General features: G+C 34.8%; 5 protein-coding genes across 17 annotated transcripts in view; 2 read left to right on the top strand and 3 right to left on the bottom strand.

Moving 5' to 3' along the window:
• Positions 1–1965: 1965 nt before the first annotated feature.
• LOC111806454 (uncharacterized) lies at positions 1966–3572 on the bottom strand. 3 transcript variants are annotated; one of them, XR_002816813.2, is made up of 4 exons: positions 3060–3572; positions 2557–2771; positions 2274–2338; positions 1966–2174 (listed from the first exon to the last, which is right to left on the bottom strand). XR_002816813.2 is itself a non-coding variant. In XM_023691779.2 (2 exons), exons 1-2 carry the CDS (start codon positions 3529–3531, stop codon positions 2692–2694), a joined length of 552 nt encoding a protein of 183 aa, XP_023547547.1. In that variant the 5' UTR covers positions 3532–3572; the 3' UTR covers positions 2432–2691. The 3 variants fall into 3 exon arrangements, 1 of the variants encoding a protein (XP_023547547.1); XR_015423096.1 differs by having other exon boundaries at positions 1966–2338; XM_023691779.2 differs by lacking the exons at positions 1966–2174; positions 2274–2338 and having other exon boundaries at positions 2432–2771.
• A 5849-nt stretch (positions 3573–9421) lies between these two features.
• Positions 9422–16745, top strand: LOC111807304 (putative E3 ubiquitin-protein ligase ARI7). 2 transcript variants are annotated; one of them, XM_087129218.1, is made up of 15 exons: positions 9422–9748; positions 10943–11067; positions 11266–11371; positions 11490–11580; positions 12493–12665; positions 13022–13126; positions 13214–13302; positions 13646–13753; positions 14048–14138; positions 14227–14316; positions 15219–15266; positions 15547–15618; positions 15895–15994; positions 16077–16203; positions 16302–16745. In XM_087129218.1, exons 1-15 carry the CDS (start codon positions 9569–9571, stop codon positions 16579–16581), a joined length of 1785 nt encoding a protein of 594 aa, XP_086985344.1. In that variant the 5' UTR covers positions 9422–9568; the 3' UTR covers positions 16582–16745. The 2 variants fall into 2 exon arrangements, with proteins under 2 accessions (XP_086985344.1, XP_086985345.1); XM_087129219.1 differs by lacking the exon at positions 16302–16745 and having other exon boundaries at positions 16077–16207.
• A 1274-nt stretch (positions 16746–18019) lies between these two features.
• LOC111807641 (gamma-secretase subunit APH1-like protein) lies at positions 18020–25455 on the bottom strand. The gene is made up of 6 exons (XM_023693443.2): positions 25228–25455; positions 24260–24415; positions 22622–22707; positions 21497–21622; positions 21086–21213; positions 18020–18418 (listed from the first exon to the last, which is right to left on the bottom strand). The coding sequence occupies exons 1-6, from the start codon at positions 25338–25340 to the stop codon at positions 18278–18280; spliced, it is 750 nt and encodes a 249-aa protein (XP_023549211.1). The 5' UTR covers positions 25341–25455; the 3' UTR covers positions 18020–18277.
• A 6301-nt stretch (positions 25456–31756) lies between these two features.
• Positions 31757–53777, top strand: LOC111807382 (uncharacterized). 5 transcript variants are annotated; one of them, XM_023693090.2, is made up of 11 exons: positions 31757–32019; positions 33957–34252; positions 35715–36237; positions 42191–42341; positions 42502–42612; positions 44200–44671; positions 45940–46167; positions 46553–46622; positions 47482–47660; positions 50641–50707; positions 53453–53777. In XM_023693090.2, exons 2-11 carry the CDS (start codon positions 34115–34117, stop codon positions 53599–53601), a joined length of 2088 nt encoding a protein of 695 aa, XP_023548858.2. In that variant the 5' UTR covers positions 31757–32019; positions 33957–34114; the 3' UTR covers positions 53602–53777. The 5 variants fall into 5 exon arrangements, with proteins under 5 accessions (XP_023548858.2, XP_023548857.2, XP_023548856.2 ...); XM_023693089.2 differs by having other exon boundaries at positions 31757–31959; positions 33942–34252; XM_023693088.2 differs by having other exon boundaries at positions 31757–31959.
• An 11375-nt stretch (positions 53778–65152) lies between these two features.
• The window catches only part of LOC111806846 (protein SEMI-ROLLED LEAF 2), a 10877-nt gene continuing 3940 nt past the window's right edge, over positions 65153–72089 (bottom strand). For 5 of the 6 annotated variants that reach the window (XM_087129184.1, XM_087129183.1, XM_023692345.2 and 2 more), the window contains 12 exons: positions 71854–72050; positions 71452–71744; positions 70318–70467; positions 69807–70169; positions 69540–69689; positions 69349–69424; positions 68533–68660; positions 68221–68421; positions 66698–66838; positions 66489–66617; positions 65978–66196; positions 65153–65657 (listed from right to left, as the gene is read on the bottom strand). In XM_087129184.1, coding sequence (XP_086985310.1) covers positions 65499–65657; positions 65978–66196; positions 66489–66617; positions 66698–66838; positions 68221–68421; positions 68533–68660; positions 69349–69424; positions 69540–69689; positions 69807–70169; positions 70318–70467; positions 71452–71744; positions 71854–72050 — 2206 coding nt within the window. In that variant the 3' untranslated portion in view covers positions 65153–65498. The other variant, XM_023692346.2, reaches the window with a different exon arrangement.

The following is a 72089-nucleotide window of genomic DNA, read 5'->3' on the forward strand; positions in this document are numbered from 1 at the left end:
CCCTAGGTTAACTTTGACCACTTTTTTCCACAACTATCCCGAGCATGTTTCTATTATTCAATGACTTGAGTTTCGTCCTTCCCAGCCTACAATAAAATCTTATTATTTTTCGAATTTAAGGAAGGAAGCAACGGAATATCCATACCTATTAAGCTTGGGCGTTACAAATATGCTATTTGAAGTCCAATTCAATCTATGTAGACCCATGTCATCAAGTTAGGACATGATATACAATTCAACTCATCCAATTATGTCAACTAATTCAACTTTTAGCCAAAAAGTAACTTAAATGGATCAAATAGAGGTCACCGTGACCTTATTTGTTACTGAAAACGTAAAAAACAACTCTAGAATTGTCCAAACATTAGGAATGAGTCTTGTAGCTCCAAATAAACCAAATTAGAGCTGTCAGAGCACACTGAGTCGAGCCGAAGCTAATGGGCATGCGGGGTAGAATTGCAATCAGGTTGGTTTGTAGGTTGATTATGGGGCAGGAGTGCGCATGGATTAGAGTCGGGTTGGGTCGAACACGTGGAACGAACACTCGTGTCAAACGCATCTTGGCCCATAAAGTATGTCTACATTTTTTAAGAAATTACAAGGTTAAAGATAGTTTATATAATTTAATCTATATTATAAACTACGACATTGTAAAATAACAATTACACAATTTTTTTTAACATAAAGTATGTTTATAAATGAATTAAAGTTTATACACTATCTTAGGCACTATCCTTTTAGCTTTGATTCAATTCGGTTCATGCATTCTCGATCATTTTTAGTCCCTATACTTTAAAAATTCAACCATTTTGACACAAAAGCAAGCAACCAACCAAATGAAGGGAACGGATATCAGAAAAGGGTCTCCATCGTTCATTCTTTATTCTTTATCTCTAGTCAAAGCCAATTTGGAGAATAAAAAGAAGAAAAAAGAAAGAAAAAGAGATGGAGAAGAAGAAAGAAGGTGGAGGAAGCCGATTTGGAGTTATGTTCAGAACTAGATCTCGACGGGTAGAATCAAACAAATATCAACTCATAAAATTTAGTGACTTCCACTTAGGTGAACCATATAAGTAGCATCACGATTAGTTTGGATGGATGACTTGTCTGTTATATGGACGACATGTGCCATGTGGCCCCTGTTCGGGTCGTATTTTATGTTTGTACAACGTGTACTATGCTATGTCATGAAACTATGGCATGTTATCACTGCTATTTGATACATGTACCTCCATATATCCGGCCATGTAAGCTATGTTAATACGTTCACTTTTTGCCTATGAGACATTATAATACCCTGTAAGTTAATCATGGTCAATATGACAAGTACCAAATATGTATGTCTCATAGTAATGTCATTCTCAAAAGAGTATGGAAGTATGATTGGTGTCATGATTATATGTCATGCTTTAATGTTATTGGACCTCATGCATCAAGATACTTCCCCCATATTGTTAGCAATAATGCGAGCATAACCACATTTATATTTGTCATGATGTTATGTTGATCCTTTCCCTGCACTAGCCCGACGAGTCATGCCCAAGTGTATGTATATGAGCCTGCCTGGTGAGTCTATATGCGCATGTTTGAGCAGTATGTAGAGAAATACTACACATCCAACCTTACTTGAACTGAAAAGCCCAGCCCTGGACATGTGTTTTATGAGAGAATAGGTCCCACCATATTGCATGTGATTGCATTTCCCAACTCCAGCATTATCTTACTGAGTATTTCTTAAATTCGTCTCGTCTCGTGCTAGGTAAAGATAAAGGTACCCCTATACGGATGATGATGTCGCAGTGAAGGTCATGGGGCTGAAAACCTATGGTAGTTGCATTCATTTCGTTTTAGTAGCTCTTAGGTTAGATCACATACGTTAGTTGCATTCATTTTGTTTTAGTAGCTCTTCGGTTACATCTAGTCATCATTTTTTTTTTAATTCGTTTTATCTATTTTTCTCTAATGTTATAATAATATTGTTTTTTATGAACTTATCATGAACATTTAAGTCCATGGCTATAAAATATTTGTACACCACATATTAGATATGTCATATATGTAGCAGCGTCACTGCTATGATGGAGCTCTCATCACGACATAAAACAATCATAAACCCAGACGAAGTAGGCAGCTCTCCCCCACAGCTCCCAAGTGATAGTTAGCACAATCGTGGACTGAACAGAAATAGTTAGCCCAATCTGGCATTTGTTAGCACTCACAAGTCACAAAAATATGAAAACAAAGCTATTCTTGTGAGTTTAGGTTATAGTTACCTCAGAGCATATGCAGAGGTGTGAAGCAAAAGGGTGTCGGTGAAGCTCTGATGGGGCTCTCACCACTGCATAAAACCCACTAAACTAACTAAGATTGGAATTGGAAAGTCACCAAATTAACAAAGCAGCAAACATAATCAGCGACGGGCAACCAAATCTTGAGAGAAAGAACACTTCCTTAATGTTCTTCCACTTGTAACAATTTATTAATTTCTTAACCTACAAAGAATTGAATCAGACTCATAAGTTCATTCATTCATTCAATCATTGCCTCATCTCAAACCTGAGACATTCTTCTTCACAATCTTCTTCTTCTTCTTCTTTCTTCCTTCATCATCAAAATCGGACCAAACTTAGACACAAGCTCAAGATCATCTTCTTTAACAATCTTGAAAAATCTCCATTCACAACAGTCTATTCAGTTGCATAATCTAACAGTACAAGCCACCGCTTGCGCCCAAAATTTGAGCCTCGCCTTAACGTCTTCTGGATGATCACCTGAATCGAATCAAATGTTAACAATCTTAATCAAATGTTTAACAATTTCAAAATCAAATGTTAACAATTTCAAAATCAAATGTAAACGATTTCAAAATCAAATGTAAACGATTTCAAAATCAAATGTTAACGATTCAAAATCAAATGTTTACGATTTCAAAATCAAATGTTAACGATTTCAAAATCAAAGGTTAACAATCTTAATCATATTCAACCTAAACAAACAGTTCAAAAACACTCCTCATTTTCAATCGATACAGAGATTAAGAATCGAATCGAATGGCTCACCAGGACTAGAGATCTTCCAATTAGGAATCGGACTGGAAACAGAATCCGCCAAATCGGGCAGAGAATGTTCCGGAACCTTCTGGTGCTCATCCAGAAACTTCTGGCTCATCGAATAACAGAGCTCGAGCGCTGGCAAAGTATTACAGAGCTCAGGAATTTCATCATAACAAAACGCAAACCCTAGATCCACACATCCTTTAAGCTCCTCGAGATCGTCGTCCGTCAAGCTCTTCGTCCTCGTCAAGTTCTCCTCATCCGAATCCTCAACAAAGCCCTCGAGCAAGATCTGGTTCTTCTTCTTCGTCTTCTTCTTCATTTTCGTGTTGTTCCAGTCTGTCGGAGAAACCGACTCATCACGATCGTCAGCGGAGTTGAACTCGGATTGGAAATGGAGGATTTGAGCTTCTCGGTCCCCTCCAATGGCGGATTCAGGAGAAATCTGAGATTCGAATTGAGATGAAAACGGACTCATTCTTTCTTTTCTTTGAATTTTGGTTGTTTGGGTAAACGCGTGGGGGATGATGCATTATAAAGCTGAGCCCACCCCTTAAACCAACAGATAAAAACAAATTCATATAATATAATTTAATAATAAACATAATTATTTTTTAATAAACATTAGATTTTCTCATTTTTATAAAATTGTCATCCAAAAAATATCTTGGAAAATTCATGAAATAAGAATTATATAATTTTTCTATATGATATAATATAAAAATATTTAAATTAATAAAGAGCTTAAACATTATTCACATTAGAAATATTATTTTAATAAATATTATATATATATATATATATATATATATATATATATATATTTAAATTAATAAAAATATCTTAAAACTTTTAAAAAATTTAGTAATATTCTTACTTTAAAAAAAAAGTCTAAAAAATATCATTTTTATTGGTTTAAAAAAAATATTATTAAATTTTTAATAATATTATTAGAATTTACTCGAAAATAATTTGATTAATTATTATTATTTTCCTTTTTTAACTTAAGTGGGGACAGTATGGGATGCATGTGATTTTGATGATGGATGCATGGATCATGAAATGCGTGTATGCGTGACCATGATGACATGGACAGCTAGAATGACAGGTTGGTGATGAATGACAGCCACGAGCCGAGAAATTTGTGGCTGTCATTTTGGATTCTGAACAGTGCTATGTGAGGATATCAAAAAAGATTGCAGGTGTGTTACACGTGTTTCCGCCTTAATTACAACCTAATTTCTTTTCATTTCAGTTTTATATAATTATTTAAACTCACAATTTTTATTTGGATCATAATTTTAAAATAAAATATTAGTTTTGTTTAATAAAAAAATTATATTATTTTATATATATCACGATAGCTTCCTTTACTTATAATTTATGTATGAGCTCGATTTGATTGAGTTAGAAGTACTGTTTGGACCAATTTAAATTTTTCGATCTGTTGGTTCTTCCACTTGATCAACCTTGTTTAGATATTGCAATTCAACCCGATTCAGCTCCCTCCCCTTTTATTACTATTTTGGATCGAACTGGATTCATGAAATCGAGATCAAATTGATGAATATAATAATGAATAGTTGTGTTGGTGCGACGAATGATGGATGGTGAATGATTATTATTCAACCTTGACGAACAATGGACGACAATCGACCAGATTGTTGTGTTGCCACGATAAATGAAGAACTGCAAGTGGCAAGAAACCGTGTAAGATGACTTGAATCAGAAGACTATGAATGTGAAAGATGTAAAAAATAAAAACTCTATACTACAAATCAAGGGAAAGCTTTGATACCAAATTATATGGAATCAGTTTAAGGGGAGTAAGATTCAGATTACTTTATTAATCGAATATCTCAAGGCAAGAACACTTGTTCGAGATTCAAATCACTCCACAAGTAAATCGATCATGTCTGACTTGAATGATTTTTATTAATCAAATATCTCAAGGCAAGAACATTTGTTTGAGATTCGAATCACTCCACAAACAAGATCGATCTGTCGAGCTTGAATGATTCTACATGCAACCTAAACTACATATAATTGCAAAGAAACTTAGTCATTGACTAAACAAAAGCACAAATGCTCATTTTTACTCTTGGTTCATATTGTATGATTGATGTCTTCTAGTTCATATCAACTCGACTTAAAATTATGAAATCATCACACCATTCATTCAATCCCATAATTGAGGCTTTTCAGTATTCAAACAAGGAAGTTTGGTTGTTGCATTCGATTATTTTCCGTTCAAAATAGGTTATAATTTCTTTAACACAGTAAATGCCAAACCTATTTTGCACACTTTTACCCCAAATTTGGGAACTTTTGCAATAATTTGCAAATTATTGTATATTCTTAAATTCCTTGCTCGACCAATAATAATTTCATCCAAAACACATTGCCATAAAATTACCCATTGTTTTGTTGAATGTCATTCATGAATTTAATCGTTACGTTCTTCCTATATATATATATATTACATAAAATTAAAAATTCACAAATTTATGAGATATTTTAAAAAAATTTAAGATTTTTTTTTTTTTAATTTTACAAAAGAAAAATAAAATTTAAAGTAATCTAAGGAGTGCATTCATCCCTTCTTTCATGTATCTATGTGCATGTCCACATAGCATACATGACATGTAATAAGACACGTGTCAAATAATTTAGTCTCAGTCCCCCTAGAGGCCTAAACAGATAACGACAATTATTTCCCACGTGGCTTGTCTGTCACACAGACAATAATTCCAAAAGAAAAAATAAATGAACAACAAGCAATCAAACACCGAGTCAGGATATTATTTCTATCACCACTAATCATTTTACGCCACGTATGTGGGGTCCACTGGTTTGACTATAATATGACCAGTTAGAGCACGCCACGTTAGCCTGGACAATTAACCGTGTTGGACACGTATTATGGCGGCTGTATTGGCATATTCGAATCAAACCAGGGGTAGAGTTGGAATAAAAATCCTTACCGAATTTTATTAAAAAATATAAATGTAATTTAAGTTGACTATGGCGTTTGACTAAGTAAAATCTGATGTCCAAACGTAACTTAATCATCAAATTTGTTTTATTATTATTATTATTATTATTAAATATTATAATTCTAAAATTATCTTTTTTTTTTACTCGCTAATATAATAAATTGACATTTTTTAATTTAATAATGAAAAAAATGTGTAACATTTTAAACTCAGTCTAATGATAGTTCATATAATATATAAATAATGGCTAGAGATTTGACTAAATCAGTTGACTTAATCATTGAAATTTAACTTATAACCATAAGTCTAAATTATTAATTTAATCATTTAATGAATGGTTGTGTTTCCATAATAATGGGTTGAAATTTGGATACAAAATTAATATCTTAATTAACTATGTGGGTGAGAGTTGGGTTGACAGCTATCGAGACATGTCATATTAAAGTTTTTGTGATTAAAAACGTTATTAAATACAATTTTGACTTAAAAACATAAAGGAAAATAATGTTAATCATAATAAAATTTGGGTTCTTATCCACGATAACACGTCTTTAATTTGTTGATAATTTTAGTGTTTTATAGACACGATTCAAATGTATTTTCAATCGTTCAAATCTAACGTCACAAGAGGAAGTTGTGACCAAAAGAAGATTCGTACAAATATTATGTGGAAATGATGTGGCACATAGCGAGTCCATATAATATCATGACATATATAGATATGGTAATGTATGTGTCTGTATTCATTATAACGTAGAAGTATCTCGATGTACGTGAACATACTAGATGCATGAGATCATTATAGTTTAAAATCGTGGCGTAAACGTATGATGCAAGTCGTACGAATACATACATAGCATAACAATACTCGTGAAGTAATCATGCTAACGTAGTATGCATGACACGTCATTTAAAGGCGTTATGCATCATGGGACATGAAAGTCACAACAAGATCCATAACATAAACATATCATAACATAATACATGTCATACATTCATAAAATATGTCACAGGTAAGGGGTCACAAAGGAAGTGTCATTCATACTTCATTCAATTCGTCCAACCAATTTAATAGTGAGACCACTTACGACCTAAGCCAAAGTTACTAATTATTCTTAATACTAGCCTGAATTTGGACTTTAAAGTCTAATTCAATTTGATTTTTACCATGGTATTTGATTTTTTAACTATAACATTTATAATTAATTATTTAATTCAATGACAATACTAATTTAACTATTTACAATAAAATTTTTATATAATTTTATTAAAATCATTTATTTCAAAATAATTATTAATATCTAACAAATTAAAAAATCTAAATTTTAATTCATAGGATAATTAAATTAAAATTTAAGGCATATGAATGTATAATTAATGTATTATTATAATGATATAAAATTTATAAATATATCTTATTTAATATAATTTTCCTCTATCATTATACTATTTATTATTATTATTATTATTATTATTATTTGATTTTTGAAATTAATTATTTAATTTGATGACGTACTAATTAAAATCATTTGTTTAAAAATAATTATTAATATTGATAACTAAATAAACTTAGAACCTAAAATTTAATGCATTAGTACTTATTAATAAATGAAGATTAAATTAAAATTTAAGATATGTTATTATTTTATTAATAAATTATTATAATGGTATAAGATTGGTAAGTATGTCTTATTTAATTAATTTTATCCACCTAGACTAAATATTTATAATTAGAAGTTTATACAATTTTATTAAAATTATTTATTTAGAATAGGATAATTATTAAGATTTATTGCCCACTAAATTCAAAAACATTAAATTAAAATTTAATTAGTTAAAATAAAATTAAATAAGGTACTAAACCCAACAACCTTTTAAAAAATTGAAAAGTCAAATAATGTCACGTGTTTCATGTGACTATATGATCGAGTAAATTTAGCTTGGTCGGATTCAAGTTCAAATAAGTGGTCCATCAAATGATATATGTCGGCCCAAATTCAAATGTTTTTGGGCCCAAAGATCATCTAATAAGCCCAATCACACACTATCCCTTTAAAAGTCTATAAACAAAGAAGCTCATATTCATTTTTGAGAGTCTAGAAAATGAGACAAAACTCTTTAAAAGGTCTATTTTAGAGGTGAAAGACGTTTTAAAGATTAGAAAACTTCGTGACCTAAAGTCGAGAGCGGGTTTAATGTATGACATCAAAGACGTCTTTTGTTTCCTCTTTTGCCCTTACATTTTTAATAAATTGTATGTTGTGATTTATAACACGGTCTTTACTTTTCAGTCTGGACAAAGTTTGATGTGTAATACTTTTTAACACACGACCTACACACACTTGGATCCACCAGGCGAGCTTGTATACATACATCTTGGGCATGCTTGTCAAGCTAGCGTACACTCACATTGCCAAAAGCCACGGGAAAGGAGCATACATAATTTTTATGGTGTACATATATCGTAGTGTACGCGTCTGTACTAATCATAATGAAAAAGTATCCCGATGCATGTAACATACAAAATACATGAGGTCCTCGTAACTTTAATCATGGAAAACTTATGATGCAACTTATACCTTTGTTCTTTTCATGTCATAGTGCCCCTTCGAGACATACATGCATTGTACTCATCATATCTTTCATGATTAACATTGGCTTACTGTCTCGTAGGCATAGAGTGAACATATTAACATAGTTTTACGTGGCATGACATATGGAGGTTCATGTGCATCGTACAAGATCGATATCACAACATGGTTCGATAACATGACATAATCATATCATAATATAACTTATAACATGGTATAATCTTATATCATGGCATAACTAGAGGTCGACATTTCGACTAATCCGGCTTGACTCTGATACACTTAGACCATTTCCTACTATTTTTAACTTTTCGGAAACGTTTAAGGTTAGTATACGCATTAAAGTCCATGACATAGTTTTATGAATTATTTTAAATGAATGTTTCTGCATAAAAAGATCATGTCATGCATGTGGTAGCGAATCTCTTTCAGTAGGAAAATAGAGTCGTTACCATTGGTATAAGAGCTCTAGGTTATATATATATATATATATATATATATATATTTTTTTTTTTTAATATCGAAAGAAAATCTAATAGGAAAGTAAAAAATTTGGAATAAAGTAAATGGATAATTATTGATTTGATAAAGGAAAATAAATGCATTAAATATGTGAGCTTGAAATGTGCATAAATTGCATTTAATAAATAATAAAAAAAAAAAGTTTGAAATATTTGCATGAGAGGCCCTTGGAAAGAGCCATATTTGCAAAATCACCCCTTGAGTTTGCGTACACAAATCCCTCTTCAGTTCGTTCTTATTTCTTCTCTCTCTCGGAAAACCAAAACCAAAACCAAAACCCCACTCTGATTCTCTCTCTCATCCTCATTTTCCCCTTTCTCTCTCTCCTTAACCGACCCCCCTTGAATTCCCATTCCCTAAATCGCTTCTCCCACATCCCAATTTTGACGATTTTCCTCCTTCCGCCATGGATTCTGAGGACGATCTTCATTACTCCACCGACGTTGAATCTGTCGATGATGATTGCGATTTCTACAGCGGTGAAATGGACATGGGTATGGGATATTACAGCGATGACGACGATCCTGACGCTGAAGATTTCGTGGACGACGAAACCGATGATTACTTCGACTCACGTCGACGCGAGGTTGGTTTTCGAATTCTTTCTGCCTTGCTTCTTTTTTTATTTGTTGTTTCTCAAAAGTAGGTAAATTGACGGGAAATTTTGATCTCTTTTGGCGGCTAGGCAGTGATCTTTGAGATAAGAATGGGTTTTAATCATTCTATTTGATCTTTTGGTAATCTTAGTTTTCGAGGTTGTGCTCCTTGCTGCTCTTGAAGTTGATTTAAGTGATATGGTTTTCTTTTGTCGAGTGGCTGAGTGGGGTTTATATCTGGTTCCGAATTGAGGACTGCTAAGAACAAGTATTGGGTTTATGCAGTTGTTTGGGCGGGGAGAAAAGTTGGATATTTTGTTTGTATGGTTTTGTAACGAAACTCGCACTGGAGTACTGACGGTAACCTGTGTACAAATAGCGAATAGCTTACTCTGTTTAAACTTGAAAGAAAAAGGAATTCAGTATGTCCCTTTCTTTGGATGGTATCTTTCACTTTTGGATTTTTCATGTGAAGTTGTATCCTGACAGCCAGAGATGGAGAAGTTAACTTCATTACCACTCCATAAGTTCTATTTTCACTTGGGTTTTTACGGTACAAATGATAATTGGATAGTTTTCTTATTTGGATACACATTAGACTAAGTTAGGGCATCATCTTGTGTAGTTGTGTTAGAATGCGGAATAGATAGGTGGTACTCCAATATATATGTATATATATGTGTGTGTGTGTGTGAGTGTGTGTGTATAGCAGAGTTTGGTGAGGTAGGGATTAGGGCAGGGCCGGGCATTTCCCATCTCTCACCCCATTTAGCTAATGGGGAGAAATTTCTCTCCGCTCCTTCCTCCATCTCCTGTTTATACGGAGATTATCCACCCCGGAGCCCCAGCCTCACGGGTTAAATTAACATCTCTATTAATAATAAAACTGTGGCATAACCTTTCTTTACTACTTGTAACGGTTTTGATGGTTTGAACATGGTTAGGGTGGAAATAAGCCTCTATATCAGGGATGTGGATAAGCTTTTACTAAGTATTGATGATTTGGTGCAATTTTCAATTACAACATGTTTTTTTCCATCTCTTCGATCCATGCTAGCCATCCCATCCCATGAAAATCTGACGTTTTACTATTAATTATAGGCAAAGTTTGTTTTAAATCTTGTGATTGTCTTTGTATTTTTTTCTTTTTATTGTTACTGATTTTAACTTGTGTCCTTGTGCAGCTAAATTATACCATACTAAATGAGTCAGATATAAGACAACGCCAAGAGGACGACATTACAAGAATTTCTTCAGTACTTTCTATATCACGTGTAGCATCAATTGTGTTACTCCGCCACTTCAATTGGTATGGTTTTTAATTGTTGAATTATTGTCCATCTGGTCTAGGCATTTCTTCTCTGTTTTCTCTTTGTGATTGTCTTGGTTTCCTATAGCAAGCAAACATTTTGTGGTAAAAAAACATTTCCCTGTTTTTTGGAATATACATTGAAGGCTTCCGTAATCATGCATGTTTTTATATATATGTTATCAATTTGCCACGCAGGAGTGTTACTAAAGTCCATGATGAATGGTTTGCTGATGAAACTAGAGTAAGGAAGCAAGTTGGCTTGTTGGAAGCACCTGTTGTACATGTCCTAAATGCTAGAGAAGTAAGAAATGAAAATATTTGAATCCACATCCTTGTCTTGGTTTCTTATGAAAGTTGTGTTGGTGTATTTTGACTGCATAACACTTCGAAAATATCTTGACGGTTGCCTTTTCTGGCAGCGAACCTGTGGAATCTGTTTTGAGTCCTATCCAATTAGTAGGATCAAGTCAGCCGCCTGTGGTCATCCTTTCTGTGCCAACTGCTGGGAAGGTTTGCCATAATTCTTTTTTACAGTGTCATAAATTTCTAATGAAGTATCAATATATGCTTCTATTCTGTGCAAGGATCTATAACGCGAATTATGTTCAAGTTATTTAAGTTCTTCATGTTCTGGACATTAATTATAGTTTATTATATTCTTTACTAAGGCTGTCTTTGCTGAGTACATATATTTGCTGGAATACTGACTTTTAGGCATAATCTATAAACACAAAATCTACTCTTTTGCGTGCTTGGCTTTGTCCAGATGCTTGTCAAGGAAATCCAATTCTACAATCCGTATAGCCTTCCCAATCATTAGCTACTCACTGTCTTAACAACCAGGAGTTGGTATGAATTAGATAGCTTATCTGCTGCTCGCTCTCAAGAATATGAGAAGCTTTCACATACATTAATGAGCTTCTGGGTATTATTAATATTATTTTCTGATTTTATTCATTAATCCGAATAATAAATATAGAATTGAGGATATCTATTCAATTAATTTCACAATGTACCCAACTTAACATGTATGTAATGTAAGTTTTTGTGTTAATTTACCTTATCACTTTCATGACATCTGTTTCCACTTCTAGTTAATTTTGGTAACAAACCTCTACTTTTGTGATTTATTCATGTGCAAAAATGTCTGCTATTAACTTTCTTGGACTGTTTTTTATATTATTATTGGAATTACTCCACTTAGTTCACATGACCTTATTTTTTTTTGTTTTTTTTTTTAATATCCACATCTTGATCTTGTAATATCTTTATGTTTCGTGCATGGATCTCTGGATAGGCTTTATTATTATTGGAATTACTCCACTTAGTTCACTTGACCTTTTTTTTTTTTTTTTTTTTTTTTTAATATCCACATCTTGATCTTGTAATATCTTTATGTTTCGTGCATGGATCTCTGGATAGGCTACATTACCACATCAATTAATGACGGTCCTGGATGTCTGGCGTTGAGATGTCCTGATCCTTCTTGCAGTGCTGTGGTTGATCAAGACATGATTAACTCATTGGTCTCGGATGAAGACAGGAAGAAATATGCTCGTTACCTTCTTAGGTCTTATGTTGAAGACAACAAAAAGGTTGAACTTGATTTGTTGGCTTATTATTTACTTTAATTCTGAGTCCACTTCAATCATACGATTTGATTATTTAAGTTGTGTTTCCTTGTTTTTTAAATGTTAGCAGAACCATCAGCCATACCCGTGATTAGTGTAGTAACCTTTACATGCTTAAATTTAAGTCCATGCGTGAATTATATTAAATGGTAGCTTTGTTTTATAATGGCATGAGTTAGGGTAACAGTAGCTTTCTTTTTTTTTTTTCCTTTTATTCTTTGTGTTCATTTTGCTAAAAGTTGCAATTTTCTTTTATTTTTTATTGTTACTTCCCTATCTTTCTCTTGTTTTTGTTTTCACATTCTTCCTTTATACTGTAGACTAAATGGTGCCCCGCACCTGGTTGTGAGCATGCTGTTCTCTTTGATGCCGGCAATGGAAATTATGATGTTTCTTGCCTCTGCACATATGGCTTTTGCTGGAAAGTTGGTATCACCAATATTTCTAAAATTATTATTTTAGCTTTTATAGTTATTTTATATACGTATTTAACTTTTCTTTTGAACCTTCAGTGCACAGAAGAAGCTCACCGTCCTGTAGATTGTGCAACTGTGGAAAAATGGATTTTAAAGAACAGTGCTGAGTCCGAAAATATGAATTGGTATTTCTTCGGGCATTCATTGTCTTCTTCAATTTTTGCAACACTCCTTGAAGATTTTAAAGTAAAATTTGTTTGACCCTTTTTTCCCTTACAATTAATGTTAGCTTTCCTGGAGTCTTCTTCTCATTTGCTTTTTCTTTTGTATTCTCATTGTTCCATCTGTTGTTCTTGTGCAAGACATTGAACATGATTAACAATGAGTTGATAGTCACGTGCTATGTTTGCGTGTCTGCACATAAGTTTCATTTATATTTTCCAATGAGGCATGAACAAGTGAAAAGGTTTAAAGAAGTAATTAGCTTATTTTTTCGGAAACCTAATTTTATTTATATTATAATTTCAGGATATTAGCTAATTCCAAGCCTTGTCCAAAGTGCAAGCGGCCAATTGAGAAAAATCAAGGGTGCATGCACATGACTTGCACACCTCCGTGTACATTTGAATTTTGCTGGTAAGCTTTGATGTTGTGGACGGAATGAAGTCATCTCGTCATCTCGTCTATGTTGGGGGGGGGGGGGGGGTCTAAGTTTTCCTTTCCTCGTTAATGTTTGGAACTGGCCATTTGGATGATCCAGAATGTAGAAAGATCATAACACGGTTGATTTGACAGATTTTGATCGTATATATCCACTCTTTGTTGTGTGAATAGGACTAAGCAGAGAAAAAAGGGTTTTCATTGATTGCATCTTTTGATGGACATTACGACTGGATTGTTCTTTAACTTCGTAAATTTTATTTAGTGCAGGCTGTGTCTTGGTGCATGGTCCGATCATGGTGAAAGAACTGGTGGCTTCTATGCTTGCAACCGATATGAGGTAGCTAAGCAAGATGGTGTGGTAAGGAACCTTCCAAGCTATAACCAACTCCAGTAGTGTTCTGTGGAGTTATCCTTGAAATTGATTTTTTTTATGCTTAATATTGTAGTATGACGAGGCTGAGAAAAGAAGAGAAATGGCGAAGAATTCTTTGGAAAGATACACTCACTATTACGAACGTTGGGCAAGCAATCAAACAGTATGCCGAACAACCATCTCCAACTTAGATATGCTAGTCTTTATATAGTTTTCTAATTCTAGCCATGGTCTCTAGTATCCTGATAGGCACATGATTCATGATTGTTTGTTTATCCTCTATGATATGCTTCTTTTATTTTCCTTCTTAATGTGTGTGTACTGTTTGCTTCTTGTCAACTTATTGCAACATTTGAAAGAGAGGGGAAGGGAAAAAAAAAAATAGAGGGTACAACATTAGGTTCAATTCTTGGTGTAGTCAACCTGCTAAGATTTATCCTTGGAAGTTCTATGATGGCTAACATAAATATTTTTGGATTCATTTGCATTCACAAAGTATTCATTTTTATGGACGAGCAGGAATTTTTCTTGTTGAGATTATTGTACTTATTCTTTATTAGTAATTCACAATATTCACTATCTTCTGCCTACCATATCATTATTGTCATATCATATTCTTCATATAGCAATCTGTTAAAATAAGCCGCTGCGTTATTTATTATTAAGTAATATTTGCTGAACATTCTGTTGGATGGCAGAAGAAAGGTAACAATTGGACAATTTTTTTTTTTTGTTTCCTATTGCAAGTGGTTCCTAAGATTTTTCTCTGGGAAGGTTTTCTTTTTGCTCCTTGATGGACAGACCTTGTTGACTAGGTTTTTATGCATCGTTTTTTCTTCTTGTCCAAGCCAATTTTTTGAGGTCTATTAAAATTTATTTCGTACCTTAAGTGTGTATGTCTCATTTTCTCGTGTTTGTCTGTTCAGTCGATTGATTCTTTTCATTTAAACCTGCTGGGTAAACTATTGATCTCTTTCATAAAATCTGGACATTGTTCAAACCGTTTTATTTTTAATACTTTTTGTTTATTGCTTGTTGACGTTATGCTGTCTTTGTCCTTTGCAGTCTAGGCAAAAAGCAATAGCAGATTTGCATCAAATGCAGAATGTGCATGTGAGTTTCTATTTTAGTTAACTTTTTGTTTTTAACGAGCTACTGGTTTACTAGTTCTCATAACTTTCAATGTGGTTTACTAGTTCTCGTAACTTTCGATGTTTAGAACCGTCTTATACCCATCTCTAGTTTTTGAATGATGTGCATTGTTTTGGTTGCTGGTGGGTGAAAAAAATCGAATTACAAGAACCTGCATGTGTGATTATACTGATTTCTCTTGTTTTCTTTATGCCCTATTAAATATTGGAGATAATGATTCTTATTTCTTGTTCTTTCTTAGATTGAGAAGCTCAGTGATATACACTGCACTCCTGAGTCTCAGCTAAAGTTCATAACAGAGGCTTGGTTACAGGCATGTACAAAACTATCCAACTATGAAACATCAGATTTCTTTGGTTTATTGGTGCTTAGATTTACGTTCTTGTAATAGACTTTCAAATTGTGTAACAATTTTAAAAAGTTATATAACTCAAGGATCTTCATGATTTTATAGTATTATAGTTACAGATTGAGTTTTAAAGGATATTGATAATAGTTTTAAGAAAAAGATAGAAGAAAAACTACATTTTGAATATTATTTTAGGCCAATCGTCTTTTAACCTCGTTATTTTCTTGTGATTGTTTGCAGATAATTGAATGTAGACGAGTTTTGAAATGGACTTATTCATATGGATATTACCTGCCGGAACAGGAGCATGCCAAGAGACAGTTTTTTGAGTATTTACAAGGTAATTGCATTCTCGCGGTACCAAGGAACACACTTACTTTATGGTATGGATGCTAAAAAATCGATATTTACTTCTCCTGCAGGTGAGGCCGAGTCGGGATTAGAAAGGCTCCATCAATGCGCGGAAAAGGAATTGCTCCAGTTCGTCAGTGCAGAAGGTCCATCAAAAGAATTTAATGACTTCCGCACAAAGCTTGCTGGTCTAACCAGGTAAATGAAGGCTCATTCATAAACACAGTTCTTATTTCAATATAAAAGTGCATAACCTGACATTTTAAAACTCGTGTTTTTGTGTTCGTCACATACAGCGTCACTCGAAATTACTTTGAGAACCTAGTTAGAGCATTAGAGAACGGGCTTTCGGATGTGAATTCTCATGGAGCAAGCAGCGGCACAACGAGCTCAAAAAACACAGCAGGAAGTAGTAAAGGAGGAGGGAGAAGCGGACGAGGTAAGGGAATCAGTCGAATCGGGAGCTCAACCAGAAGTGGCGATAATGCTGCAACTCATTGGTCATGTGAGCACTGTACGTTTGTGAACACAAAATCTAGTAGCACATGCGAGATGTGCCATCAACAACACCATTGAGAAAAAACCTCTGGTGTTTCAACCGAAGTAGAGAAAGAGAGTAATCAACAAGGAGGAGAAATGGAAAGGAAATGTCTGATTTGGTGTGTTGTGTTAGCAGACCCTTTTTTCTTTGTGTTGATTATTCTCAAGTCCATTTGAAAAACAAAAAGAAAAAAAAAGAAGAGGGAGGGGGGAGGGATGATGTTGTGTTTGGTTAAGAGAGAGAGAGAGAGAGAGAGAGAGAGAGAGAGGGAAATGTCAAATATGATTTGAATGTAAATAGTTGGCAGTATAAATTAACAACAAATATGTGTTTTCCCAAAAACCAAAAATGTGGATTTCACTTGCTCTGCTGCTGCTGCTGCTGCTTTAATGAACCAACTGCTATGATAGAAGTGAGAGAGATTATAAGTATTATTAAGTATTAGCGTTCAAATAATGGCATTCTAGTTTCTCCATCATTCCCAATATAACCTAATGTACTTCCTCATTTTCTCTAACCTTCATCTAACTTCTTCTTCTTCTTCTATTGTATTTTCAGGATTCTAATTAATTAAATATTACTTCTTCTACTTCTTATTTTATATTTAATGGTTTTGAAAATTTTAAAATGTAACATAGGTCAACACCTTATTAAATAAAAAATAACTTTATGATCTATTAAATTTAAGCTGTGATAACAATATATATATGAAAATTTAAAATACGAACTATTTAAATTTTAGACATTAAATGGGTATATGCCACATTTTGACGAAATTAAAATTTCTTTTTTAAGTACATATTTGAGATCCTGCCTCATCTAAACCCCTTAGGATAATTGAAGAATATAAAGTATGTTTAGAATGATTACTTAAATTAATAAAAGAAACTATAATTCTTTTTTTTTTCTTTAAATAAAAAGTTTATAATTTAAAATACTTTATTGATATTTGTAATATTTAATTAGTTTTTTTTTTTTTTGTCAAGTATTTCCTTTTTTTCTCAGACAAGATCACCTAACCTCACACCTTGTTCCCCAAACTAGAACTAGAAATGTATATGACCATCATGCCAAGATACATTGTTTGTGATTTGTTCACCTGTCAATATATGTTAAAACCTTGTAAAGTTTAGCTTAAGAACCTATTTAGGTCCAAATTTGTATTAATTTTCAGTTTAATCCTTCAACTTTCAAATATTTATCACAACACGTGCTCCAATGTAATGTCTATTTTTTCTCAGTGATTTATGGACCAATTTTGTGGTGTTATGTCAATTAACAAGAAAGAATTCTAAATCTAAAAACCAATGTGTGAGTCTATTACATGTGGTTTCAAGTATTTATCCATTTAGGCATTGTTCGGTCGTCTTGTTTATGACCATAGCAGAATCATTCACCTTTTGAGTGAAGGCTGCAGCCAATACCCCTTGCCTTCAGCACAAAATCTGAGTCGACAGTTGAAGAAACCATAAGTAATACAGAAATGTAATCAATACTTTTAAGAAATGTGTTATCATGTTAATGCTGGATTCTTGTTCAGAAGAAACAAATGACATTTCCATAGGCTATAAAGTCGAGTTCACCGTGTTCATCGAAAAATACGGGTGTTTTCACTTGCAGATTCCCGAATGAATAATGAACGAACAAACATGGGGAATAGATGTTCTCTCGAAGATACCTTCTTCAAGATGCTGAGTTAGCAATATTACTGCAGAAGAAGGGTTAACGATGTTACCGACTACCTTGGCTACTTCGGCTTTCCATCAATCTTCTCCAAACCATTTTCCCACAGTGAATCAAGGTTAGACTTGCCATTATATATAGCAGAGGGATACCAATTACACAACCTCCAGATGCAAAGTTTACCAGCGTCTGGAAACAAATAGAGAAATATGAATTAGAATTATAATAAAGAAAAGGGGCAAACCAATTTTGACCTCTATCAATTTGAACACTAAAAGCTTTCAATCTTATCAATTTGGACCTAAAGCTTAACCAAGAGTCTGCAATTTTTATCTGTAGTTCAATTTTCACCAGCCCTACTAATTTTAACCAAAAAAAAGAAGTTAAAACTAAAGGTTAACAATATTTGGAGAATGAATTTGTTTAAGGTTTAAAATTAAGATGGCAACACTCATCTAAGTTTGGGGTGCAATTTGATGAAATAGAAAGTTTAAGGTTCGAAAATTTTAAGAAAAAAAATTGATACAACTTTACAAGTTTAGGGGTCAGCTTGATTTTACCTCCCAAAGAAACACTAAACTAAGAAATGATAGATCAGGTGAAATATCAGATCGGATATAATACGAAATAACCAAATAATGGAATTGGCTGGTTGTTTACTAGTTTCTGAAATGCTGGATCAAAGTAAGAGGGTAATACCATGGCCGTGTTATTTGTCTAAATTCAACAATTACTAAATTATATGAAGGCTGAGGAATTCTAAAAAAGCTTCAAAGATTAGGAGGAATAAACATATGATCCACGATGTAGTGATCTTAATGTATGAATTTCAAATACTTGAAGTACAGAACATTTCTTGGGGTGAGTTTAAAGGCAAAACGTGTCGGCTTAAGCTGACAGCTACGAGTGCAAAGGAGAGGACAAGAATGCAATATTGGCAGAATGGAAATAAAGTTTTGAATCATAATGGATATCTTTCAAGAAGATTATTAACAATCAAGAATATTCAAGGCTTCATTAGTAACTATGCTACGACAATGATGTTGAGAACCTTGAGCCTTTTTATGGCAACTACAAATATTTCCAGTAAACTGAACAATTGAATGAAAAGATTTGGCTGGATACCAACCTCTATTAGAAAAAATAATAAATAAATAAATATTAAATAACATATTTAGTCCCTAAACTTAATATTTCTAATAGGTATTCAACTTTCAATAAGTTTGAAGTACAAAGATGGAGAGGATGTGTCACTAGTGAATACAACAATGATGAATACTTGCACATAGATTTTTAAAATTTGTGTTTAAATGATAATTGTAAAATTATTAGAAAATTAGCAAAATATAACCGTCCATGTCATGATTTTTCTTATATAAAAATATAATTTAACTTCATAGGATAGTAAACAACAAATTTTGCTTAAAATTTATTAGGTTTTGAAATCATAGATAAATAGAACAGTCATAAAAAAATGAAGTTACAATATGGTACTAAGTTTAACCAGAAAATGCTAAATTTCTAGATGTGCAATGGAGTTGGAGTTAAAATTGGAATAAAAGATTTTTCTCAACAATCTTTTATATTAATGCCCTTTAGTATATTAGAACAAATGTCTTTAATAAAATGAATATCTAGGAAAAAACACTGAAATACTTAAAAATAAATTAAATAGTTGAAAATGAAAAGAAAAAAAAAAGTATTTTCTTTGATGGAAATAAACAATTATTATTTAAATTTTGCAAAATTGGCATCTAATATAGCTATAATTGTACAGGACAACAAAAAATGTAGAAAAAAATAGCACGCATAAACACAAAGTTCATAACTCCATATATAACAACTTTGCATCCTAAACACGAAATTTCAAACTCAAACCAAAAAACTCTATACATCCCAAACAAAGATTATTTAACTTCACAGACTGAACAACTTTAAACTTAATAACTTCACTTAGCACCCTAAATGGCCACGAGACAAGGTTGATATGACTAGGTTTGACTAGGCAGACACTGGCTGGTTTGGTGCTTCGACAATTAGGGCTCTTTTAGTTGTGAATCTGCCTATTTTCAGTTAATTTCTAGAGCGCCTAAGCTGAAAACTCCACGATCACCGATGATACGCTTACTGGGAAGTAAGGGTGCTAAAGAAAATTTTATTCCCCAGTCCTGGTTGCAGAAATTTAGGCACTCAGGAAAGATTGCAAAGAAGAAACGCTCATAGTCAAGGAGCTCAGTCTCTCAGAGTGCGCTATTAATGCTATAAGGATGAGGAACCCTTGATCAACTACTCATCCATTGTACTTATATGAGGGGTGGCATTTTCTCCGGCAGAATTTTAGCTAGATTTGTTGTTTTCCAGATGATATTCTTGAAGGGTCGTGGTCAAATGAAAGAGATGGGGTTTCATGGAGATGCGCAGATGGCCCTCTTGTTCTTCTCCTTGAGGATTGCACGAAACTATAAATTTTTATACTGACAGCTAGAAACACAAACACAAGGATAATATTTGTGATTTTGAACAAAGTATTCGGCCTCGAAATGGAGTTCTCTTCACAAAATCGTTTGTAATCAAAATTATTCTTGTAAAAGTTAGTTGGGGGATGCAATATTGTAGCTTTTGTTGGTGGCGGTTCTCTCTTTGTCGGCCATTAGGTTGTTTCTTGTTTTTCCCTTTGAAATATGTTCTCTTACTAAAAAAAAAAATAATAAATAAAAAATAAAAAAATCCAAGTAGAAAGGGCTTGATTGTAAAATCTACACGATGAGCACTAAGGTGAAAGCGCTACTTTTCTTCATATAAATAAACTAGACGTGGAAAAAAAAATAACGATCCAGAGTAAGATTGGGGTTTTACCACCATTCCTGCGGCAAGATGGATGACTGGAACAAAATACTGGTCCACTTTCTTCCCCTCTGAATATCCATTGAATGCAATGACCATAGAGAAAGTATGGATAGTGACAAATGCAAGAGCAATGATAGCTGCAGGGTTATCAGCAAAATACTGCTAGATAAGTCGTCTTCAGTGAAAACGTTAAGTGAAAAAAAGTAGAATAATAGTGATCCATTTGCAACTCTTAAAATGTTCAAGAAATTAACGATCAGAAATATGCCATGGGAACAAATGAACTCTCAGAATAGCTGGAATCGAATGCAAGGCTTTTTGAAAAGTAGAGAATGACAATAATGACCTAATTTTTTGGACAATATATAGCTCACAGCGGTATACAAAGTATTTACACAAATAATATGAGTAAGAACTCACCAGAGACGAGAAAAAATGGTAGCTGGGAGCACCGATCAACAAAGTAAGTGGCTGGACCAAATGATGGTGTTAGAAGGCTAAGACAGAAAAACACGGCATGAGCTACACCATGACCTAAACCCCCAGCTGCAAGCAATTAAGAAGTGCACGTTAGAGCTCATGTAAGATTAGAAAATGAAGACGGTTGGGAAACTTGGTAAAATGCTAAAATCACTGGGCCCTCAGTCCACAAATTATTGTCTTTTCAAGGTAGGGGAGAGCAATTATAAATGTCATTCAACTTTAGGACATTTGACTGTGCAGTTAGTCTGATTACCTCCAATACAGAGACAACTCTTGTCTGCCTCACTCAATAAGACGCTTGAGTAAGGCTGCAACTTTTAGGAAGGTCTTTTTTTCAATGTGCTCGGTGTCTAAATCTAAGTTTCCACAATTAGAATTCTTGTCAGAATTTAAGATTCCATATTTTTTAAAATCAGGCTGTAACTTTACAGTCGGGAGAAGTAATACTATTGTCATCACCCAAAGAAATGTTTCTATTGATCTTCATCCCCCTGTAGCATTCTGAGTAAAGGGGCTCTCACGACACAACTGTATACTGGTGCATTGTTCTTCTGCAGTGTGCATATAGACCAAATGTTTTCAGATAGGGTTTGTCTTTGCATGTAACTTGGTCTGTGGGGATGGTTTGAGTTATTAGTTACCTTTTAGAGGTTGGCTGTTCAGTAAGATCTGGTGGAGTAGGCTGTTCGGTTATTGCATGGAGTATTTGGTTGGAGCAAATCACAAGGATGTTTGAAGATGTTTCTTGCAAATAAGTGACTTGGAGCATCGCACACCTTAAACCTAAGTGATTTGGGTTGAATTTATTTCTCGATTAAGTTCCGTCTTCAGCTTCCTTTAATAAGAGAATTGGGAATGGAGATTATATTGGTTCTTTCTCTTGCATATTTTCTTGTATTTTGAAGCAGGACTTACCATTCTGCCTCATGATTTTTCTCATTTTGCATGGTTTTAAATTATTAAGGAAGAACGTACTACCAAAGTTTTAAAATCTTGCTATATAGAAACTAATTGTAATGAAACCAAAGGTTATAAGTTAAATCATGGGTGATCAAAGTTTACCTAGAGCAATCTGCATCTTATCTGTCAAATATAGACGCGGCTTTGAAACTCTGTCAGCGAAAGCATCTAACATGTCTTCTAATTTCCTATAAAATTCAATAGCAGAGACATTGTAGGTATATCATTGTTTATAGCTAAACAATTATAAACTCTATAGGAAACTGTTACTTTAGTTTAGAATCTAATTGATAGTACACGTATATTATAAAAGAAAAAAAAATTCAATGAAAATTTTCAAGTAGCAGACACGAAGGGTACGAAAAATAGCCAAAAGTGAGCAGGCTGCAATATTTCAGAAAGATATTAGTACTTGTAAGAGGACTCCAATTAGTAACCTACAGACATGGAAGGAAAAGAAAAATGATCCTGGATTGTGGATTGCTACTCCCCCAATAAGATAAAACCTAATAGTAAGGCCAAATAGATCTACCAATTCTAGGAGAGTTGGGCAGTTCTAATTTAAAATCTAGAATGAATAAGAAAATGATTGTGTTTTGATTTCTTTGTAGACACTAGTAAATGTAAATATGGAGATTAAAAAATATGTGCATATATATATGTATTAACTAATTCATTCTTTTTTTTTTTTTTTTTTTTTTTTTTTATCTCCGAGAGAAAAAAAAATCTACATAAAAAAGGGCCAATATAAGAATAACTCAGCAGTTAAGATATCTCAGTCTCTAAGGGGTCCATACTCCACCTCACATATGATATAATATTCTAAAAATAAAAGGTGATAATAAAAAGGACTGTAACCGTAAGCATTAACAATAGAACAAAAAATTAAAAGATGTACAATAATGGCTGTTCAACCTAAACACTGAACTAATGGAAAAATTTAATCAATGAATCCATCACTTATCTATCGAAGTCAAAAGGCACCCTTTTTCCAATTTTGGCCTAATTTTCCACTAAAAGAGTATCAATATATCACATATTAATCATCTAATAAAACCTAAAGATAACTCCTTCATAGCTTAGTGAAAAAACCTTGAACTCTGTCTTGATATATACTAGTATGTGTAATATGTTTGTTCAATGGTAAGAAGGCTTGAATGTTCGGTGATCAGTTGGCTATTGGTTAAGTTTTAAGCAGCAGCTCAGGCATAAAAAGCCCAAACATGGTTATCTATAATAATAAACATTTTAGCAATTTCTTCACTGCTTCGTAGACTCTTCCTCTTGATGCATTGACACAAATCATTTAAATTTGAGACTTCCTCAATAAACCCAATCTAACCTACATGTTTTCAATTCCCATAGTCTATAGCAAGTTATTATAACAGATTTTAAACAGTATTCATACTAAGAAGGAGAGGCATCACACCTCAGCACTCAAAGAGGTGCAGGCCATCAAACTTTTTCAAGGTATGTTGCATAACACCTACATTTTAGAAGAACCTTCCTTCTAAATTTTTTTCTAACCTAATTACTAATAATACTACAATTTCCAATGAATACAGCTATTGTTATTACTATTATTATCTTCCTAAAGTGTGACTTTCCTTTCTACTTTAAGCTTCAGCTCCAGATGACAATTGCAAGTACTTAGAGATGATTTTGAATTGTGGGATTCAGCCCTTCAATCCTTACTTCCTAGACTCTCCAAGTGATATTGAGATGTTAATATTAACTCACCTGTAGACTTTCCAGAAAAGAACCCGTAGAGCTTCTTGAAATATGACTGACGTCAATATAAGAATTGCATAAGGCCATAATATTGTTGAGTTCAGTGGAAGAAAGCCCCTCCATAACGCAGACAGCAGTATCAAACTAATGAGCCATAACAGGGTGCTGCACACACGAACAATAATAATCATGAAATATCATCCGATTAAACAAAGTGGCGGCCAACAAAAAGTTCATTTTCAATCAAACTACTCGTGCTCCACCCTCAGATGCCGCTTAGCAACTTCAAAAGAGAATCTAGAGGTTAAATTAAGAATTTAATAGCTAAATTTTGATATTTGTGCCTATATAATTCAAACTTTAACAAGTTTCAATTTCATTCTAAACTTTGAATTGTAATTCTACTTATTCACTGCTATTAACAACACAGTTGACTAGACGATGGCATAAACTGTGTATTGGACAAAAATTAATCGATTCAACACAAAGTTGGGAACAAATTATAGAAATAAACCGGAAATTCGACAAAATAAATTGACAATTGCTACATCTCCTCTTTTCCAAACCAAGTTATCACATCTTTTAATAGACTGTGTCGCATAGAACTAAACTTAAAAGTTTTTAAAATCCAGAAGTCGAGTGGTTAAATTGGCAACCTATCCAACCTAAAAAGCTCGAACAAAATACGTGAAGCTTACTAGCGAAAGAAAATCTATAAACAATAACAAAAAAATTAAAATATAATCTGCAACATCCTTCATTTCCTTTGCCGATTACACAACTCACACAGCTTACCTGCGATCCTAATTGATAGCTAAGAAAGCGAAGGGGAAAATGAACTAGAAAAGGCGCGATCAGAATAGAACAAAAGAAAACGATCAAGCAAAACAATAGCATGAAGACCGAGAGAAGGCCATTATTGAAGATTATTGAGAGGCGGAATGAAAGCAGTATTCAAATTGGAAACGGAGAAGTACCTGGAGAGGAGTGTGAGAATCAAGAAGGGCTTGTGAGCAATGACGGAGATGAAAAGGGAGAGAGAAGGGCCCAACGCTATCAAGGTATAGCCGATCCCTGCTGCTACAGTCATCGCCTTCTTCCTTCGCACCCAGCCCTGCGACCTTTTGTTGGAGACCGATATTCGGATAGTTGAAGGTTGAAGAAAAGCTTCAGTGGCACCGTGTAAATCCAAATCCAAATCAAAATGAATGAATTGTGTACACTTTCCATATATACATACGATTCAACTTTATATTATAACTATTTTTATGGATACACACATTCTATATGCAAAATATGGTATAGTTTTAGACTAAAAATGTTGATTTGTGTAATATTGATGAAACATTATGTGAAACATTTTATATATATATATATATATATATATATATTTTTTTTTTTTTTTTTCTAAAACCACGGCACACGGACCCATATATTTTAAAAAATATTTATGTGTGTGGTTACGTGCATGCGTGCGTGTTGAAAATTTATTTATATCAAGTGGGGAGGTGCAGAGAATTAGACAGTGATAGAAAATATAATCTCATTTTCGGCCCCATTTATCGGGAAGAAATGTTTCTCATTTCGTGTCTGAACCTAGCAAGTTAAATGGACATCTCTAGTTGGCATATAAGAGGACTATGTTCAAGTAAGGACTTAAACAATTTATAGTATATAGATAAGGTTTGTTGTATTGTCCTAACAACATTATTGATATGACCCACTTTATAATGGTTATAAATGACTTTATCAAAATCGTTCGTATAGAAACACGTGAGTGAAGATCCTATACAACAAGTTTGTATAATACTGAACAATGAAATATTTTCCCCATTTTTAAATTTGTTAATTGAGAACATTATTTCATAATATGATTATATGTGACTTGATATTGATCTGAAGTGATTTACGAACTTCTACCCGCAAGAAATGGTCTTTTAATTTGTATGGATGAGAATGAATTTTATAACTGATTTAATATACCTACCATTTTGGAGACTTTCATGAATAGAGAGCAAGGAACATATTTTCACGAGATGGAATTCACTCGTTCATGTATAGAAAAATATGGATAGGTAATTTTCTTAAATTTTGATTTCGAGACATGAACAATGGGGACCCGCCTTCTCGCGGACCCTAAAGAAACTTAGTTTATGGTTGGATCATAAACAAATTGTTCATTAGAAAATTAGTGGTACTTGAAGTGATAGATATAATTACATGGATAAAACGGCTTTTTGACATAGTCATAATTACAAACAATTGAGAACTTGCTTGTAATGATTATATCAATGAACACAACTTCCAACAATGGATAAGAGTGTAACTCCAGGTCTACCGAACATTCAAGACTCTCTCTAATGAAATGATTTGTTCTAGCATGAAACATCGAATTTTCTGCTAGGCGAATCGCACATTGGTTGTCGCAATGAAGTGGTATCGGATAGTCAATTTTCTGGTGTCAATCTTCCATCAAGAGTTTTACCATCTACTTTCCTGAGCTGCTCTAGTCGCTACTTTGTACTCTGCTTCTCTAGCTGACAATGACAATGATAGTCGCTACACTTAATTATTAACAATTATCAGTATTTTGAATTGTCCACGTGTAAGGTTGGAAATAACAATTTCAACTCATTTTTCAATCACTCAAATCAGAGCTAAAACGGAGGAGTTTAAGTTGAAACAAGATACCCGATGTGATATGACAGCAAAATTGACATCATGGATAAATCAAAGTATGACATTAGAACTTTAGAAGAGTTCTAACAAACGGTAGAGTTTTCAATTATTTATAAATAGAAATTCCACTAGAGTTTTTAATTACTTATAAATAGAAATAAAATTGGTAGAGTTTTGAATTACTTATAAATAGAAATAAAATTATTTATACGGTATTTGAGTGGTAAACACAAATCATTACTCACATTATTTTTATTAATATTTACTTAAATAAATAAATAAAAATAAAAAAATGTATATACCTTTTATTTCTCTTTCAAACAACAAATACAAAGATACTATCTTTTACTTTTCCTTCAACCATATAAATAAATATGAAAAAGTCTACCTTAGTTGAATCACTTCTTTCTCACCAACACCACTGTCACTTGAATCTTCAGACACATTAATACTTTAGAAAATGTGTGCAGTTTGCTCTTCCGTTTTCTGTGTTATAATTTCTTCAATATTGTTCAAGTATGTTAATACTTCATTCTCTGAGGGCCACCCTGCTTTCATTGCATCACTCTAATCGTCAGTCATGTGGTTTAAGTATCTTGAATCAATGATTCAATCATCCTCGTAATCGATATGTTCTTCCATCATTGTCATGAGCGCTAGTTTGTCTTCTTTTATGACACATATTGTCTCTACATACCATTCATTTTCCATCTTCGTTTTTGTTGTTGCCACGTTGTTTTCAACACAATTTTTTTTTGGACCAACGATCCCTGAACATGTTAGCTATTTTTCCCGTAATTGTAACAAATACCTCCAAATCTCTTTCCTTAAGAGCTATTGTTGTCGTTCTTATGAGCTCTCTCTAGTTGTGCAGTTTCTTGATGACTTCTTCCTTTTGTCACTATTTTGTATCCACGTTTGGTAGACGATTTATTGTTGCTCTAACTTTCACTTGTGTAGAGTGCTTCTTCTTCACCTCGTAATATGATTTCTCTAATTTGTTTAGTCATGGCTTCTTGACTAGCTAACAAATTTTCAAATTCTAAAAGTGTTGGTTTAGCGGACAATCCTTGTACAACAATAACGAAGCTTTTATATCATGGTCGCAAACCATGGATAATGATTCTCTTCATTCGATATTCTCCATTGGCAGACTTCGGGTCTAGTTCAGTAATCTCCCGACAGATCGACTTGACTTTGTGGAAATATTGAGCAATCGTCATGTCATGTTGTGAAATTGATAACAGCTTGTTCTCCAGAAGTTGTAGCCACGTATCGTTCTTCTTTGAGAAGATCATCATGAACGTGTCACATGCTTCTTTTGGTGTCTTGTCATCCCAAATGTGCTATAACATCTCTTTTTTTTTATTGTGGTTTTCAAGGCAAACATTGCTTTGTCTACTTTGACTCTCCATTTGCGCAAGGCGCTGTTAGAATCCTCCTCTAGCGGCGTAGTTTCATTCCTGCCAACGATCTCCCAAAGGCCATGTTCTTCTAACGAGGACATCATGCATGTTGCCCATGTGTTATAATTGTTGCTGTTGAGTTTCTTAATTCCTCTAACGATTTGGAAATCACTCATCGTGTTGGCTATACCTCAGTAATACCAACAAACTCTTTCGACAAAACTTGCATAATCATAGACTACTCACGACACAAAGAAACTCACTTACTAATAATCTCAAGAAATCGTTTTTGATGTGGAAGATCAGACAGAGCTGCAACCACATAACATACTAATAATTTCAAGAGATCATACAACCTACACTAACCTCGCTATGATACCAGATTGTTAAACACAAATCTTTGTAGGAAACACTCACATTCTTTATAAACACCAATACTAACCTCGCTCTGATACCAGATGGTTAAACACAAATCTTTGTAGGAAACACTCACACTCTTTGTAAAGACCAATCGAGAAGAGATTACAAGACACTCTGTAGAAACTACTGCACTCTTTGCTTTAGATTTCTTAGGATGAAAACGTTGGTAGGTTGGGGAGGTATTTATAGTGGAGGCTAAACAATTTATACCTAAAATAGCTAACCATTTATTCTTAAAATACCCTCCTTCTTTTCATAAAATATCTATATCTTTATTCCTAAAATATCAGGATCATTTTCAAAAAATACATAGAGAATGGGCTCATATAAATATTGGGCTTGACCCTACTATGCTAGTGATGGTATTTTAATAGATATCCTAGTCGAACTCTCCATGCAATAAAACATTCTTCGTATCCATCAACCATAATTTTCAATCTTTATTTACTAGAAGTGCCGGAGAAACATGTTGATAGTGATCTTCGCCACTGGACTAAACGTTTTATCATAGACTAGTCCATATTATTGAGGGAACCCTCGAGCTACAGGTTAAGTCTTGCATCTTTCGATTGATTCATTCGAGAGACACATTATTTCGTAGACCCACTTGCAAGAGATGAGTTTGCTGTCTATTGGTCTTGACACTAGTTCTAAAGTTTGATTTTTCTCCAAGGTTATAATTTCTTCCCCCATTGCTTGCTGTCAAGTTGAGTTTTGTGATGCTTCTTAATTTCGTCTTCTATAATAGCTGTATTGACATACTTTGAATTTGGCTTTTGGATTCTTTCTGACCGTCTAAGTTGTTGAGGTGTCATTTTTTTCACTAAGTTCGCTTGGTCAAGTCACTTCTTGCTCACCAACATAATTGTCACTTGGATCTTTAGGCACATCAACATTTAAGCAAATGTGTATAGTTTGCTATCTCGTTTTGTTGTGGTAAAATTTCTTCAATGTTGTTCAAGTCTGATAATACTTCCTTCTCTGATGGCCACCTTGCTTCTATTGCGCTACTTTGATTGTCAGTCATGTGATTTGAGCATCCTGAATCAATGATCCAGTCATCCTTGCAGTCAACATGCTCTCCCATCATTACCATGAACGCTATCTTGTCTTCTTCTATGACACATATTGTCGTTGTATCCCATTCCTCATCCATATCCATGTTGGAGGATGCCACATCTCTTTCAACAGATTCTTTCTTAGACCAACAATCTTTGGATATGCGACCATTCTTCACTATAACAAATATCTTCAAATCTCTTCCCTTCAGAGCTCTTGTTGTTTTTCCTCTGAGCTCTCCCTGGTTGTGTAGTTCCTTGGTAACTTCTTCTTCTGTCACCATTTTTGTATCCATGTTTGGTAGATGATTTATTGGTACTCTGACTTTCACTTGTGTAGAGTGCTCCTTCTTCACCAGGTAATGTGATTCCTCCCATTTGTTTTGCCATGACTTCTTGACTAGCTAACAAATTTTCAAACTCAATAAGTGATGGTTGAATAGGTCATCCTTGTAAAACAATAACAAAGTTTCTATATTCTAGTCGCAATCCATGGATAATGATCCTTTTCATTCAAGCTTCTCCAATGGCAGACTTTGGGTCTAGTTTAGTAATCTCTCGGCAGATCGACTTGACCTTGTGGAAGTACTGAGCAATTGTCATGTCACGTGAAATTGATAACAACTCATTCTCCAGAAGTTGTAGTCTTGTATCGTTCTTCTCTGAGAACAATATCATGAATGTGTCCCATGCTTCTTTTGCTGTCTTGTCATCTTAAATGTGCTCTAATATATCTTCTTCAATTATGGTATTCAAGGCAAACATTATTTTGTCTACTTTGATTCTCTATTTGTGCAAGGCTTCATTAGAATCCTCCTCAGATGGTGTAGCTTCATTCCCCCAACAACCTCCCAAAGGTCATGTTCTTGTAATTAGGACATCATGCATGCTGTCCACGCGTTGTAGTAGTAGTTGTTGAGTTTCTTGATTCTTCCAACGATTAGGAAATCGCCCATCGTGTTGGTTATACCTCAATAATACCAAACAAACTCCTTTCGACACAAAGCTTGCAGAGTCATGGACTACTCGCGACACAAAGAAACCCACTCACTAATAATCTCAAGAAATTGTTTCTAATGTGGAAGATCAGACAAAACTGCAACCACATAGTATACTAAGAATTCCAAGAGATCAGACAACCTACACCAACCTCGCCCTAATCCCTAATTATTGAATCCAACTTTTTGTGGGATGAGATTACAAGACATTTTGTAGAAACTACCCTCTGTGCTTGAGATTTCTTTTTGGGATGAAAACCTAAATAAGGTGGAGAGGTATATATAGTAGAGGTTAAATAATCTATTTCTAAATTATCTAAATCTTTTTCTTAAATATATATATATGTTTATTCTAAAATACCTGAATCATTTTTTAAAAAAATGTTCATACAATTCTTGGGCTAGACCCTATTGAGCTAGTGATGATATTTTAATATCACGGTAAGTCTTCCTAATCCCTTTTTGTATGAATCATAATGATGTTTTGTGATAGTTTTCCAAATTTTGACTAAAGTGAAACAAACAAACAAACAAACAAATTAGACCTCGGCCCCGGGACAGTTGTTTCCACATAATTTATTTTTTGTTTGAGAATTTCCGTTTTTTGAGCTATAACGTCATCTCTTTGCTTCATCGTCAATAAAGAGTAACAAACATATACATATACTTCAAAATAACTAAGTATACTTGAGCATTACTATAAATTGTTGAACATGTATGCGAGATTTTGAGTATTTTTGAATTATGTTACGAGAACACAAGAAAATGGAAGAATAATGTACATAATAATACAATAGAATAAAATAATAAAATTTTCTAGTGCACGGTAAAATTTACACACATAAACTAACTACGGTAAAATTTATACACACATAAACTAACTACGGTAAAATTTATACATCACAAGCACATTTTTTAAACTCATATATCAGACGACGTAATTTATTGACGGAATCACAAGCAGTTGACATGCAGTGTTCAGTCCACTCGCACAGAGCGCAGTCACCTCCTCCGCCTTCCGGACACTTGCAGACTGATACCTGTACTCTCGAACTTCGCATTAAAACTTTCATGGCTGATCGCCCATCCTCTCAACTACTCCCCCTCCTCTCCGAACCCTAATCTTCGCGCTTCAGCTTCCATTCGAGGTAATGCGAACTTCTTCCGCCTTTTTACTTGAACTTTTCCTGAGGTTCGATGTGGTGAAGGTTCGTCTACTGGAACTCGGCCGTTTTTTGGGCTGTTTCTTCTCTTTGTTTTGGTATAACATGCACGAGGATCAGATAAAAGTTTGTCGCTCAATGTGTAGTTAATTTGTGGTTAAGGTCTTTCTTGAATTGGAGTTTCTCCGAGTGTGGTTGAGTCATGGTTCATTCGGCCTTGTGTTTATTTGAATTTATGAGGAAGTAGGATACGGCGATGGTTTTTCTTCCTGAACTCACCCTATTTTGAGGCATTTTTTGCTTTTGGACATCGAAATTTTTTCTTCTGTTTCTTCTGTGTAACATGCATTAGGATCAGGTAAAATTTTCCGTTCAACGTGTTACTAGTTTGTTGGGGAAGTGAATAGATTATGTGAGCGTTAGTTTATTGAAGGTAGAATCGTTATGGAATTGGAACTTTATAGAGGTAAGCAGTTTTGTGACTTTTTTTTTAAGGTGTGATTGAGGCACAGGTCGTTCTACTAATCTGATGGACAACTTTGTGAATTTTAAACACACAGTATTGGAAATCTCTTAGAATGTTTTGGGTCTCTTTGACAATGTTAATATTTTCTGGCTTCTGTTTTTGAAACATTGGCGCTCTTTAATACTTTCGTATCTTTTGTTGGATGACTTTGAGGAGACCCGGAACTTCATATTCTCTAGTCCTTAGTCTTAGCAATGTCTCCAAAATTGTGCATAAAAGAAGTAGAAATTGTAAGTCTCTTGTTTTCTATATTGTTAAAGACAAATTCAGCTAATTGAAGCTTCCAGATGCTGTTCTTTGCCTAAATTCATCTGGTGGGCTTTCCTGCAATGATTTTTAACAACTTTCAGCTATGTTTTTCCTTGTATTTCTTTTCTAGATTTTCATTTATGCGTTGCTTCTTTTTCTCAGTCTAAACTCGGTAGACTTTGACTTGCTCTACTCCCTTAGCATTTTTCAAGCATTAATGAAAAGTTGTGCCTTTTTGTTTATGAATTTGTCTTTTATCTTATTCTTCTTGTTTATATATATATATATATATTTTGTTTTTCGGTTAGTCACATTTTAATGCTACAAAAATAAAAGGATAATTCTCTGTTTTCTATCAAGCATGTATTATTCCTGGCAGTGTTTAAGGGAATTTGGTTAAATTTTGTTCCTCTACTTGGTGCTCCCTCTACAATGAGTTGTCCTGTTGTGTTTTTCTTTTTGTAGATTTACGAGTCTTTTCTGTAATTCCCTTGGGTTTTCAGGTATTTTTTATCTCCTCATTTTGTACATCCTCTTTTGATTAATACCCACATGTTTCCTACATATATAAGAAAAGGAATATTTTTCTTGTTTTGTTGTTGAAATTGAATCAGCGAGTGTTTTATTTTTATTTTTATTTTTTGATTTAAAGATTACAAAGTAAAGAAACAACTTATAGTTATCGAATAAAAAAGTACATATATAAGTAAAAAATGAAAAGAAATAAAGAAAATTAAACACAAGAAACTAGAAGTAAGAAATATATGGCTGATGAAGATTTGAACACGTTACTTTACCATGACATATTCTCAAAGAATAAAAAGGAAAAACTACGATATGTTGTCAACCATTTGAAGCAACAGTAGTCAAAATGGAACAACTAGAAGGGTTTCTTCACTTTCACTTCCACACACTTGGTACAACATCAACGTGAACCTGATTTGAGTAATTTCTTCATGAAGAGTTAGTTATACTGTATGATTACTGGTAATCAAGCTGCTAAAGTATACACATGAATTGATTTTTTTACTCTGTGCCAGCAGTCTGTCTATTCTGACAAGGATCATAAAGAACTGAAAAATTGATTGTTATTTTCTTGTTGGCAAATCTTAATTTTTCTTTGTCTTGTGGCTATGAAAATGGACAATTATTGTTTATTGGATGGAAAAGAGTTTCTGACGTGTTAATTCAGCTGTTCATCTGGCAGTTCTTTTCGTGGGCTCCCCAATTTTCATTCCAAGAAGGAAGTTTGAATCCTTTGTTATTTTCCTCCGTTGATGGAAAGGTCTTGCTCCTGATTTTGGGAAGAGGATATCATATATAAGAAACTGAAAAAGCAGTAGTGGTAAAAAAAACACCCTTACCATGAGTGCAACAGGTGTATGCCCAACCGAGGATGCCATACTTGCATTATTGGATTATTTAGTTGAACCTATGCTTCCTTCAAAGTCATCTTCGATAGAAAATCCACCACTAGCTCTACTGCAATCAGTTGCAAAACAGGTACTTCTGAAATTGACTTTCGTGTGTTTAATATTTTAATTCACTTTCATTCTTGAAATATTCGAACAATTATAATTAGGTTAATAATTTATTTTGGTTTCGGACTGGGTGATTGGAGTTGATTTACTGGAAACATAAAAGTTGTACAAGCAGCCGTCTGTGCTTTAATATCCATCATCTTTTGAAAGTACCAAAAGATTATGATAATACTATTACTTGTGCTTAAAAAAATTTAATTTCTACAGTGCTCTCTTCATTGACTAACCGAATGCTTTAATTTTTTCTAATCTTTTGAGTGTACCAGCGTCAAGCATAAAACTACCTATGTCAGTAAATATATACTTGTCCAAAGTGTTAGACGAACACGACTCTCCACAATGGTATGATATTGTCCACTTTGAGCATAAGCTCTCATGGCTTTGCTTTGGGCTTTCCCAAAAGGCCTCACACCAATGGAGTTAGTATTCCTCACTTATAAACCCATGATCATTCCCTAAATTAGTCGATGTGGGACTTCATCATCCAACACCTCCCCTCGAACAAAGTGCGCCTCCCCTTAATTGAGGCTCGACTCCTTTGGAATCTTAGTCATTTTTGACTGCCTTCGAGGAGGGGCTTGGCTCCTTTTCTTTAGGAGTTCTTTGTTCGATATTTGAGGATTTGAGGATTTACCAATCTATTGGCACGACTAAGTTTAGGGCATGGCTCTGATACCATGTTAGACGAACACGACTCTCTACAATGGTATGATATTGTCCACTTTGAGCATAAGCTCTCATGGCTTTGCTTTGGGCTTCCCCAAAAGGCCTCACACCAATGGAGTTAGTATTCCTCACTTATAAACCCATGATCATTCCCTAAATTAGTCGATGTGAGACTTCCATCATCCAACACAAAGAACTCTCTCTCACTATCTTACACACACACAAATGCACACGCACATTCACACAGACATGATAACTGAAAGAAGGCACATAGTGAGAGGAGGGATATTTGGGGGCTATGTATCCAGGATTCAGCTATACTCCATAACAATAGAAATTACAAGGAATGTCCATTCATTAAATTTATGTGAGCAAATTGATTAACATATTTTCCAATATTTGAAACAACTGCAAATAAAAAGTAATTCACGGCACTTCTGCTGCTTTTGCTAGTCTATGATTTATTTGATTTTTCTCATTTACACGTTTTAGTTTACCACCATTCTTCTTGCTGATAAACTTTGTATTTTCCTATATTTAATAGCAGCCGAAATTGACTAGTACTGTTCATATGATCAACACGGAATAGGTTTAAAGTAGGTTAGTTTTAACTATATGTGGCAGCTTATTTCTCACTACTCCTTCCCATAAGAAAAAAATTGTTAAGAGAGAATAAAAGTGTCGTCTATATTTAAAATCGTTATTGTTAAAAAATAATGTTATCTAACTTAGTGTTTTTCCTTTGAATCTACTATTAGATGCATGCCGTTGTTTTGTTATACAACTACTACCACAGGAAACAACACCCACATCTTGAATTTTTGAGTTTTGAGGCATTTTGCAAATTAGCTGTGGTCGTTAAACCAGCTTTGTTGTCTCACATGAAACTCATGCAAAGCTCTGATGATATTGAATTGGAAAATCCCGAGAAGCAGCTTTCTCCAGCAGAAAAAGCAATTATGGATGCATGTGGTTTAGCCACTTGTCTATATACATCAAAAGATGAAAATATAGAGGGCTGGCCCCTTTCCAAGGTTGCCGTTTTTTTGATCGACTCCAAGAAGGAGCATTGCCATTTGCTGTTTAGTTCCATCACTCAAGGAGTTTGGTCTGTCATTGAACAAAATTTAGATACCTCTGAATGCCAACCAAAGAGCGTGGAAGAGGAAAAACATGTAAACAAAAAGAAAAGAGTGATTAAGAAACCTTCAAAAGAGGGGCTAGTTGTTGTTGGAACTAAGACTCAGCAGCTTGCATATTCAGCAGTCAAGGAAGCAACTGGTATGTATTCTACTTTGTTAACTCATCGATAGTTCAATGGCTATATCTTGTTAAGTATACCAAGGAGAACTGCTTTTATTTCCTACCTTTTTATATTGAATGAGATGTCCCCCTTTGTTCGTGTTAGATTCAAAGATATGTTTTAGAATTCTAATGACTTATTGCAGAGATGATTGTTTCATATATATTTTCTTCCTCAATTAAGGATCATGTATGGTTAAGTATTAGGAAGTGAATTGTAACTCGAATCACATGTCGCCACGTACACTCAAGGGTAAAGAGGGCGGCATTAAAATTTAAATATGCATTCAAAACCAACATAAAGTAGTGTAAAGGTAATATTTGCGGAGTTAAATCAAAACGGCTTACAAAAAATGCATAAGTTTTGGGAAGTAGCATTTAAAATAATAATAATATGACAAGAAGGAAGATGACTCGATCTAAAGAGCACCCCCTGCAATTGCACGACTCTGCACGCTCCCGCCATCAACAATGATCTACACTCCACCTAAAAAGAAAAAAAAAAAGAATAACATGGGATGAGTATAAAAATACCCAGTAAGCAACCTACTTGTAGGCTCTTGTTGAACTTCATCCTATACATGGAAACTTAGGCTATGTGCTCATAATCGTCCCTTGCGATAGCTAAACTGTGGCTTAACGTCCATACCAAACTTTAATTGTCCCTTGCGATAACGAAACTGTGGCTTAACGTCCATACCAAACTGTATAGGCATTGTGTAACTAACCCTTAGCATACCTCTTTTAAGGAGTATTCAATCCCTCTCAGGTTCACAACCTTGGAGTTTTCTGTTTTCTCTTGGCTCTAGGTTTCACGTATGTCTAGGTCCTTCGTCAATCTTGCACAAAGTGTGCTTCAAGTCGTTGGGCCCATGGAAAGGCCCTAGGGTAATGTTCGTAAGTCTGGAGGAGCCCTTTTTGCTCTAATTGGTGACTGTACTCCATACATATCTACCTATTGATCTCTAATCAGTGGATTCTCCCTAGTGGTGTCGGCCAACATCTACTTGTTCCTAAGATCAGTAAACTACCTGTCACTTTGCATTTCCAGGCTAGAACAGTAAATTACTTGCTCACCCTCATTAGGTTAGAACAATTAAACTACTCATCTTAGGAATAGTAACTACCTGTTACGTTGCCTTTTCAGGTTAGTACAGTAAAATTATTTGTCACTATGCCACTCAGAGGTTGGAATAGTAAAAAGGCCATGACTCTCTCCACTAGGCACCATTGATAGCACTTCAGTAGTATACCCTCTATGAGTCCTGAAAGCATTTATGGGTGACAACTAAGTCATGTGTAACAAGTAGACCCTAACCCCTGTTGGTTAGTTCAAGAATAGGGGTTGCGCCCTATTCGTCCCTACAAGGTACCTGGTTAACCCAAGGAAACTATGGAACTCATGACTAGGTACTAGGACCAAAATACGAATAGGGGATGCACCCTATCCGTCCCTACAAGGTACCTGGTTAACCCAAGGAAACTATGGAACTCATGACTAGCTACTAGGACCAAAATACATGAAACTGGAACTCATAGTCTATGGATACCACAACTAGCACTCTATGACACATGGCGATAGTCCAACTCATAACTGGGCAATAACGGGCTATCCAAACCCTAAACCATGCATATAAATGTATAAAGACATACAACATGCTTGTCATGCTCATTACCCCCCATTGGCCTTATTCAGACATTGTTTTCTTTTCTTTTGAGGCCTTATTGATGCAAAGTTGATAAGATTGCCTAATGGATATGGAACGTTCTATGGGGATGTGGGGATACTTGTTTGCAGGCATGATTTGGGACAATATCAGGAGGCTCTTGAAGCAAATGGCATGTATGCTGTCATGCTGGTTTATGATTGAAGAGGTGTAGTCTTGTTGATGTAGAACTAAGGGAAATTCAGAATTGTATTCAATTCAAGGTAATGATACAAACTGGAAGCTGACCAATTATAGGTCACAAGTCAGCAAACAAATCAAAACTAACCCAAGGCTTCCTAACTAATTGACCAATTCGGTTGAGGGGGTAAATAAGAGAAAACTTGGGTAAACTAAAGAAACTAAAGAGTACAAGAATGGCAGATCTAGTGAGAATTAAAAAAAGATGCAAGAACTATGAAGAAACTCAAATTAAATATCTTAAAAAGTACTTCCGAAGGGATTATGATTAATGGAACTTAAATCTTCAAATATTTTACAGAGAAACCTCCCTTCACACGATTTATCACCCTCAATTTGTCCTTTTTGTTTCTTGGATGTGGATTGTCTTCTGCATATTTTCTTTGGTTGTTCCTATTTGCAGTTATGTTGGTTTAAGTTGCTTCCGAACATTTCTCATTAGCCCAAAATTGGCTCCGAAATCTATGCTTTTGTGAGGTAATGCAGTAAAGCCTTTCTTTTTTCCTTGTCAAAATTATGTTTGAAAGAAACCAAAGGCTGTTTCACATTAAGCATTTCCTTTGGTTAGATCATTTTGAGTCAGCTCATCTCAAAGCTTCATCATGGTGTTCTCTTTCCAAATATTTTGTTAATTTATCTTCAGGATATGACTCTTAATTGGAATGCTCGTATATACCCTTTGTAGATTTCTTTATTTGAGTCTTACTATTTCTTATTGCTTTTATTCCCTCCTTGGAGTTTGCATCAATTAAGCATTAGGCTCTTTTCATTACATCCTTTTCGTATCTCTAGATTTTGGGAGGGTACAAATTATATTGCTATATGTTAAAACTGTGCAACTTAGGTCTTCTTGTGTAGAAGAGAGACCTATTACATACATGGAAAGAATAATGCAATTAAGACTAAATATTGACCACTAATGTTTACACTTAAATAGTAGAATTCCAAGACTTCCCTTCAGGTTGGTTTAAAGATACTTTCCATAGTTAGCTTGCCAATTACTTTGTCACATTACTTCTTTGGGAATCCTTTAATTGATACATCAACAATTTGCTGTGACGTTGGAAGGTAAGGGATACATATTACTTCTGCATCAATCTTCTTTTTAATAAAATGCTTATCCACCTTAACATTTTTGTTCTATCATGTAAACTGGATTATGAGCTATCAAAATGATAACTTTATTGTCACAACAAATCCGTATAGGCGTCTTTTGAAGGAACTTCAATTCTCCAAGGACCTTTTTTTGTCCGTATACCCCCACAAATTCCACGTGCTAAAGCTCTTGTATGCTTCAGTACTGCTTCTAACTACCACATTTTGTTTTTCTTCTCCGCCACATAATTAAGTTCCTTCCAACAATAGAACGATAACCTGAGGTAGATCTTCTATCAGTAGTACTTTTTACCCAATCTGCATTAGTATAAGAGGGTGCTTTTTGAATAAGATACCTTTCCCATGAGTTTCTGTAAGTCAAAATTTCAACTTCAAAATGAATTGGTCCATGCATACAACATGTGTAATATCAGGATGGGTATGGGATAGATACACTAACCCTTCAACAAGTTTTTGGTATCGCTCCTTGTCCTTTATTTCTTCTGCTTTTGCAACTTGTAATTTTAGATTGAGTTTAATGGGGGCTTTCTGCAACCTTACGTTCAAGTAGTCCAGTTTCTTCAAGTAAGTCAAAGACATATTTTATTTGATTACAAAGATACCCTTTTTTGATGTTGCAAATTCCATTTCTAAGAAATATTTTAATGTTCTCAAATCCTTGATCTGAATAATGTCAACTAAGTATCGTAAGTAAATTATTCCCGATTGTTCAATCATTTGATAAACAGAGTCATTATTTGATAAATGATCACTATGCGTCAGACTCAATAGAATTTGATCTTTTTTTTTTTTTTTTTTTTTGTTGTTGTTGTTGTTGTTGTTGTTAAGGTGGAGAACTGAACCAAGAATTATCTTTCTTTATCATTAATCTAATCACAGTTTGAGACTAGGATTCTATTTTATTATCAATCCAATCAATGTTCACATTTTTTTCTTATCAATGGATATATCTCTTTACTTGTATGACTTAGATGTCTCGTATTTCTCAAAAAAGTGATTCAATTGATGGGATTTGGTACGATACTTGTGAGATTGATGAGATTGATATTCCGATCCTTCTTCTTCGAACATATTGATTTGATCCCGTAAGCAGGACCGCCATCCCAATAACTTGTTGCCACCAAAAGGAGTACCCATATTTCTTCTAGAGAATCTCCTAATTGTTCCAAGGCAACTAGAAAGAGATTCTTTAACCGGAAAGAATTTAGTTTAGATATGAGATACTTATCTAGAAGTCTTCGCAACTCAATCATGTACGATGGAATCATCAAAGACTTGACCTTTTCGAACTCTATTTGTAACTCACTATAGGCTTGAGAAACAAGGAGAAGATGTGTACGATTTCTCTAACAAACTTTTTGTTGGGTTCAATTATACTTGTTTCATCATTACCTATAAGAATAATATCATCCACTTAGAGGATCAATATTGAGATTTGATTATTCTTCTAATGTGATGAGGAAGGGGTTGGAGAAGAAGCTAAGTAATAAAATAGGGAAATTTAGAAGAAGGATCCCGACAGTTTGAGAGACCCCAATCATCAGGCTCTACAATCAGGAGAGAGAGCAACCGATTGAAGTAAAGACAAGAGAGCATCGTAAGGTCCGTTAAACGGATGATAAGGAATGAAAGAAACTCCAGGATTTCCCAAGACAAAGAAAGATCTCCCCAAGAAGTCCTTGACTCGTCCCCCCATATGGCTTTTTATTGGTGTAAAAATGTTCATCCTTATAGCAACTATAGTTTGAATTCTTTCATATCCAATTGTTGAAGTCTTTTGTAATCACTTTGGATGGAGCTTACCTTTTGTATCATTTCATTTAATCAGTGAAAGTATTTCCTATACAAAATAGTAAAGGCTCAGAAGCTACTTCTCCATCTCCTGGTCATGGATAGCCTGCCGAATGTGAAGTCATCAAGTGGTTTCTCCTCCTGAATTGAGGTCAAGAAGTTTTGGGGACCCGTATAAAGGATTCGACACTGAAAAGCAATAGGGGGCATAAGAAGCCAAAGATACTCCTAGAATCAAACGCTTGTATCATCTCCCACAATAGATGGAAGAACGAAAGGAAGCTTGGAAGGCAGAAGGGGATTTCCTTCCACAAGTTTCTAAAAGCGCCTATAGAAGCTAAATTGGAAACCTAGCTGTTGGGATGACACCTGTATTTGCTCACAATTTCCGAATGCCATAAAGTGTAAGGTTTTGAAGGGACCTGTCATGTCCATTATGAGGCAAAGCTTTTGTTGCCCAACTTTCCTATCCTCAAACTACCTCCTTATTAGGTTTCAACACCACACTCCAATTCACTGAATGATTTCCTATCCTCAAACCACTCCCTTGTTAGGTTGCCACAACATACTGCAATTCACTAAATGTGACCCACCTCCCTCCTCAACCCCTCCCTGCAGAAATTCCCATGTGACTTTTCCTTGATAGATCCATGTATGTTGAAAAGAAAGAAAATGCACGGGATTTCAGGATAGTCTTCCCCTTCAGAGAAGAAATCTTTTTTTTCCTTGAAGAAGCTCTTGTAAAAATTTCAATTACCTTGAATGAATTTTAAATCTTTCACCTCTGAAGATTAATTTTCTTTTGTAAATTTCATGCATCAATGAAATTTGTTTCTTATTAAAGAAATGTTTAAACTTAGTTCTTAAACGCAGATGCTAGTTCAATAAAGTTGTTCATTCAGTACCAATATTTTTAAAAATAAAATTCAATTAATCTAAAGTCCCCATTGAACATATTATTGGACTTGGTGTAGCCTGATGCAGCAATGGCGTGGAAGCAAAATTCATGGAGTCTCCTTTTTGTTGCTATTCACCCTTGGGGTCCTATATTATGGATATGTCTCTTATCTTGGTACTTACAGAGAGTTGCTAATCCTGTTTATTTTCATGCAAAACAGGCATTAATCAACACGATCTCAAAATTTTAGAAAGTCACGTTGCCTACTCTCTAAGTAAAGAAAAATCAGCAGTCTACTTTTATATGATGCAGTGCACTCGATCAGCAACTGAAGATGTAATTCAAGTTCCCATAAAAGATGCCGTTGACAGGTTTCATTGTTTTCCTTTCACGCCTGCCCCCTTCAATTCTGTGTCTTGGTTTGAATGCATGTTCCAGGAGCTCATGTGAAATGAGCATGGATGAAGGTCAGTCCTCAAATGCATAGATACCCTTTTTTGCTCTTGATTTTTCTCTTTTCCATGGTATTAGTTTGCAGGATTCGTTGTTTAAAAAAAATGGTAGGAGATGGAGCGTTACTTCAAAAGTTGAGTACTACCACATTCTTCCTTATGTGAAGATGGTGCTAACCTGGTTTCACAGGTATACTTTTCATTGCTATGGATATTATTTTTGATGTTGGTATTTATATGTCGGCCTGCATAACTTGATACTTAAAGCCTGATTCTTGATCATTGTGACCTTGTTTATTTCTGCTTCCTGGTGCCGCTGTGTCCAGCCTCTTGGCTCTTGCTAGTTGCCAGTAATGTGAGGTTTAACTATTATTGGATATTAGTTGGAACATAGTAGAAAGAAGACTGCCAACCCCATAAGCCTCTCGTTCAGTAAGGGGTTGAGGAGATCTAAGAAAGGAAGAATTATCAGAAGATGGCAAGAAAAAGCTACTGATATATATCCTCTTATCTAAAAAAATGATACAGATGAGGAAACAAGGCGCATGAGGTTTTTCCCCACTCAAAAATCCTCCTAAAATAGGTGTTCGACTCGTCCAATAGAACACTTAACAAATTGAGAGAATAGAGGATCCTCCACCAGAGAGTATTAGGCTCCTTGTGGAAACGCTACAACAGTTTTGCCAAAAGAGTCTCATTACATAATTACAAAAACATCAGACATTAGCAGAAGTGGTTGGTAGAGAAGTCTCCCAGAGGTGGAGATAGAGATTGAACGAAGGTGGGGAGTGAGAATTGGGGGAGGGGAAGGAGTTTTCTAGAGTTAGTGTTTATTTTTTTGTTTTTTTTTTCATTACAAACTTTTTTATAAATGTTAATTTGTGGGCTTTTAATGGACACTTTGTAGCATGTTTCTTTACTGGGTTTAAATGGGCTCATATAGCTTATTGGGTTTTATGTTCTTGTAAATTTTAAGCTAAATTCAAGGACCAATTAAATCTTCCTTCACATTTAAAAAAAAAAAAAATAATTATTTTTATTATTTAGTAAAAAAACTTAAGTATTTTGGGTTTGATCTTTTAATATATTTATGAACGTGTCCCTAACGTGTCCATATCCTATGTTTTAGAAAATTGGTGTGTCGTAATGTCATGTCATGTCTATGCTTCTCAGGCGAAGCTTGTCCATGCAGTTGGGTTTTGGAAAAAGTCTTTCCTAAGTTGGTTAAGGGGAAGAAATTCTTTTAAGGAAAGGGTGGAAGTGCATTTTCTTCTTCTTCTTCGTATTTTTTTTTTTTGAATAATTAAATTAAATTTATATAATTAATTAATGAAAATTTATTTTTTCTGGACGAGGAGCTTAGCTTTTATTATCAGAAGCGAGTGAAAAATGGAGGGAGACTTTGTTCTAAGTGGTTCTTGCAAACTTCTCCAACTAAAATCCGTCTTTCCTTACAGTCTATCTTGCTTGAGGATGGGTAGTGTAGAAAATTGACCTGTAAATTTGAGATCTTGGCTGCATATCTTTGATTTCCAGCCGTTGCTTAAAAGTCATTTATCCTAAATCTCCCGTTTTAGTAGTTTGCAGGTGTGGAGAATGCGCTCCTTTGTATGTAGCGTTTTCTTATTATCTCGAAGTTCTATATTAGGGAGTAATTACATATTTTAGAGCAATGGAAGTTCTTTTTTGCCTCATAATGGGAAGCATTGTTATTCATTTCTGTCTCAATACGGAGAAGTGATTACATTCTAATTTCTCTATCATCTCTTTCACGTAGGGAAACTTTAACAGATAATTTGGGAGTCGTAGGTGGAGAAAAGATTGATGAAAACCTGAACAAGCCTAAGAGAAAAGATGTAACCAGGAAGCTTGGAACTCAAAACAATCAAGACGATGCTACTACAAACAATATGAATAAAGGCACTAGCATTTATGATGCAGGATTGGAGAGATTGCCCGATAAAACGAACTGTATGAGTAGTTTGCATGATGCGATCTGCAGGCCCCAGAGTCCTAGTGTGGATGACTTGGTTCCCTCCAATCCAATGGAGAAGAGAAAGGGTGTACCGACTCCCACCCAAGTTATCATGTCATATGTAAAGAAAATACATGGTAGTCCAGTTTACAATCACTATGAAGCAACTATCCCATGTTCGGTGACTGGTAGGCAAGTTTACAATCACTATGAAGCAACTATCCCATGTACGGTGAATGAATCGAAGGCTTCAGAGAGTGGTATCAAAGTCGAGGTAAGATGTTGTGCTTCTCTTCATATACTTAGTCTTGATTTTCTATTTATCTTTAGGATTTTAAGTTACATATTTTGCCTGAATTTTTATCAAACATTAGGACTCCTGATGCTTATGGGGACATTGACTGACATTGACTCAGATTTTATTCTCTCCTCTAAAGTTTGGCTTAAAGCATGTCTATATTTTAAGAATTATTGTGGGTTCATCCCTTGAAGGATCTGGACATGATAATTTTTGGAGCAGTTTTTGCATGCTTTATTCACTCAAGATCAGATTCTCTGTTGGGACCTATGGTCCAAGGGACAGTCTTGAGGAGGGGTCAACGTGGTTACTCTATGTTTTTGACACCACAAGAGATACTATTTGGCTTTAGGTATCATTTTTTTAATGGATTAATTGAAGAATTTGCACATTTAAATCCCTGACCTTTTTTGATAATGTAAAGAATTATGTCAAGTGTAGCAAGGTAAATAATTAAAAAAATTGAAGTTTTTAAAGAATTGTTAGTCCTTAAAAAATGATTCATTGCTTCTCAATTAATATAGGTACACAACTTTGAAAATTCTTGAAGGAAACTGGAAAAAGAAAACATCTAGAGTACAAGATAACCCCTGTAAGCATAGGACATGACCAGATACTCTTTATACGTCCCAGTAAATTACAAGATAACCAAGTAACCTCTATCTTCAACTGCATAAACTTTGATATAATTAAACAGAAAAACTCTGTTATAGAACTAGTGGAAAAATTAAACCATTGTAAATGCATTGAAATGAAGGATGGTGAAGACGTAATAGTGCAATCTAGCGCAAAAGAGTTGGGAACTAGAACTCTCGACACAGGATCCTTATTATTATTCATTTAAGTTCATTGACAAATCTATTATAAATGAAAACCAATTAATTCCAACTATTATGTAAGTTTTCGGATTCAGTATTCTTTTAACATGGAACCAAGGAGTTATTGAATTCAATTTTTTGCGTGCCACATCTTTACTTCAAAATTAATTATCGGTATGATGAGCTTGTTAATCCAAGGAAAATTCACATCTTTACTTCAAAATTAATTATCGGTATGATGAGCTTGTTAATCCAAGGAAAATTCGATCTGTACTTGACAGAATGCTAGTTATTAATGTTGTAAATTAATAATTGTCATAATAACTCAGATTTTTCAGATAGTACAATCTGTAGCTTTTAATGAATTAATTTTTGCCTTATTTTATTATATTTATAATTCAGCTGATAGAATAATTTACTTTCCAGGATGGAATACTAGCAACAAATCCGTGTATTGCTGAAGGCAGTGGTGAAAAGGTTGCTTCTGGCAATCTCTCTGACAATATTTCAGATCAAAATAGGAATGATGATCATGCTCTCATCACCTGTCAATCGAACACAAAGCATCTTTCCAAGATGCAGGCAATTATTTCGAAAGAAACAGCATTGTCACAAGCTGCCATTAAAGCTCTAATTAGAAAGAGGGATAAACTGGTACAAACACACATCTTATATTGTGAAGTTTTGGGCTTATCCTTGTCTCATGAATTTATTTTGAACCAGAAACTTTTAAAGATAGCGTGATGCAAAAAAATGAGAACGCGTAATATATAATAAATAGCTGAGAGCTTCCACTTCCACCATAATTGTAAAATAGAAATGGGCGAAGTGATTTAAATCTCACGTCTCCTGCACCTTTGTTGATGAGATGGGTAGGAAATTAATTAAGCTTGCTCTGGTTTCTTTTTGTATGTCTCACCTTACAGTGGTATTCAGCTGGCCCTTTCTCTCTGACCAAGGGTTTGTCATAAATTGAGCCCTTTTGAATCATCTTACATAATCGTTATTTCTGACAGTGTAATCCAATCATTGTCTGCAGTCTCATCAACAGCGCATAATTGAAGATGAGATAGCTCAGTGTGATAAAAATATGCAGACAATATTAAGGGGTATGTTCTATTTTCTTTTTTCTTTTTTTGTTCCTCCTGTTCTTGTTTTGTTTCTACAGTTTATTCTATTCGATATGCTTCATGTATGAAAGCCTCTAGAAATTTAGATGATTTCCTTCTTCAAGTACTAGCAGTCCTCGGTCCTCTTTTTTGCTTCATTTTTACTTGATGAACTCTTACCCCAGCTGTCTATGATTTATGGTCTTATAAGCCTGTGGTGCATGCTATATAAATGATTTTTCAGTATTGGCTTGAGCCTATGACTCTAAATGTCGTTATAATTGGTAGTCTAAGGATTTTGTAGATCCTGAGCTTCAAATGGAAGTAAAATGCATATTCTAGGATTTTGTATTTTGTATTTGTCATTGCTTTAATCATTTGATGTTTATACTGGAGCTAGATTTTCAATTTTATATGTAAACTGATGAATTGTGTTATATTAGAACAGGTAATATTAGAAACTCATTATTGAATTAAAATATGCATTGAAAGAAGTTTGAAATTGTTAGTGGTGCATCCTAGTATTTTAGATAAAAGAAGAATATTTGATAGTGCTGTTATATAAAAAAAAAAAAAAAAATGTGGGGTGCTAAGTACTCATGTTACTGTTTTTTTAAAAAAAAAAATTAATTAGCACCAATGTACAAGTAGCTAACACCATTGGAGATGCTTTATAACGTTAAGGAGATGCTTTAAATTTGAACTTGAGTTTTTACTTTATTCCCTAGTTTTGCTTATTTGATTCCATAATTATTTTTAGATTTTATTTTGATATTTTTTCATCAGATCAAGTTAATCTATGTCATCATAACTAACCAAAGAGAATGTCTGAATTACATTCACATTTTGGTTGCTAAAGGTGATGAAGATGATTTTGTTGTAAAGCTGGATTCTGTGATTGAATGTTGTAATGATGTATGTCTAAGAAGCGCAGCTGAAGATAAACCTTATCAATACTCTGAAGAAAACTGCTCATCTCAACTTGTCACAAGGAAGAGATTGTCAGAAGAAATTCTCTGCATACGGAATCCATGTCAGGTGGGTTAACCATTGACGATAATAATATTCAAAATTTTTATATTTGAGGGTATTGTGGTTGTATTCGTATATTTATCTTAATGCTGCCCAAGTTATATTTTTAAAAACAATAGGATCTCATCATTCCTTACAATAGATTTAAGTAAAAGAGATCAGAGGGCCTTGAAAGGAACTCTTCAAAAGAATTGCCATGCTAAAATTATACATCACAAATAACACAGAAGACATTATTTCGAACAACTGATTTGGAAGAATAGTGATGTTAAATAGCTTTATTATGGCTTAGTATACGAGTTGGAAATATGTGGACTTAAAACATCGAGATTATGATGTCACTTTTTAAAAATTTGAGATACACATAAGAACTTATCATTAAAAGTTGAAAGTAGGACTTGTATAGACAACTGGAAAGTTTTTTCTTCCTTCATTTTTTTTTTTTTTGGGGTGGGGAGGGTGTGAATTTTTGAGTTCCTATTTTTGTCTACTTTATACATATGACTAATCTATGCAAGGAAAATGCTGCCTCAATATTCTTTATGCTACTGGTCAGCACACCTATTTTTCGAGATCCTAGTTTTGTCTACATGTTTATATTTATGTTTTAAACTTCTTTATGGTCCCTCTCATACGAAAGAGATTTCCAACTTTTCTCTTTCTGTAGATTTTCCTCTCAATATCTTTTAGAACTGGGAAAGGACACCTACTATGTCTTCACTTAAAAAAAAAAAAAAATCTTTATCATGGATGGAATGTGGTCCTCAAAGAAGAAAAATTGAGAACTTAGTCTATGAGCTTAGTTATAAATACAAATTTTATCTTTCTATGGGTGATGTTAGGCCTCCAATAGTAAGAGTGTACTGGAGGAGGGGTAAAAAGTGAAACATCCTTTGGAAGTTTAATAGGATGAATTGCCCTCGTATTTATAGGGGAGTGATGTAAGTGTGAGGGAGAAGATGAATCTTGTGAAGTTTGTATAGGGAGGGAAGCTGGCCCTCAAGTTTTGTAAGGTGCTTGGTTCACCTCTTTCTTTGTGAATAGTAATAATATTAGTGTTCATACCTACTTTCCTTAAAATATACTTTCTTGTATAAACAATAATTGTCGAAGGATATTTGTGTAATTCCATAAAATAAGGGTTAGCGATTATTATTTAGATTTACTGTTGCGTAGTATTTTAGGGATTTATTTAAATTTAATAGAGTATTTAGATTATTTAGTGATTTAGATTTAGTTAGTCTCTCCCTCCCCTTGTAAAAGGACATGTAATTCTCTGAAAATAAAAAAGAAAAAACAGCAAGCTAATTTAGACTCTCAACATGGTATGAGAGCATCGTATTAGATCAGAACATCGAAGGGAATTTTCTTGATGTGTTAAATAAGGATATGAAGACGTTGAAGTTCCGGATTCCTTTGTACAAAAAGTTGTCCTTGGCTGGAAGCACCATCCATTTGATTGTCGGGAAGTGAAATGGCGAGGAAGAATGAGCTCGAGTTGCCAAATTTGTATGGCCATAAGTGTTTTTTATATTTTGCTGCATTTTTTGAAAATGTAGTGTTAACGAAGCAGTTACTTACACACCGGTGGATTGGAGAAGGCCGTCTGGACCCTTCAGGTAGTGGAGATCAAACACCTGAAGTTAAAGAAATTTACAATGCCCCCTATTTTGTATTCTGCTGCAATTATACTGGCCAAAGAAGAGATGTTTTTTTAATTACGATTCCGGAGGACAACTCATTTGGTAAATCTTTTGGCTGCTCATGATATTACAATCTATGGCAACCTATCTGCACTTGCAACTCTTGGACCAACAGAGTTAAAGAGTTTAGTTTTGGATATTGAGATTTTTAGTTTTGGATATTGAGAGTTTTCAGTTTTATTCGGAGCCTTCATAGCTACCGGTCTTCCACTTGACCTAATTTATTCAGAGCTCTCATAGCTACCGATCTTTTCCCTCGACCAAATTTATCAGGTGTCATTGACAAATTTATTCAGAGCTTTAGCTAGTTGACAAATGTATTTGGAGCCTTCATTGCTACCGTTGAAGTCATGTCTTGATGTTGAAGTCGTGTCATCGAACTCGTGCAATCAATATTGCACATTAACCTAACCAGTCCAAGCTAAGAACGAATGATATTTATTACTCAGCTTGAGAAGGTGTCGAAGGAATGATATCTATTACTCAGCTTGACAAGGGGGTGTCAAAATTTATGTGTAATTCATAAAATAAGGGAAATAGTTGACCGTTGGATTTATTTAGATTTAGTTACCTACTATCTCTTTACATTTGTATTTGGATTATTTAGATTATCTAGTGATTTAGATTTAGTTAGTTCTCCCTTATAAAGAGGACAGGAAAGTCTCTGAAAATAAATAAACAGCAGTCTAATTTAGACTTCAACAATAACGGTAGATTTCAACTTGCTCTCTTGCCTGTAATTCAAATGCTAACTTTTGAAATTGGTTGAACAGATCCTTGTCTTCTGGGTTCTTTAATTTAAACTGTAAAATCCATGTGGATTCAGTGGATTTTCATTTCGTTAAGAGAGAGTTTCCTTTCTAGGACAAGAGACACGTATTAATTCAAGTTGCATTGTCCTGAGTAACAAATGGATCACAAAAACTTGTAACTTGTAATACCATTGATTAGATACGCGGTTGAGGATGCTGCTAAGATGGTATTTGTTATGTATGGCAAACTTAGGCTAATAAAATGTGTAGTGTATTGATATCTCTAATGCGTTAACGATATCATGTACGTCAAACTTATTGGGACCGGTTATCAATTTGGACTTGCCTAATGCACAGGGAACATTGAACTTCAAAACTTTTGAAAAGCAAGTAGCATAAGCTTTCAGATACTGTTTCAAATAGTGTTGGGATGTAAATTTGATGTTAGTCTGCTATACATTTTTATTTCATTATTTCCACATTTGCTAACATTTGCAGCTGTAAATGTAATGATGCTCTGTTGGTTGGCAGGAACTGGACGATATATGTCATAAGAATAATTGGATATTGCCAGTCTATGGAGTTTCGTCATCAGATGGTAAGATCACATGTTTTTTCTCGCCTGCAAGTTATTCTTCTTCTTTTTTTTTTTTATTTTTTTTATTTTTTTAATAAATAAACTGCATTGCAAATCATTTGGATTTATATGGTGGATTCTCCCTGTTGCATCTCGAAATATTCCACAAATATGAAGTATTTCTCTTTCCTTCTTTCCCCTCTCCTTCCCCATGAGAAAATTTCAATGGTGTTTCATCCTATTCGCTTCCATTCATCCATGGGTATGTTGCCGCTTCTCCCTTTGTGGAGACGGCCACCGCCGTCGAGTGTGATCAGGCTGCCACCTCAGTTCTCGGTTTAAAGCCTTGCCATCTCAGGTTGGACATGAGTTTGACCTTCATAGGTTGGAGAAGGGGTATCCTTTGATTATTGGGAGAATTAGTATTCTCCATGATAGAGGTTGCGAGGCTCATTTTGATAGGGGATGTTCCACTTCGCTGTGTGGTTGATGCCATTTTGGGTGCCTTGGGGCTTCTTGATATTGGACATATCTTTCCAGATTCAAATCCCAAATAGAAGGGTGCTCCGTCATTTTTTTTTTTTTTTTTTTTTTTTTTGCTCAAAGAACCTGTCTCAATTGAGCCCTCAATAGCCGACGGACTTACTGTCGAAGGAATTATTGGAAAATCGATGGACAATTCTTGAGGAGGGCAAGAGCAATTGGAGGATTCGTGTGTCACAATCGCACTTTTCTTGGCAACGGACTTTTGTGATTGTGTGGCACTCACTCCCAACACCAAGTGAGTCGAGCCAATTTGTATTCGCGTAGCCTATGGCCGAGCAACGTATGCTCAAGCCTCTGGCCCCATTTGAAAAGAAGGTTTTAGAAAACGGGGGCAAAAAGATTTTTGAAAGCGAGTATGAAAGTAAGAAGGAGAGAAGATTTAAAAGCAACGTTATATAACTATAAGCAAAAGGCAACACAACGGCTTAAGTTTGCTAGGCTTAGATGTGATTTTGCCAAATGGTGGGAGGAGTTGACAACTAGTCACACCTCCTATAGTACATTTTGAGGTGATTTAGGTTTGGTAGGCCTAGACATGACTTCACCGAGTAGTCGTACAAACAAAAAATACAATAGTAAGACAATACAACATGGAATTAAATAAAGGGTTCAACATAGCATGACATGAACATGCGCCCACGGGAAACACGCCCTAGACGAGCATGGCTGTGTTACCGTGCTGCCGCAATTGCCGAATCCATTCATCTAATCAAGAAGCATTTAGAGTGAAAGAAGCTGATAATGAATTTGGAGTTGAATAAGACTGATTTGTGGGATGAGGCATGGTTCTATTATGGGTGAGATTGAAAAGAACAAGGCATCAGAGAGAGAATTGCTCGAGTATATTGACATCATAAGGCTGGCTAGAGAAGAGAATGATGCAGAGTTGGATTCAGAGTCGTTAAATACTTTAGTCAGCATGAGAAGAAATTCAAAAGAGAAAGAGCTTGAAGCTTTGTTAGCGGGGCAGAACGATTCTTTCTCTTATTATATTGAAGTGGAATTGAATTTCAAGGAACATATTTAAGCTATAACTATACGGCTTGGCAAATCCTGTAAGTGACTTTGCTGTTGAGTGAACTGTGACCCTTGCACTTGTGTGTTATGAAGGTTTGACATGAGTCATGCTATGTGTATGCTTTGATATGTTATGCCATGATATATGGTTATGTTATGGAAACTATTATGTCATGTCATAATTTATATCATGGGATGACATGAGATGATTATGCTATGCAGGCTATGGGATTGCGTGATATTGATATGAACTTCCATATGTTATGCTACATATACTAAAATACCATGTTCACCGTAGGCTTGTGAGATACTGTTAAGCCACATGTTATTTATGTTATTTATGAGAGTTAGGTTTGTGAAATGAAATGGAGGTATGACTTGCATCATAAGAGCATACCATGGTTTTAAAGCTATGAGGATCTCATGCATTTTGTATTGCAGGTGCATTGGGATATTTCATCATTATGATTCGTATGAATGTGTGTCTTATGATATTTATGTTCGCTATGATATTATATGTGCGCCCTTTCCCTCCGTGGCGTCCGGCAGCGTGAGTGTACGCTAGCCCGACGAGCCAAACCTAAAGGGTATGTATACGAGCTCACCTAGTGGGTCTATGTGCGTGTGCGTGAGCTGTGTAAGGAAGTACTACACATCCAACCCTGTCCGACTTGAATTGGAAAGCAAAGCTCAAAGCCATGCAATGTTTTTATGCAAAGATAGGTCCCACTATAATTGCTTGTGTTTGCATTTCCTAGGTCCCACTATAATTGCTTGTGTTTGCATTTCCTAACCCCAATAGAAGGACTACTCACTAAGTTTGTCGCTGTGAAAACCATGGAACCAAAGCTAGGATAATTGCATTTGTGTCTAAATTGTAGTCCTTAGGTTAGAGTAGGGCATGAACTTTTTGTTATACTTTCTCCATTGATGTTTGCTTTTATTTGAAATTGTTTTTACTTTTATTTGAAATTGTTTTTACGAATGCCCAAGTTCCTGCATCAATTATGAAATGTTTTAAATCAATTGTTTTGTGCACGTTAGACATGTCATGCATGTAACGTTTACATTTTGTGTACTTACAATTTGAAATCATTTAACAGTCTCTAATAACAGTATGGAATAGTTGTGCTAAAATGTGTTGTGTTTATGATAGCATCAATTGTAGAATAGTTGTGCTAAAATGTATTGCGTGTCTTGAAGGTGGATTCCAAGCTAATGTAATATTAAAAGGGATGGATTTTGAGTATTCAAGCAACGGCAAGGTGTGTCACAATCCTCGTGAGGCGAGGGAATCAGCTGCGATGAAGATGTTAGGTCAACTATGGAGGATGGCGGCAAGTCAGCCTTAGTTCTTGGAGCCTTTCATGTAGGATATGTTTTAGTATGCTCTCCAAGATTGTGCAGTCTGAGGTAGTTTCTTTAGTGGGAGTACCAATCAAGATAACTGTTCACAATTGTTCATGATGCTTTTCGAATTTAGGATTTGCCTCGTTACTATTTCGTTTTTAGTTTTCTGTTCTGTTCATATTTTTGCTAGCAATTTCTTTAGCTTGATCTATTTCTGGAAAGTATAAAAACATATTTCAAGTTCGTAGCCAAATTTTGGAAAGGTAGGTTTGATTAGAACCGTTTAGAGCTCGTGTTGTTGTTCTCGTCTTGTTCTTATTCGATGCCATTTTCCTTCTAGGAATTCTAATTCTGAAAACCAGATTTGAAACATAAGACCAATGCTAAGCTTGTTTCTTCCTTAGTTTGGATTCAAGATCACATTGGGTTTAAAATAGAACTCCATGCACCCACAAATTCCATTCAAACATGGCTGTTTAAGAATGGTCATAATTTAAGTGTTGGGAGCCACATTCCTCACATTATGAGTTCACATCCTACCTTTAGCCTTTAGTCTTTCTCCCTACCAATAGTTATATGCTTAGTCTTTCTCCCTACCAATAGTTATATGCTGTTAATCGTTGTTGTTACTTTGGCTTGCATGTATAACACTTAATCGTTGTTGTTACTTTGGCTTGCATGTATAACACTTTAGCGTTGTTGTTACTCTGGCTTGCATGTATAACACTTTCAAAATCTCTCTTTCGTTTCCTAAAACTTTCTTCTTAAATTGAGTCCAGATTCTCGAGCATACGTTGCTTGGCCTTATGCGACGTAAGAACGAATTGACTTGCTCACTTGTTGTTGGAAAGTGATTGTTGTTGGAAAGTGAGTGCTGCACAATCGCAAGTTCGTTACTATCAAAATAAGAAAGCAACCAATACGACTCTATTTCAATTTATAACTATTTAAAATATGAATCAAAATACAACTGTAACGCTCCTAATTTTCTAAACCTAATTAGTGATGTCACCCATGCATACATAATTCATTGCTCAAGCTCGTCATGAATAATCGTTTAATCATTCAATACGAACAAAGACGTAACAAAGGAGAGGAGCAGATCATCCAGCCTTGAAAGAATAGTTCAACCCTTGTTTACGGGAGAAGTTCAGGATAAAAAACCAAAGCTAAGGAAAGGAGCGAGAAGCCACTTTATAGTCTTTGTTGAATAAAGAAAGAGGATTAGAAAGAGAAAGAATGAATCGTCAGTCTTGACTTGTTTACCTTGTGAAAGAATAGTGGTGTTTACCTTGTGAAAGAATAGTGGAGCCATACCTTGTGAAAGAATAGTGGAGCCATACCTTGTGAAAGAATAGTGGTGTTTACCTTGTGAAAGAATAGTGGAGCCAGAGTAAAGTTCGTTGGAAACAAAACAAGTCTTTCATAAAGATTCATAAATCCAAAACATCCATCTCAAAAAAATAAATCTTCAATAACCGAATTCAAAAATAAATCTAAATAAAGCAATACTCATCTAAAAAAAATAAATCTTCAATAACGGAATTCAATAATAAATCTAAATAAAAGAATACTCAATGTTATAACTTAAACCAGTCCAAAAAAAACGTAAACTCCTAGAAATATCTCATCTCCAACTTTCATGGTGTTCTCAGCTCCGTCGTCAACCGTGCATTGGCGCCTTGCCTTTACCTGAAAAATGTAGGTAGTACGTGGCTTGAGTATTTTATGAAATATTCAGTAAGTCACCCCACTGTTGGGGTTAGGAATGCAAACACATGCAATATATGAGCGGGACTTAACTTTTCATAGTCTTGGGCGCTTTTCTATTCCGGGTAGGGTTGGATGTGTGGTACTCCTTTACACACGGCCCATGTATGCGTACATAGACCCACCAGGCGGGCTTGTATACATACCCCTGAGCCTGACTTGGTCGGGCACAACGTGTTACACGTCGCCGGACACCATAGAACAGAAAAGGGCCTGCATGATGTAATGGCGAACATAAATATCGTAATTCATTCTTTCATATCATAAAGGGGAAGAATCCCGATGCACGTGACATACATATATGCATGAGGTCCCTTAACATATCTAACATAGCATTAGATAAGCAATGCTAACATCGCATATACGTTTCTTACATTACATGGCATCTCACATGCCTTACATTACATGACATATTACATAACATGAAAGTACATTCCAGTTGCATAAACATCTCATGACATGACTCGATAATATTACGTGTATCCATGGCATCGATCAACATTTTCATGACATATATTACTAACATATCATTCATAACTTCACATAACATAAACGGTCAACAGTCAACATAACCCATTACGTTTCATAGCTTAAACAGTCACATAATTCATACATCATATAGTCATATCATATAATATGGTGCATGCAGGGGCTACAGGACACACCCCATACATCATATAGTCATATCACATAATAGGGTGCATGCAGGGGCCACAGGGCAGACACCATCATACAACACGTAGTAAGCTAACTCCAACCGTAAGGTCACTTACCTCGATGGTCTTGGTTGAAGTCACTCACAACGAGCTAACCCGAGCGGTTAAATACGTCCTATGATAACCACATAAAAACTTAAGGAACCTTTCATAAGGTACCCTAGCTAAACCTCATGCTATTTATCAAAATAAACCCCCGACTTAATCTGTCTTTAACATTTAGGAACCATACTGACCTCGGATGGTAAAACTAATGGCAGAAACGGTTTCGGAAGGGCCGAAAACCTTAGAATCAATATATTATAGTGATACCGAGCCGCCAAGCCGAGCCGATCAACCAAGCCGCCAAGTCGAGCCGCGGGATTTGACGGAGCCGAGCCGCTGTATACGTCAAGCCGAGCCGAGAGCACGCGTGCGGAGACGAGACCAAGGCTGCAGCGCGCGTCCGTGTTGGGCCGAAACGCACAGGGCCCGCATTCGTTTCGTGGGCCGATTTAGAGGCCGAAACCCGACCTGACTTTGCGTCTTCTTCGCCCGAACCCTCACGAAAACTCTAATCTGATGTGCTGCCGCCGCCGACGCTGACGACGCAATCCCTTCCGCTTCCGACGACGGTATGTGGCGTCCTCCTCCTTCGTTCCAACGGTTTGCCTTCTTTGGTGCAGCGATTCCGACGTTGATGTTAACTTCCACTCGACTCTTCCTCCAAAACAGCAACACAATGGCTTTCGAGAACTCGCCGAACAAGAAAACTACCAGCTAACAAAGCCACACGTTTTCTCGGTTAATTCACTCAGACACCCTCGAAAACCCAACAATTTTGGAGAGCAAAAGTCGTTTACATGGAAGGAGGAGAGTTAAATATAGGAATATAAAAGGTCTTTATAACTTTTCCATTGGTCGTAACTTCTTGAAAAAACGCAACTTGTTATACCTAAAAATAAAAATAAAATGTTAACCAAATAAGGCAAAAATGGAAAATCTGAATCGTTACATTATCCCCTCCTAAAAACGAATTTCGTCCTCGAGAGTCTCTATAGTCAGAAACAACTCTAGATACTTTTCTCTTATCTCATCCTCTTGTTCCCATTACGTAACTTCCCCTACTAGTTTTCAGAATCCTTTGTGCCGCCTCCCGAGCAATCCTTAGCCACGTGGTCCTCCTTTCTCAGGCCCTAATGTGACCTAAACATTGACCCCAATGATTTTTCCCATACTTATTACACTTAGGTTTGTCATCTAATCTGTTTTCATGTTCGTGACGACGCTTTTGTCCCACTGACGATGAAGGGGTTTCACGCCAACTATCAAGTCCTTCCATAGACTTAGCTGCTCTTAGAGCGGCAGCGTAAGTGGTAGGTGCAATTGCCTCAATAGTGTTACGAATCTTCGTGTCTAACCCCAGCACAAACCGTCTTACTGTCCTGTAGTCCGTGTTCACCAACTTTGGGGCAAATCGCTTTAGTTTAGAAAATTCTCTGGCGTAAGTAGTAACACTACGCCCCCTTTGACTCAATCGAATGAACTCTTGTTGTTTTCGCAGCTGAACGTCCTTTGGATAATACTCTTCGGTAAAGGCACTCTTGAATTTGATACTTACATACTTTATAATAATGGGAATGAGATTATACTCTCGACGATAACCAGATCATAATTTAAATGGTAACTCATTCTCGTCGATAAATGTATAATTTAGATAAATTTAAATGTTCAATAAGCTTTTAATCTTACATGAACTTACACGCTCTTTATGTGATTCATTCCTCTATAAGAGCATGGAAATAGGAGAACAAAACATTTTTTAGGAAGGTGTGAAAACCTCTCCCTAGCGCATTATAAAAACCTTAAAGGGAAGATCGAAAGGGAAAGCCCAAAGATGATAATATATGCTAACGGTGAGCTTGAGCCGTTACAAATGGTATCAGAGCTTGATACCGAGCCATGTGTCAGCGAGGAGGCTGAACCTCGAAGAGGAGTAGACATGGACACGAAGCGGTGTGCCAGTAAGTATGTTGGGCCCCGAAGGAGGGTAGATTGGGGTGGGGGTAGGGAGGTCTCATATCGCTTGGAGAAGGGAACAAGTACTAGCGAGGACGCTGGGCCCCGAAGGGGGTGGATGTTGAGATCCCACATCAGTTGGAGAAGAGAATGAAACATTCTTTAAATGGTGTGGAAACAGGAGAACGAAACATTCTTTATAATGGTTTGGAAACCTCTCCCTAGCTGACACGTTTTAAATAACTTGAGGGGAAGCTAGAAATGAAAAATACAAAGAGGGCAATATCCACTAGCAATGGGTTTAGATCGTTACACTTTATATGGTATGTTCTTACTCCACAATAAGAATTATTATTAAATTTATTATGATTTTATACATTTTTTTAATAGAAACTATATTAAAAAGGGATCTTCTGTCTGATCACATATAAAAAAAAAAAATGGAGGATTTCGCAGCGGATCTCCATGGAGAATCCTCTCGCTAATACCCGCAAAAATAAATAGAGGATTTTGCACCCGATCTCCATGGAAAATAATCTCTTTGATCCCCACAAAAACAAACGAAGGATTTTGCAAGAATAAAAAAAATAACGAAAATCGAGAAAGCTTCCCCACCACCGGCATTATAGACATCTCTAGAAACAATAAACAATAAGTGAAAATGTTATCCAATGATTGATACATCTCATCATTTACGGCAAGAATAGGAGTATTGAAACGTTACAATTCCACTTTTGTCTTCTATTACACTATTTATCAACTATAAAAGTGAAATAAACCGAGTACAAATGTGTTTATATCTATCTCTTTTTCTCTCTCATTTCAATAAAAATGAGTTTATTTTCAACTATGGTACTTTCTCTCTTAATTTCATTGTTTTTCGCTAACCAATTTACTACCGTCGAAGGATCAATCTTCCAAAACCCAGAGATTATGGTCAAGATAACAAATGCTTTGAAAGTTCAAAATCAGCTCACTGTTCACTGCAAATCAGGCGATGATGACTTGGGAGTCCACAAGCTAATACCTTGGGCCCGGTACGACTTCAGTTTTCATCCAAACTTATGGGGCTCAACATTGTTTTACTGTTCCTTCCAATGGCCTGGCTCGTTTCATTACTTCGATATATACATAGATAAGAGAGATAGAAAGAATTGCGAAAATGTTCTTTGTTCGTGGTTTGTGAGTGAGCAAAATGTGTGTATGTTCAACTATAAAACCAATCATTATGATATTTGCTATAAGTGGTCAGGTTGGATTTTAATTTTGAAATAAATTAATGTTTTGTTATGTTTTTCTTGTGGGTATTTTTTATTTATTTATTTTATTTTTTTATATGATTATAGTATAAGTGAACTATAAACTACGACATAAATTATGATATTAAGAATTGTTAACTTATTTTGGTCGTGATTGATAATCAAAACAAGTATATGAGATAAAATATTGCATTTGAAGGATTTTGGCCTGTAGTAATTGTAAGACCGAGTCTTAGAACTTAGCCTAGAGTAGAGACAAGTCGGTTAGAGTTGCTATCGAGTAAACATATACATATACAGATTACATATATGATTGAACAAATCTTAGTTTCTGCATAAATTATGTTCGATTAGTAGAAAAGAACCTTGTGTAAGGTCTAACGAAACCACAAAGTCAGTACGAACATTCCATTTATTTTTCCTAACTTTGAGAGAAATTAACAGAAAACGTTTCGATTTATATAAGGAAAGAATAATACAAAGATATGATATAAAAGACGCTTTAAAATGTGTCCTTTAATAATATAAAGTCCGGTTGGGCTAGGCTCGAGAAACTATAAATATTAGACTAGGTGAAGGACCCTCAACGACATAATATAAAATCAACTTCCATATTATACTTTTACATTTTTAATTCAAAATTTTAGAGAACAATAACTCGTTCAATTAAAAGAAATGACCCATTATCAATCACGTACTATTTTTATTATAAACAATAAATGAGAGTGTGTTATCAAACGGGTCCATAATTACCTTCATTTATGACAAGAACACAACATATCTAAACTTACATTTGTTCATAGCTTTAAAATTAAAAGTCCATACAATTGGTAAGTACGTGATATGTGGTCACTCATTCCAATATAACAATAGTATATTTCTATCGTTTAGATCTATGGGAGCCGTCAACAATTAAAGCTAATTTTGCAAGTATAAAATTGAAACAAACCAAGTCGGGTCGAATATTTTAAGCTTCAGCCTTCCACTTTAGGGTTTTCTTTTTATTCTTTCAACACTGTCGCTACTTTTGATCTTGCTCATCCGCAAGCTACCTCCTGCCACCGCTCGCTGCTTACAGTTGTGTGCTACTCCCGCTCCCAGTCTCAGCCACACGACCAACCAACCAATCATAGTAACTAGTTATACGACCTGTTTCGGAAATAGAGAGTTGGGTTGAGTTGGACTGCGAAACAATTTTTGGGTTACTTGGATTACCAATCTAACCAACTTGAATATCGAGTTGGTCTAAAAGGCCCAACCCAACTCATCTACATCCCTAATATCCCTAATATTAACGGTCTTCTTACAAGAGAAATGTAGCCCACAAAAATTAGAACACATAAAAACAATCTCGTCCTAGTTTAACGACGATCGAGGGGATGGTACCGAGTGATTTTCCCATTTTAACATAGCAGCGTTTAAACTGAGTTTGGATCACTTTCAAACATGCCCTAGTCGCTTCGGGACAAGCTTCTATCAAGCAGTTTTTTATTTCTCATTACTTACATAAATCCACTCATGTTTCAACTTAATTAGAATCAAATAATTGAAATGGGGACATATATAGTTTTTAGCGGTATCATTAATACCCTTTAATTTTTTTAAAAAAGTTTGAAAATATTGTTGTACTTACGAACTTTAAAAAGTAACATTAATACTTCAATCCGTTAAAAAAAAAAAAAATATATATATATATATATATATATTTATTATTTTTTTTTTATCCTTCCTACCCTAGAAATTGAAGATCGAGATAATTTATGAGGTGTAGATAAACGGTTTTCATCTACCCAGTAAAAACATTTTAGGATAAAGGTTAAAATGTTAATATTACTCCTAAAAGTTTTTAGACATTTAATATTGGTAAACACATTTTAAGTTTTTTTTTTTTTTTTTTTTTTTTTTTTAAATTGAAGAGTATTAATGAAGCTTAATTAAGTTCAGGATTAGAAATAAAATACTAACATTTTTCATCTAAAACTAACCGAAATTATGTTTTTAATTTAATTTCTTGAAAATTTTAGGACGTTGAAAGTTTAGTTTAGAGTATTTTTGAGACAAAGTACAACTTTATTTTTATTAATTTAGATCTGGTATCCATAACATTACGTCTTTATTGGCTAAACCATGACGTGAATAAAAAGTGTCTCAACCGAACAGACTCGAAAAGCTATTTGAATTCAATATTATTATCAAAGGCTGTGCTCAATTTTTGCAAAACTCATCACAATTTGGCTCGTCCTCACACTTGCTCCTACACTCATATCCCGCCATTCTTGCAAAAATACAATACATTTCAACCACGATCCGATCGATATCGTTCGGTAATTACTTCTTGTTTCTTGTTTTTCGATTTGAATAACAGATCAACTGTTTGATGACGTTTTCGTTTCTTATTTTTTATTTGTTGAAAATGTTTCGATTTTTAAAACAACACAAAATCTGTTTTGTTGTTTATGTTTCGAGTTCTTTCCAAGAACATAAATTAAAGTATGTATGATCGTTTCTAGCTAATAACAATATTCATTTTTGAGTCTTTTTTATTTTTTTAGAAAATATTAATGGTTTGAAATAAATAGTTTGATCCAATTTTAAAATCATTTTTATTATTGGAAGAGATTTAAAATTTTTGTGTTAGAAGGAGAAATTAGGGTCAATATTTTTAGACATTATTGTGACAAATGTTCAAATTTGATAATTTCGACATGTATGATCGGTAGCTAGTATAGCCATAAGTGGTTTCGCTCCCGACCAATTTTCGACGGCTGCTTTTCTTCCATGTTTTAGGGCAGCTCAAAAAAGCTATTTTCTCTTTCTAATATCTTGATATTTACATAGGAAATAGTAGTAGGAATTAAGTTTCGAAGGTATAGAGCCTATAACCCTGTATCTATGAGCTTAAAGCTGAAACCCTAATTTGAAGAACGCGGTAAAAAAAATTGAGTCGCGGTCAATATTGTTCGACATTATTGTGACGAATATGAATCTCCACATATCTTCATAGTAGTATGATATCGTAATTACACCATCTATTTGGAGTGTTCATGGACTGAGTGAGGTTGAGTTGAGACATTTTTTAAATTCAGTTCAATCTTGGCCCAATCTGGACGACTATCGTTTGTTTTTATTTGCTTATCTATTTACCATTAAAGTATCAATTAAATTTATAGCTACTCCATCAAAATAATTTATTTTATAAGCTTGATCAAATCAACATGATTAGTGTAACGGTCTTACATTGGTCGCATCATGACATTTGTTTTTTACGGCTATCAAGTGGTCCGAGGGCGCCATTCGCATGTTGTCTTCTTTTCTATTGTGTAGGTCATCACCTACTCTCTTAGATATGACATTTTCTCTGGCCCGCCCGCCTGCAAGCAGTTCTTCTCGAGCGGGAGATCCCACATCGATTAGAAAGGTGAACGAAACATTTTTTATAAGGGTGAGGAAAACTCTAGTATAAGCGTTTTAAAACTTTGAGAGGAAGCGAGGAAGGGAAAGCCCAAGAAAAGACAATATCTACTGGCGAATTCGACATTTTAATCAAAAGTGCATACTTTATAACAATGGGAATGAGATTATACTCTCGACAATAACCGGACCATAATTTAAATAGTAACTCATTCTCGACGATAAATGTATAATTTAGATAAATTTAAGTGTCCAATAAGCTTTTAATCTTACATGATCTTACACACTCTTTATGTGACCCTCGATCGATTGGAGAGGAGAACAAAACATTCTTTATTAAGGTGTGAAAACGTCTCCGTAACGCATTATAAAAACCTTAAATGGAAGACGGGAAGGGAAATATAAACTAATTATAAAAAATATAGAATTTAATTATGAAATCAAGTATCCTAATTCAATTTTTTTCAATCCATTTATAAATATAATATTTATATTCAATTATATGGATAATATAAACTAAATAGGAAAAAATATAGGATCTAATTAAGATATCTAATTTCTTAATTAATTTCTTAATATAACATTTATATTCAAATATGGAAAACATTAATTTTATTAAGAACACTTTAATAAAAATTTTATAATATATCAAAAGAATTAATATGTATGATAATATTTAACTTAGGGTATGATTTTAATCTATTTTATGTAACTACACACAATATAAAACATACATCAACATGTAATAAAATAAATAAAATTGATCAACATATTTGACCTAGAAATTGAAATTAATTTAAATTACACCTTTGAAACAATTTCAAAATTAGGATTCATAAACTTTAACTTTTCTCCTTTATTCAAACATTTCGAAAAACGAGTGGAAAGACTAAAGTAAAATATATGTCGATTATTCCATTCAATTTCACAATCACATATCATATAATATTTAAATGTCATAAGATATGATGATCTTATTTCAATCAATTTCACAATCACATATTGCTTAACTTTAGTTTTGTTTAATTTTAAATAAAATCAAAGTTGATTCCAGCACTTTTGTTGGGTAAGTGAAACGTTCATTCCCAAACACTGAGGAGAGTGGATCCCATCAAAGTGTCTATGTCCACTCCATAAACAATGGCCCGGTCTTAACCCTAGCTCATACACTTGTATGATCCCTTGCCCAACACAATAACGTGGTCCTAGCCTTAATTCATGTACATGCATGATTCCTCACCCTTGGGTGGATTTAAGGAGAGTGGAAATATAAAACTAAGTGCACCTAGAAACCCTCGGAAGAATTACACTCTTGGAATAGGAGTGTGTAGGGTTTAGAACTCAATAAGCCTAATAGGACTGAGAACTGAATGACCATGCAATTTGTCAACTTTAGAAATGTAATGACCATATAGTTTAAGAGCCTAATTAGGAGCGTACAAGTAGGTTGCATATTAAGGACTTTATATTCATTCTTGTTACTCTTTGTTTTTCAAATGATTCATAGATAATCGTTTATGGTAGGAAGTGTGCAAATCGTGCAGCTACAGAGAGGGCCCTTTGATTTGTGTCATGTGTTTTACTACTCATGTGTCTTTTGCTTTGATTTATTTGTATTTTTGTAAACTATTTTGTATTTATAACTCAGTAGAATATTGTTGTAATCCTTTGATATTGTTTATATGTCTATTTACTATGTTGAAATTGTTCCACTGCATCAGCCGTTTTAAAAATGAATTTCATTTTTCACTTTGAGTATGTGACGCCCTGTGTTTCGCAACCGTAAGAAGCAAGTCGTTTAACACTGTACATGATATATGCGAGAGTGGAAATTTCGAAATATATATGCAACATTACAAAACAGATTACAACAAACAAACTTGTAGTAGAAAGGTGCAAAATATTGGTAGATTTGATTTTATTAAGATTTAAAATAGAAGATTCACATGAGAGCAAAAACTCTATATTTGTAGAAATTGTTGTAAAATAAGAGAAAAAATAACCTCAACTAGGTCCAATTGGCGTTGAACAAGTCCAGACCGGTCAAAAATCCCTTGAACTAATCAAAATTCCTTAGATTGTTAGTCATTGATTGAACTCGTTTGAACTCAAAACAAACTCACCCGAACAGATCTTTGACTAGTCGAACTGTCAATTATGCAAACTCCAACAACGTTCTCCTATGACGATTGGGCATAGATCGAGGACGATTCGATGAGTGAAGCCTAATTGACAGGCTAGAGACACAAAGTGGTCAGGAATTTTTGTTCTTTACAAGTGGTAGGTTCAAAAATACCACTCCTATTTGCAGCAGAATGCAATGACACAAACCTTGAAAATCTGAATTACATGTCTTCGAACAATAAAACACACAACACATCCGTATGTACAAATCAACATGAATATGAATATAAATCTCACATACACATCTTCCTTTCAATCAGGATTTCCAATTCAGCAAATATTGTACAAAAACAAGGAGATATCAGATATTATGGTTACTTTAGGAACACACAAACTTTCCCAAGACCTATCTAAATGTATCTAAACCAACTATTCTGGCCAAATACACTCCGACTCCGATGTTGCTTGCTATTCGAAAGCATCATTTGTATTACCAAACTAAAACTAACTCGATCGACCACGATTTAATATGAAGAATGAATGAATGGACAGTGGAATATTGAAGTAGCTTAATGGGAATACAAACTAGCCTTTTAGCATGTAAATTACAGCTAAGTTCTTCTAGCATCCAGCAGCTTTTAAGAATTTGTCATATGGACTTGAAGGAGGTAACCTTAACGAGTGACGCCCATATTCATGTGAACAAAGAAGCAGCTGATCGTGTCTTTTGTTGGTCTCCTTAGTATAATACTTCACATCCCCCGGAACGATTTCCATTGTCTGAATTGATAAAGACAAGAGAATGTTAGTAGTAGTTTTTCCTGATTCGATGAAATAATATAACTAAATTCTATAGCTAGAAGAGGGAAAACTATTCAGTGTGGCCAACACATTGTCGTGGCACCGTGAAACCATAAATTTTAGTCTCTCTTGTAACATCCAACGGTATAAAACTGTTAGCCACATTGTATCAAGCTCCTTGAATAATTTCTTCCAAAAGAGCCTGAAGGAAGAGCGGATTCTTTCTTCAAGCTCGGAAAAGATCAATAAGAATATGGAGTAAGATAGGCTACCACAACTTTTGAAATGATATTACTTACATTGACAGGTAAAGGAGAAGGTAAAGTTTCAATTTCACTGGAGAGTACTATTGCCTTCTCTTCCTTTGTGTCTTCCTTTTTGTGCTTGAAACTTTGAAGCACTGACATTTTCTGCTGTTTGCAAGTTATGAGGGCCTCGCATTGACTTTTCATTTGATCGTACGGAACAGGCGCCGAAGAAACTGGGAAGCTCGCAACTTGTCTGGCTGTTTCGAGCACCTGTAAATAGTACGGACATCACTCCACGGAGCCAACCTCTCAAGATATATACATATTAGCGAAGGGATATCCTAAGTTTCAGCAATAAGTAGTAGATGCATACTAATTCTCATTGCAATAACACTACACAACAAGCAGTAAGCATAAGTTCATAATTGGAGAAAATAAAAAATAAAGCGTTCACTAAGGTATAATGCTCTGATATATTCCATAAGTGCAAAATAGAAGGATTCATGTTGATAGGATTAAACAAGAACTTGAAAACTGGAGCACCATGAAATGTTTGTCTTACTGATTCCAAAAGCTGATTAACGCTTAGAATGTCGAGGTTACTGATGGAAATTGACGTTTTATGATTGGACTGGCTTCCACTAGGCTCGAGGAAGGCTTCGTCATCTGTCAAAACATCAGGAGACATACCCTGAAAGAAACACATCATGATTTTACTGATACTCTTTTAAAGGATAATGGTAAGTGACATACAACTTAAACAGGTCTCACCTCATCATAATCTGGAAATGCCAGCTTAGCAAGTGGAGAACTTGAATGTGGTGTCTCCATAAATAATGGAGCTCCTAACGGGTATGCCTCATCAGGCGAAAACCCGTGTAAAAGCTGCTCTTTAACACTTGATAGATCAGCCTAAAAGAAAATAAAGTTCATTAACACAATTTTTAACACTTGTACATCTTCCCTCATGCTTTTCAATTTTCCTTGATTTTAAGGTGCTACCTTGATTCTGATTTTTAAAAAATGTATTTATTAGAGTATCCACCCCTCATACATGTATGTGTAAGTATATTTTGATAGGAAATAATATCTTTGAAAGACTTGCTCATATCAGCTGTGCTGGGGTGGTCACTCTTTCTTTGATATGCTTCCTCCTAGTGTTTTAATCTCTAAAGTGTCTTAAAAGATCCCCCAAGTTATCATTAACTAAATTGGGTGTCCTTGCAAGGATCTGCAAATGCCCCCAGCCCAAGATTCGGCACCTAACGGCCCCGACGTTCTTTTGCATCCCTTATAAGCTAACCATGCTACCTACTAACCATAAGTTGCTTGTTTGATTGAAAACTTTCTCCAACACCAACGCAAGCTTTGTCCTCACTCGTATGCTTCCCAATAAAATTCTCAAGAAGTCACCTAATATAAAATTGTTCCAAGCCAAGCAATCTTGACTTGTCCGATGATTGAGATATATAAAAGAAAGCACTTTGTTGGGGCATAGGTAGTAACTATCGTTCTTTTCAAGTCTTTCTTGACAGTGGTCATGATTCATTCATGTATCCCTCCTCTTCTTGGGTGCTACAGTTTTTGTTTCTTAAGCGTTTCGAAGATTTTCATCTCCCCTAAACTAATTATATTGGGTTTCATATGCCTATAATACAGCTACATAATTAGCTTGGAGAAGTCGAACTTTTTAGGTATTGAGAGGTTCTGGGAAGATGGTTGACCTATTTCCAGTTTGATGCATCTCTTGGAAGGTTGTTTCAAGGGTATTTATCCGTTCTTTTCTCCCTGTCTCTCTCACGTACTCTCTCTTTTTTTAATTAGAAAATTTCCTTTCGACTTTATCCTTTCAGATCAGAGCCCTGTTCGATCTTTAGTTCCAGTTACCATTTTTATCTCGTTTTATTGGACAATTTTGCTTATCTTTTTCCATGAAAGCCTCATTTTTCAATAATAATTTTTTTTTAAAAATACTGCTCAACCAAACACTATAACTACAAGTTTAAAAAGTCAGCAAAACATTCTGGAGGCTCCATTCCTTTTCATAATCATAAGATATTCACAACTTCATATTGAAAAAGGCATTCAAATGCCTCATAGACATTGACTTCCACATGTTTCCATGATGCCTCACTTTCTTAATTATTGATCAAGGTGTTCATTAATTCTTTCGCGAAGCCTTTTTTGGCCGTCTTCCAGTGGCTCTTGTTACATAATGAAAGTTTTGTTTCTCGTGAAAAAAACAAAGGCATTTTAAAAAAAAATTAATTATGAAGTGTGATAAGAATCAATACCTCTGAGAGATTGGCATATTTAATCGTAAAGTGTGAGACCACAGTTTCCTTCAACTGCTGTTCATCTAATTCAAGTGTTGCTAGAAACTTCGTTGCAGCAAATTCATCTTCTTCTGACCCAAATGCTACACTATCCTTTTCTGACGTCACACGAACAGCCTGCAGCCTGGTATCATTAACCGACTGAAGGTGAGGATCAACCTGTCAGATTCAAAAGTTCAACTCTATAATTTTAGCACATTTGCTGCACAAAATAATCAATCTAAGTACAAGAGAATGTACTGATCCTATTTGACAGGTTTGAAGATTAACCATTTTATTATCTAATGATGCTTTAATGATGGGAGTCAACTCTGGGAGACCACCCGCCCGGGCTGAAAACAGAAGCATAAACGATGCCATGGAGAAGAGAGATCTTCTGCGAGAGGGTGGTAAACCGCCTTCAATAGGAACACAGAGATCTGTTAGTGGAAGGTACAACACAGGATGCTTAACATGTAGAAAGAATTCTTTTCATTAGAAACACTGAAATAATATACAAAGTTTATCAAAAGACACAATATCTCTAGTGGTCACATGATTCAGGAGAAGCAGAAGAAAATGTTATCATTTTAAGTTATTAACGAGATAGGTAACAAGTTCTTAATGTTCAAACTTGAAAACCTTGTTTTGCTTCCAATTATATAATAGAAAAGATATAATCACGAACTGCACAAGAATGTCAACTGAAAGTAAACTATCCCAAAATGATTCGCATGGAAAGATTCAATATCGCTATATTCAAACCCTCTGATTGGTGTTCTCTTGCTAATTTGTTTTCTCACTATTCCCCTAAGATATTTATAGTGAATTGAGATACATTTATTTTTACTCAAAAGGGTTTGTGTTTTAAGTATACTTTTGTAGTTTTTTTTAACTCTCTTTTAAGACTTTTTTTTTTCCCTTGAAATATTTTTGTATCTTTTTCTTTATCTCAATGAGATTGAGAAGGTTGTATCTTGTTAAAGAAAATTACAGAGACCGAATCCCAAATTTCACGAGCATCTAGGCAGGCACAGTAAGCTCAAGGCTGCCCTTTTCCCACATAATGAATAGTTTCCTACTAACTACAAAATGATTTCAGATTACCTTCTTGATCCACAGCTATGCTTCGAAGGGAAAATGCCAGCTGAAAACATCGTATGAGAGCCATGTGGCTTGAAGTCTGTTAAGAATCACGACTTAGCAGTTCTTTTTGTTTTTCAGATCAGCATTTAAGAGTGAACTCCTAAGATTCCAAACAAACTAAGTTATCAAGTAAATTTATCCAAAGAATTCACCTTAGACCGGGTAAATAGCAAAGCTATGCTATAAGTGTGGGCCATAGCCTCAAAATTTGCAGGGGTATTATCCGAAGATGTAGCTTGAACCCAGATTGACGAGAGCAGGAGACTCACTTGGTGACTGCTTAACCGGAGGGAAGTCAACTTCTGGAAAGTTTAAACATATGACTCTAATTTTCATTATAGAACGCTTCCATAGAGCAATGAATATAATATGAGCAATTTACCGATAGTAAGAAAAGATAAGTGTTCAGAATTTCATACAGTTTTTGCCTCGCTGAAAATGTGATTGAAGCTGGAGGATCCATGCATAGATGGATGTGTGACAGATTTCTCGGTGATGAAGTCGGCTGGTTGACTTTCTTCCATTCGTACCCCATTTATGGGTTCTGATGCATGTTTGTCTTCATCTTTAAAGGAGAAACTTCCACTAATCAATTTCTGTGTTGCACAGCCAAATGGTAACCATGAAACATTTTTTGAGGAAATCGCATTCAGTTCCATCCTAGGACACTTAATGGATGGCATAAGCACTATAGAGAAAATGTCGTGGGCCCCAATTCGAGTCTCGAGATCAGGGTGAGCCATTGCTAAAAGCAACTGATGAAATAGGGCATCAGGAAAAGCCTGAAGAAAAAACATGATAGATTTAGGATCTAAGTTTCACATAATCTTGGGATCCAGCAGCACATGTATGTCTCCTAAGCTCAGACAGTCCTCTCCTATCTCAAAAACAATGCAAAAAACATAAAAATTTTGCAGTAAGGTTACTTGCCTTCCTGTAATAAGAAACATTAGGAATAGATGATACTGCCATTGCAGTCTGATAAATAGCGGAGATTGTTGCTCGAGCTGAAATATTATTATTTGGAATATTCTCCAGCACAACAGCTAGCGTATCAAGTATGGGTCCCGCATCCCCTACCTGTTAGTTTCAAATGGTTTTAGTGAAAAACATGCAGTGAAAACCAGTCCCTCCAGAATGAAAAAATGAGAACAAGCTATTATTATTTGGAAACTCTATATCAATGATGATAGAAAAATATGCATTTATTTATTTATATTTACTAAAAGGAAGATAGTGTATTTAACAATTCTTGAGAGCAAGTAAAAACAAAGGAAAGAAAGGAAAAGATCAACAAATGCATAGTACATACTCTAGTGCCCAACCACTGCAAATCCAATTATTGAAAAGTAAAATAAAGAACCCACATGTGGAGGGTTGGCTGAAAAGAAATAGGAGAAAATATTGAAAAAAAAAATCGATAATCAAACACCATTAGATTTAAGGTAGAAACCAACTTTCGAGGGATTACCTAAGCCAAAGTGTTTTGAGGTCTATAGCCATAAAGCAAATTTCAATAGACTTTGTAGAATTAGATATAAAAACATTGTACAAGAAGAACACATGGCCTACCATAAGTTCTGAGACAAAAGGGGTTAAGCAAAAGACCACGCAGCAATAACACTCAAAATATTAGCTCTGCCAAAATCGGAAAGCATAAGGGATTTATGAAAAATACCCCCATTATTATCGAGGGAAAATAATCGTGATGATTTGATATGCATACATTTCTTAAGAATTCCATAGTTATTTTTAACTATTCTTGTAAAGGATCTTATGAATCAATGGTCCAAGTATGACAAAAATGTTCCGTTTAACAGACATGGACAGTATAGTAAGACAAGAAATTAAAAAAAAAAAAACCATATATTCATACATGGCTGAAGAGACTTGTACGAAAGGCCTAACATAAAACTGGATATTTCAGGAGGCTCAGAAAGTAATATGCCATAAATGGACAAGTTTTGGGGTTCATTTCATCATTGCCTACCAAACTCAATAACATCCAATTATCAGAATAAATGTGAAAAAGAAAAGAAAAGAAAAGAAAAGAAAAGAACCAACCTTCTTTGAGAGCTGAGAAATGCAATTTTCCAATGCCAACTGAAGGTCGGTACTCCATTTATCTGTGTCGTGTCCATTGCTAGATGCTTCAGATGAACAGAGTAGGCACTTCCGTAGATGTTTTATCAAATCAGTGATAGCTCCAATAATAGTAACCGAGGCTAGCGGTTTTGCATTTTGAACAAGTTGTGTGGTTACATTGATAATATCTGTTTGAATCTGAGGCTCTTTTACAATACTTTTATGATCCAAGTGCTTGACAAGAATCGGAAACAAAAGATACGAGTGATCACCTGGTATCAAGGAAAAAGTTTCACCAAAAAGGGGGGAAAATCAAACGATGGACAACAGTAGAATAACTGCTAAAAGAAACATACAACAACAATAAGTTTCAAATATAACCTGATTCAGCCAAAAGCGATTGCATAAATGACAATACCGAGCAGGCAAGTCCTTTTTCTAATGACCATTGATTTTCAGTATCAAAATGATGAAATAGAGGTTCAAACATACGCCTGACAGTTGTAGCTTCCTTTGCCAATCTAGCCATATTACACAAGCAAACTCTAGACCAATAAGAAGGGTTCTTGGACATATCCCTGTGATAATGGTGGATGATGTAAGAAACGGGCCCAGTG

Source organism: Cucurbita pepo, chromosome 12 (genome assembly GCF_057944985.1).
Source record: "Cucurbita pepo subsp. pepo isolate OVF chromosome 12, ASM5794498v1, whole genome shotgun sequence".
In the NCBI taxonomy this organism is placed as follows: Eukaryota; Viridiplantae; Streptophyta; class Magnoliopsida; order Cucurbitales; family Cucurbitaceae; genus Cucurbita; species Cucurbita pepo.

Coding starts and splice junctions, on each gene's coding strand:
- LOC111806454 (XM_023691779.2), bottom strand. CDS start 3,531: ATGAGTCCGTTTTCATCTCAATTCGAATCTCAGATTTCTCCTGAATCC. Junction 2,772..3,059: donor TTGGAAGATCTCTAGTCCTG/GTGAGCCATTCG, acceptor GATTCGATTCAG/GTGATCATCCAGAAGACGTT.
- LOC111807304 (XM_087129218.1), top strand. CDS start 9,569: ATGGATTCTGAGGACGATCTTCATTACTCCACCGACGTTGAATCTGTC. Junction 13,303..13,645: donor GAGTCCGAAAATATGAATTG/GTATTTCTTCGG, acceptor TTATAATTTCAG/GATATTAGCTAATTCCAAGC. Junction 15,267..15,546: donor ATCAAATGCAGAATGTGCAT/GTGAGTTTCTAT, acceptor GTTCTTTCTTAG/ATTGAGAAGCTCAGTGATAT.
- LOC111807641 (XM_023693443.2), bottom strand. CDS start 25,340: ATGACTGTAGCAGCAGGGATCGGCTATACCTTGATAGCGTTGGGCCCT. Junction 22,708..24,259: donor CTTTTCTGGAAAGTCTACAG/GTGAGTTAATAT, acceptor TGAATTTTATAG/GAAATTAGAAGACATGTTAG. Junction 18,419..21,085: donor ATCTTGCCGCAGGAATGGTG/GTAAAACCCCAA, acceptor ATTTGTTTCCAG/ACGCTGGTAAACTTTGCATC.
- LOC111807382 (XM_023693090.2), top strand. CDS start 34,115: ATGAGTGCAACAGGTGTATGCCCAACCGAGGATGCCATACTTGCATTA. Junction 36,238..42,190: donor AGCAGTCAAGGAAGCAACTG/GTATGTATTCTA, acceptor CATGCAAAACAG/GCATTAATCAACACGATCTC. Junction 46,623..47,481: donor TATGCAGACAATATTAAGGG/GTATGTTCTATT, acceptor TGGTTGCTAAAG/GTGATGAAGATGATTTTGTT.